The sequence below is a fragment of the Taudactylus pleione genome, unplaced genomic scaffold (assembly GCF_031769625.1).
Source record: "Taudactylus pleione unplaced genomic scaffold, aTauple2 ptg000612l, whole genome shotgun sequence".
Classification (NCBI taxonomy): domain Eukaryota; kingdom Metazoa; phylum Chordata; class Amphibia; order Anura; family Myobatrachidae; genus Taudactylus; species Taudactylus pleione.
The window spans coordinates 6,023,049-6,095,137 of record NW_028285014.1 but is presented as its reverse complement, the minus strand read 5'-3'; the positions used below and the strand labels follow the sequence as shown (position 1 = coordinate 6,095,137).

At 45.4% G+C, this 72,089-nt stretch overlaps 1 protein-coding gene and 1 pseudogene across 2 annotated transcripts; both read left to right on the top strand.

The window, feature by feature from the left end:
- Positions 1 to 41,311: 41,311 nt before the first annotated feature.
- Positions 41,312 to 68,538, top strand: DHX34 (DExH-box helicase 34). Of its 2 annotated transcripts, XM_088454317.1 has the most exons (18): positions 41,312 to 41,406; positions 44,647 to 44,713; positions 45,131 to 45,837; positions 45,919 to 46,230; positions 46,310 to 46,564; positions 47,533 to 47,635; positions 51,460 to 51,677; positions 51,766 to 51,940; positions 52,029 to 52,222; positions 52,800 to 52,901; positions 53,052 to 53,282; positions 54,084 to 54,257; positions 58,831 to 58,942; positions 61,579 to 61,688; positions 61,911 to 62,183; positions 63,856 to 64,032; positions 64,636 to 64,768; positions 67,738 to 68,538. In XM_088454317.1, the coding sequence occupies exons 3-18, from the start codon at positions 45,154 to 45,156 to the stop codon at positions 67,875 to 67,877; spliced, it is 3,393 nt and encodes a 1,130-aa protein (XP_088310443.1). In that variant the 5' UTR covers positions 41,312 to 41,406; positions 44,647 to 44,713; positions 45,131 to 45,153; the 3' UTR covers positions 67,878 to 68,538. The 2 variants fall into 2 exon arrangements, with proteins under 2 accessions (XP_088310443.1, XP_088310444.1); XM_088454318.1 differs by lacking the exon at positions 44,647 to 44,713 and having other exon boundaries at positions 41,315 to 41,406.
- On the top strand, positions 68,070 to 68,468 carry LOC148480501 (syncollin pseudogene; annotated as a pseudogene).
- Positions 68,539 to 72,089: the final 3,551 nt, after the last annotated feature.

Sequence of the window (72,089 nt, the reverse complement as noted above, 5' to 3'; positions counted from 1 at the left end):
ACATTTTATACTACATTGTCTGATACATCAGTGAGTGTCCAGCAAATACATATTTGATTATCATCATTTAGCAACATTACATGGTGTAGAGCTTCAGTACCTTTATAACTGTATTGATAATTTACTATCCGGAGGCGGGACATCTGTTTTTCTGGAGCAGCTCCCCTTTAGAAGCACGATTCATCCCCATTAAGCACTGATTCCCTTCCTTTTTACTAATCATTATCAGGTTAGTTTTTTTAAATCGCTTTCAAATTGTTTAGGCTTAATCTAGTCATTACACACATGGTGGAGCAGCATGTTACGCATAGTTGTATTTTCAATGGGTGCAGGAGGTCCATGGAGTACCCCCTACAACCAGAGAATACCTATCAGGCTCCCGCTCCATGGTGTCATGTTCCCAGTGACCTATTTGGAAAGATGGCACTGTGAAAGCAAAGGCTCAGCCAGAGTCTGCTATTTTGAGTGCCTGCGCTATATTTCTGAAATCGGTGGAAAGATGGAGCCGTGGAGAAGGGTATACCCATTTGCCTGCATATCATAGGAAGTGCAGCATTGGGGGTGCTGCTTGGATGAGGGGGACCACTGCACACAGGCATTTGCAGGCGTTAATACGCTCCTCACCTTAGGGTTCAGTATGATTTGTCAACATTCTAAAGGTAATCATACATCATCATTAATTAGGTATTGAGGCTGTAAAATACCACTTGGATAAGAAAAACACAAGTGACATAGAGAAAGATTTAATTTTGGAAGGCATAACGTTTATTCTCCAAAATAACGTTTTTGGGTAAGAAGGGGAGTTTTAGCTTCAACTATCTGGCACAGCACTAGTTAAGCTAATTTATTCATGTCCCATTGGGAGTACCATGCAGTATGGACAGAACACCAATGGGATGCCAGCCTAGTGCTCTGGATTTGTCATTAGATGACATTCTATTTATATGCGATGAGAATTGTTTCTGTAGTTCTCTTAATTTCAATAATAGCGATCTAGATCTCTCATTTCAAATAAGTCCAACAGAAGTAAAAACTTCACAAAACCCACTGACTGTAGGAGGGGCGTGGCCAAGATACATAAGATGGCGGCTGCTATATCTCAGAGCTTTAACCTGGCCCGCTGTTAAGCTGCACACCTCGACCACATCCTGCTGGCTGGTGTTGCCTTTTCTCCCCCACCTGTTTCCTGCTAAGCATCCGAGCTACCTGATGAGCTCTCATCATCCACTCCAGATCGTCCTTATTCCCTTGGACGGAGCTCCACTTAGCCTCAAGAGAACGTCAACGCCATCTTGGACGTGGCCAGCGCCTGCAATCTGGCAGCCACTCCATTGTTACTGCAGCTCTACTACACTGCCGGATTGCTACCCCCTGCTGTCTACACTGCCCGGCCAGGTTCAACTGTGGGACCCACCCGGGAACAGAGCTCCCCTCGGCACCTTGGAAATGCCAGCTCCATCTTGGATGCGGGCAGCCGGCCACCATCTTTTCTCCTGGTGGCTGCTCTCTGCTGTGACTGCAGCCTTACACTCATGTATCGCTGATCTAACACCTGCTGCAGCTGCCTTCACCATCTGGCTGGCTTGATCTCTGGGAGCTGGCTGGCTGCTGATAGATTTGCTGGCTGCTACCAACTTGTGACAACCCCCACAATCATCTGAACAACCGCTGGCTACCCTGACTGCGGTCCCCCTTATACCTGACATCCATATATCTGTGGCCTCCAGTGTCTTCATCGGACACAGTATAGGGGGTTCTTGAAAGAAGCCTAGACCCTTCCAGGCTGCCAATCCATAATTTATTGCTTACACCTGTTGGCCACCATATTACAGGCCTGGTACCTGTCTAAACAATACTCATTTGACCGGCGAGTGGACAAGGTCTTCCCTGGGGCACTAGTTCAATTATACAGGTATGACTCTAGAGACAAATCGGCACTATTTTAAAACCCTGCAGCACTCAAATGATCTATAGGTTACACCCTTATACCCATAAATAAACAGTGAACTATAGGAATTGTATAGAAAGTCAAATGCGCTGTCATAAATTATTTAGAACAATACTAACGGGTATACTCTCCTTTATGGCGTGAGCCCCCAGTAAGGGTAGGTGTTCTCCCAGTCACAGAAGAACGCAAGCTGGTATTCAAAACAAATGAAAATACTATTTCAATGCTTTTATGATAAAGCAGATAAAATTGATACTCTATGTTCTCAAACTCTGTTCTCAGGACCCCACACAGGTCAATTTTCCAGGTCACCCAGCAGGTGCACAGGTGTATTCATTACTCACTGACACATTTTAAAAGATCCACAGGTGGAGCTAAGTATTTCACTTGTGAATCTGTGAGGAGACTTGGAAAATATGCACTGTTTGGGGTCCTGAGGACCGAGTTTGAGAACCTGTGCTCTATGGGTAATAAATTGAGATGTAAACAGGCTAGGGGTATGGTAGATAAGCTATATTCTTCATAAGATGGAAGATACACCTACGACCCTAGGGGTCATGGTGGATGAATTTAGAGATTTTATTGTTCTTTATATAACCTGCCAGAGCCTTCTCTGTCCTCTGCCACCAGGCATGAGGGAGTGTGTTCCTATCAATCAACCATCCCACTACCATGTGTATCAGAGTCTAAACTTGCTATACTTAGAGATATTTCACTATTGAACGGTGATCTTAAAATTAATGCAAACATTTTGGCTAACCGCTTGGCTCCCCTTTTAACTGATTTGGTCCTTTCGGACCAGGTTAGTTTCATCCCAGGTTGTCAAGCATCTGATAATACTAGACGGGCCATAGATTTGATCCATTCTATTCATAAGCGAAAATTACCCTCGCTCCTACTAGCCCTGAATGCTGAGAAGGGTTTTGAGTAAAATTTCTTGGTCCTTTTTGCTTTTTTCATCAATAGTTTTTATTAAAGTTTTGTTCCATTAACAATACCATGGAAAGAGAGGGATACAGAAAAAAGAAAACATGAGGACAGGGGAGGGAGGAGTGTAGGGAGGAATCAGACAATACTGTCAATATAATTAACATCTCAGATATATTAAAATAACAACACAGAACATATTCTCAATTCTGCATACAAAAAAAAATAAATTAACAACAATAATAATGATATAAGTAAGCCCTTAGATAAAGATCAAATGCCATCAAGGAGCAACGTGGCAAATTCATACCATTTAAACCATTTTACTAGGGGGGAGGAGGCCGTAGAAGAATATGGGATACCTATAGTCTCCATTTGGAAAGCATATTGGATTTTACCTAAAATTTTATGCATTTAGGGGATAGATGAGCTTTTCCAATTTTGCGCTATAGCTGCAATCAAAATATGACCTAGAAGGTATTTATCAGTATTGGACAACTCTGAGTGGTATATGTGGAAGAGAGCTATGTAAGGAAACTCCTAAAACTGAACATTAAGGTCTTTGTAAGCCAAAGCAAATATTTCATGCCAGAGGTTTTGAATTTTTGGACAGTTCCAAAATACATGGAAGATATCTCCTTGCTCTGAGCAATTCCGCCAACAGAATTTTGACTGTGAGGGCCATATCTTGTGCAATTTAGCAGGTGTAAAATATAACCTATGCAACAGTTTAAATTGCATCTCTGAGTGGTTCGTACACCTAGAGAAGCGATGGGCTGACAAATAAATCTCTTCCCATCGCTGGGGAGTAAATGTAATCTGTAAATCCAATTCTCATTGTGATTGTGCAGGGGACTTAGTCAGAGTCCCATCTTCCATATATAGGGAATACCAAAATCTTATTGCACCCCGACAATTACCAGTCGACAATTTCGCTAAAATGGAGGGAGGGGGCAGTGCCAAAGAACCAGTAATTCGAAACATAGCAGAGACCCAATGACTAATACGTAAATAAGTGAAAAATTCTCCTGAGGGTAAATTATATTGTGTCTGTAAATTCGAAAATCGACATATAGAATTATTGCTGAGTACTTCGGCAATAGCGTTTATACCACTAGAACGCCATACTGAAATACGCAAATCTGGGATTAGACGGGAAAGAGCCAAAAGAGAGAGAGATTCCGAGTAGGTAAAATCATACAGCCATTAGCTCTTAAAGTGGCATCCCATGCTGTAAGAGAATCTAATATTACTCTAGGAGACCCTGTCGAAATTGGGCGAAGTTGTTTAGGGGTCCAAATTGTGTCTGCCAGGGGGAAATGTGGTAATAGAGCTCTCTCCAAATCAACCCAAGGTTTAGTATTAATAGGTAGCGCCCAGTCACTAATCTGTGCCACCAAGCACGCATGCTCCCACCAAGCACGCATGCTGGTATGCTACTATGCTTGATGTCTATGTTGCGTTAAGCGGTGATAAGCAATTTGTGGAGTCTTACTCAAACTAATTTTAAATTATATATGGAAAGGTATTTGGGCTGTGGAACCAAATAGGGTATTGTGCGGAACAGATACATTAACTTGGGGAGAACCATCATCTTAAATGCCAATCTACCCAGCCAGGAGACCTCAAAACTCATCCAATTTTTATAGAAGGCCAGCAACATGAATTACAATGGGGGCATAATTAATCTCGGCAAAATTGGAATCATTATTTGGAATATGAATCCCAAGATATAAGAGGGAATCTTTGTTCCATTGAGAGAGATATATATATATATATATATATATATATATATATATAATATAATTTTTTAAATGGGATCATTTCCTCTGAGACATATAAAAGGGTAATGTTTCCGTCTTTGTGGTGTTTCATTTATAAAAAGAGGCTCTGCTATATTTATCTATGACTGCATGTAAGGCAGGCAAAGAGGTCTCTGGGTCGGTAACAAATAACAAAACCTCGTCGGCAAATAAACATAACTTATGAACAGTGGAGACTACAGCAATTCCTGGAAAAAATATCGAGTCTCGGATAGAAGCAGCAAGGGCTCAATGGCTAACACATACATCAAAGGCGAAAGGGAGCTGCCCTGTCTCATGCCATTTGAAATAACAAACGGGGAAGATAAAAAAACATTGCTCATTACTTTAGCAATTGGATTACTATATAAAGCAGATATAGAAGAGAGTATCTCTCCCTGGAACCCAAAATTTGTTAATGTAGCAGTAAGAAATTTCCAGTGTAGACGGTCAAACGCCTTTTCGGCATCTAAAGAAAGCAAAAGAGCTTCTTGTTTCCGTTTAATTAAATATTCAGCCAAATTGAAAACTCTACGAGTGTTGTCCGAGGCTTGACGTCCCCGGATAAAACCAACATGGTCAGGATGTATTAGTTGGGGAACCAATGGAGAGATAAGATTAGCAATTAATTTAGAGAAAATCTTCATGTCGGAATTTAGAAGAGCAATGGGTCTGTAGTTCTGACATAAAGAGGCATCCTTTCCTGGTTTAGGGATAGTGGTGATCTGCGCTTCCAGCTGGGAGAGATCAGTGACTAGTGGCAGAATTAAACAGTATGGTAAGAACAGGAGCAATTTCGAGTGAAAAATGTTTATAGAAAGAATTGGTAAATCTGTCTGGGCCAGGCGCCTTACCTACAGGAAGTGCTTTAATAACATCCTAAAATCTCTTTTTCAGACCATGGGGCATTAAGGGAGTCCAACTCCTCAGTCTTCAATTTCGGAAGTTGTAATTTTTCAAAGAATGAAAATATAAGGTTATCTGTGGGTTGGGGGGTGTTAGGATCCTTATTTAAATTATATAATTTTTCATAGTAGCTAGCAAATGCATCTGCTGTGGACAAGGGATTGAGTAACTTCTGTCCATCTGGGGTAATAATGGCTTTTATTCTATTTTGCGTTTGGCGTAAACGTAGCTTACGAGCTAAAAATTTACCTGATTTGTTGCCTAAGGTATAAAATTTCTGTTGTAATTTAGACAGAGCTTTTCTCATACGAGTCATTTAAATAGTTTTTGGAGTTGATGCCGAATGGATACTAGCTCTCTCTTAAGTGTCAGGTTTCAGCCTAGGATCAGCTATCTCTCACCTACGTGCCGGCTTCCCCTGACTTTCTTGTGGTCAGACGTCTGGTGCAGTGAGGGGTGGGATGCTGAGTATTCTGCCTTAGGTGCTTTTGCGAACTTCCATGGTTGGCTGTGTGTTTTGGGGATCGGAGTTCCCATCATGGGTGCCGCCATGACAGTTCCTCTCATGTGACAGTCCTCCTAACCAATGGTAGCATGATCTCAGTCAGCTGATGCTGTGCTGAAATAATCTGCTACCCCTGGGTAAAAATCCACCCCCAGAACTTCAAGTAACTGCTGTTCAACTTCGTTGTTCCAGTGCCTCTGATACCAGTGATGCTCTGTGCTATTTTCTTTAAAGAGTTGCTTCAGCCTGCTCTCGGTTCTCCAAAGTCTCCAGCATTAGCTTCTTTGCTATTCTCAGTCTGAGAGTTAGTTCTCTCCTAGTAACCATGTTTTTCTATGTCTGTGTGTATGTGCTACTGAGGTGTCAGATTACCTGCTAGTACTAATTGGCTCTCAGCTGCCTCTTTTATCATTCCCAACCAGTCTACAGCTCTGTGTATATCTGCACCTGCATATGTAACAATTCCCAGTACATGTGCCTGTGTCCACTTCACTTCTCTCTGTGTGTCTCTGTGCTAATCACTAGTTAGCTCGCAGCTGGACCTCCCAGCACTCTCCCAGTATTTGCCTTTGTCCAGTACCAGCATTTCTAGCTTTCCCAGTATATGCCTGTCTTTTCTGTGTCTTGTCTCTGCAATCTGCACCAGCATATGTAATTATTCCCAGTGTATGCATGTGTCCAGTCTGCTCTGTTTGCCTGTGTAACCAGCACAATCTGTACCAGCATTTCTAGCTTTCCCAGAATAAGCCTTTGTCCATGGTACTCTGTTTTTTTCTGCACTAATCAACACCTAGATATTTAACTGTTTCCAGTCCATGCCTGTGTTCTAGCATCCAGATTCTTCCAGTTTTCTAGCATTCAGATCCATCTCAGAGTTCATTCATTCCATTCACCTCCAGTGTTATAGCTTTCATTATAGTCTCGGTCTTCTGCCATTCCCAGGTACCTGCTCACTTGGTGCAGAGAAAATCAAATCCCAATTGGAGCACCAAGTGAGTTAGACTCCGCGCCTCTGGGAGGGTCTAGCCAAACCTGGGTTTGGCCGCAACTATGAGACCTAGTCCAGTCACTCCCATAGTTACCCAACCCCCCCGGCTCACCGTCCTCCACAGAGGAACACTTGCACCGGATCGTGACATTAAGGAAACGGGATGGTCGGGCACGATTTAGAGAATCTACTTGTGCTAAACGCTGTTCTAAGTCAGACTGATGTTGAAGATATTGCTTTCTTAGTCTAGAGCCAGACTGAATAGCCACTCCTCTCAACACTGCTTTAAGAGCGCACCAATAAATAGAAATTGACGTGTCATCGGGGGAATTAGTAGCCTTATAAGTTGAAAAAGCATCTGACAGAGGTGTGGTTGCTTCAGGAGATGTCATGAGATACTCAGGAAATCTCCATTGTCTAGGGGGGAATTGAGAATTACCACAATCCCACGTCAAGTCATAGCCGCATGATCAGACCAAACTACAGGAATAATTTTAGACTGTCAAGTATTTTGCAGAGTCCATTTATCCAAAAGAATTAAATCTATCAGAGAATAAGAATTGTGTAAATTCTTTAACCCTCGGGGATTTGATTCGCCATACATCGTATAAATCAAATTCTGATAACAAATTACGTAGACCAAGTGAGGGGTCCTGTCCTGTTCCTGTAGTTCCCATTATATCTGATTTGTCAATTTTTATGTCTGGGACCAAGTTAAAGTCACCCATAATCACTAAGCTACCACTTTGAACTTTACGGAGGGTCTCTAACATTTTCTTTAAAAATGGTATTTGTCTTGTGTTAGGGGCATAGAGGGAAACCAAAGTCACTACTCTATCATCTAACTTTCCAACTAATATTAGATACCTGCCATTTCTGTCTACTATCTTGCAGGAGAGTTCAAAATGTAACGAGCGATGGAATAGAATAGCCACTCCATTGCATTTGAAAGGGCCATTAGCATAATAGACGACAGGGTATCTAGAATCACAGAACACTGGGGGTGCCATTGAAGAAAAATGTGTTTCCTGTATAGCTATTACCTTTGCCTTTTCCCGATGAAAAGTAGCCAAAGCCAATCTATTCTTAGGGGAATTAAGCTTAGGAGTATTTAATGAATCAAATGTAACCATTTGGTGCTAAAGAAAAACTAGATTCCTAATATCTAACAAGAAAAAAGGGGACAAAACCATAACAAAAAAAGACAAAACACAGAGGGGAACACAAAATAAAAGGGAATAAACTGATTTAGCAAAAAAATCGGGGCTAAAATGTTTACTGCAAGGAAAATATGACGGCAAAACAGAAAACATCGGGGAAGTGGCCCAGCATGAAAACCACCCACGCAGCAAATAAAAAATCTAGAAACAAACCAAATTGGGAAGTGAATGGGATATCAATCATATCGAAGTCCCCGAGTGATGTCTGGGGTTCGGCAGTCGCGCCGCCGCCAACCACCGAGAAGGAGCTCCGCTACTACAGTCCGCGGCTTCGGCCAATGAGTAGGCTGGGACATCGACATCCCGAGTCTCGTAGGCAAGCCGATCTGCGGTGCAAACTTAGCCCCGGCACAGCGGTATGGGCACTCAGAGCGGGCAGACACAAGGGGAGTAGTGGAAAAGGAGGAAGGCACCTCAAAGCAGCCTCCAGGGGTTCCGATATGCAGGAGCAGATGGACAACACGTCTGCTCACAGAGCCGTCCAAGCCACGCCTCCGTGGTCCTTTGCTTTTGAGGTACACTGCAAGATGTTTTTTTCTTTTGGCAAATTTTTTGAGGGTGTCTCAGCTTTGTATCGCTCTCCCACTGCTAAAGTATCGGTCAATAAGGTTACTTCTTTAGTTTCCGTATTGACAAGGAGGTATTCTCCCAAACGCAATGGGCCCGGGGGGGGGATCTCAATCTAGTAATATCCCAATCTATAGACAGTGCCGCATGGTCTGACCATGCAACCGGTAGATTAATGATTGTTTAATATAAGGTAAAGACCATTTATCTGCTAAGGCTAGATCAATGCGGGAATAGGATTTGTGCACCTGGGAATAAAAGGTGTAGTCCCTCTCCCCCGGATGCCCCGCCTTCCATACATCATAAAGCTCATATTCACTAAGAATTCGTCTGAAGCGAGGGATGAGGACCCACTTTGGATTTGGATGAGGATTTATCCCATAGTGGATCATGGACTATATAAAAATCCCCTAATAATAGTAAAGCACCTTTTTTATACGTTTGAAGAGCCGTGCAAAATTTCCTGATAAAGGATACTTGTTTCGTGTTTGGAGTATTGATTGATGAAATTGTCGCTGGAACATTATCCAACTTACCTATAAGCATAAGATATCTGCCTTCCTTATCATTTATTTGTTTTTCCAAAATAAAATTCCATGTATTAGAAAATAGAATCGCCACTCCTGCTTTTTTACAAGGGCCGCTGGAGGTATAGCAAATAGGGTATTTCAAATTAGAGAATTGAGGGGGGGGAGGGGGCGGATTGTTGGAAATGGGTTTCTTGAATAGCGATGATATGAGCTTTACATTTAGCAAAATGTCTGTGTGAGTCTTCTTTTATTGGGAGAGTTGAGTCCCTTAACGTTAATAGATAGTATCTTAAGCATTTGGACATAGAATAACATTGCTTAGCATTAGTTGTTCTGAACCTAATTGTACCGAAGATAAGAACTGTTTATCGGAAATGTATAGTACCTGAAAACTTGTTAAATTGGTGAAATGAGAAAAAAAACAAAAAACAGAGTAATAATAAAGAGTAAATAGTTCCTAAAAGGGACTATCAGGGACTACCTAACTTCTTAGGTGATACATTGGGGTGGGTAACCAAAAGAACATTTAACCCCCGTCGCCCGGGGTCTGAATACACTGCTTTAAGCTTGAGTGCTCTTTATAGAGAGTAGAAAACATATATAATGACCTATAGTTATCGTTTAAAGCGAAAACACAGAAAAAAATCTCAAGTGTGTGTGTGTGTATATATGTGTATATATATGTGTGTATATATATATATATATATATATATGTGTGTATGTATGTATATTTGTACACACCCAGTGATCCGGATTGTGAAATAACCGCTACAAAATCATGATGTTCAGTTCTGCAACCTAAACAGAAAAGGCAGCTCTAAAAGGTAAGTCGATAATTTACTACCTCTATGCTAATCACACTACATATATAGGTTCTCTGAAAGGGAACATCTTCTAACTAGATAATCAGTTAAATCTAACAACACTAGGTGTGTACATTGTTGTGAGAAAGGATACGGTAAATCTGAGAACAGTTAAGACCATTCCTGGTTTATATAAAGGTTGCTTGGAATTTTCTGCGAGATGTCCTCCAAATTCCAAGACACAAGAAGCTGGATACCGGCCGCTGGATCTGATATGACCGTGGTAGAGCCATTTCTATTGATTATCAGTTTAGTGGGGAAACCCCATCTATAATTGATGGCTGCTTTTTGTTGGGCTCTGGTAACTGGAAGAAATTATCTTCTTGATGCTAGCGTTGCAGCAGCGAGGTCACCAAAAATTTGGATTTTTCCAGAATGGTAGCGTCTGCTGACCTTGCTGCACGAAGAATCGCCTCTTTAGTACGGAAATAGTGCAATCGCATCAGAACATCCCTAGGAGCATCTGTAGGAGCATTACGGGCTTTAGGCAGTCTATGCACACTGTCCAGTAGAAAGTCCGAGATCTGTGTAGTCGGTAGAAGTTTCGTAAATATTCCCGTAACGTTTCCTGTCAACTCTGAATTCAGGATTGCCTCCGGAATCCCACGGAGCTTGAGATTATTTTGCCTAGACCTATCTTCCTGGTCTGCGGTCTTGATCCTCAGAGATGTGACCTCTGACTGTAGCTCTTCATGGAGAGTGATCAGTTCATTATGTGATTTTACTACTTCCTCCAACTTGTTCTCTAAATGATCAGCGTGTGACCCCAACTCGTCAACCGAATGTTGGAAGGACTGCAGAGCTGCTTTAAATTCGGAAGTAATATCGTCTTTAAAGGAAGCCAAGAGCATCCTCATAGAACCCATTGTAAGTGGGGCATCATCTGCAACTTCCAGTTGTCTGGAGGTAGTTTGTGGGAGGCCGTCAGACGGGGCACTTAAAGCAGACAGGTGTTTATTGCTTTTATTATTAGACAGGCCTGCTTTATTGATTTGTGAGGAAGGAGACTCTTTAAAGAAAGATACTGGTGGGACAGTCGATGAAGACTTTGGGTGTTTAGGTGCCATTATGAAAGAACTGGGGATATGCAGTAATGTATTAGATACGAGAGCCTGTACTGTAACTCAATATCATAGACGGAGGGTTAAATTGGGATTAGCGGAGATGAGCCAGCATTCCTTAGCAGCAGTGGTATTTATTACTTGGAAGGTGGCCTATCAGCTTCATAGACACAGCTCTAGCAATATTGGTTCAGCTATTGGCAGTGAACCAATATTCCTGAAATAGATAGAGTAGGATGAACAGAGATCCTTTCACCGAGAGACTGTAGTGGTAATTCAGGAGATCTGCAGGATTTCAAAGCACAGGTGTAGAGATATTACCCAAGTATTAACACCCACCTGGGCAATTGGGAACCCCTACTTCACAAGATGCAGATGGAGCTGGAGGCTGACAGTGATGTCTAGCTGCAAGGAGAGGCCAGGTACTAATAGTAAGTGGGAGTCCTGGCCAGAGGCAAGTCCTCCTTTTGTGTAGCTACCAGCAGAGAAATGATGTGGGGCTGGGGAGACCAGGGAGAGGTACCGCTGCCGATATCCTCCACCGTACTGCAGGTAGGGAGCTTTGGTAAAGCAGCAATGGGAAGAGAGAGTAGCTAAGATCGAGTGCTCCGATTCGGGCCTTACCCGGGGACTACAGGAGGCTTGGACCACCAGGGCTAACCAGCCCGAATGGGCACACCGGCAGAAAGGGTGCGGCAGCGATGCACGGCACTTTCCAGCGGTGGCCGCTCCGGATCGCGCACCACACTCGTGACCGGGGCTGCTGGATACGGTACTGGCCTCAGCCTCCCGGCTACAGTGCTTAACCCCCGGAGGAAAGGTAGGATGTCAGCGACATCACCTAAGGTCGGCAGCAACGGGTGGTTCTCTCTGCGGCCCTCTGTGAGTTGCGGCAGACAGTCTGTGTCCAAAATCGAGGCTGCGGCTTGTGGGTGCAGGGAAGGCCTCAAAATTTGTGGGTCCCCAGATCCGTTTCTGGAAGTGCGATGACCACTGGAAACAGGATCGCTGTGTCCTCAGGGTCTGGAGCTATAGGTCAGGGGGTTTCAATACCCTATTATAACTTATAACAGGGGATTATGTGAATGGGTGAGCGGAGCTCCCAGAAAGTGCTGCCACTCTGCTCTATAGTCAGGCCACTCCCATAAGGTTACTTCTTACTGTGAAAATGCAAAAGAACAAAGCAGAAATCTAGAACAAATGGATGCTTTAAGTGGAAAGAATAAAAAGACCAAGGAAAATAACAAGGAGGTGATGTCCATCACCAAATACACCTCACAACAGACAGCTAGAGAATATCATTAAAAAACATTGGATTATCCTGACCAGAGATCCAATGTTAAAACATCATGTGACTTTAAAAATGTATAGTGCATCCGGAAAGTATTCACAACACTTCACTTTTTTTCCACATTTTGTTATGTTACAGCCTTATTCCAAAATGGAATAAATTTATTTTTGACCTCCAAAATTCTACACACAATACCCCATAATGACGTGTAAAAAGATTTTTTTGAGATTTTTGCAAATTTAATTAAAAAAAACCCACTAAGAAATCACATGTACATAAGTATTCACGGCCTTTGCCATGAAGCTCAAATTTGAGCTAAGGTGTATCCTGTTTCCACTGATCATCCTTGAGATGTTCCTACAGCTTAATTGAAGTCCACCTGTGGTAAATTCAGTTGATTGGACATGATTTTGAAAGGCATACACCTGTCTATATAAGGTCCCACACTTGACAGTGCATGTCAGAGCACAAACCAAGCATGAAGTCCAAGGAATTGTCTGTAGACCTCCTACACAGGATTGTCTCGAGGCACAAATCTGGGGAAGGGTACAGAAAAATATCTGCTGCTTTGAAGGTCCCAATGAGCACAGTGGCCTCCATCATCCTTAAACAGAAGTTCGGAACCACCAGGACTCTTCCTAGAGTTGGCCGGCCGTCTAAACTGAGCGATCGGGGTTGAAGGGCCCTAGTCAGGGAGGTGACCAAGAACCTGAGGGTCACTCTGTCAGAGCTTACAGCATTCCTCTGAGGAGAGAGAACCTTCCAGAAGGACAACCATCTCTGCAGCAATCCACCAATCAGGTCTGTATATTAAGAGTGGCCAGATGGAAGCCACTCCTTAGTGAAAAGCACATGGCAACTCACCTGGAGTTTGTCAAAATGCACCTGAAGGACTCTCTGTTCTGATGAGACAAAGATTGAACTCTTTGGCGTGAATGCCAGGCGTTATGTTTGGAGCAAACCAGGCACCGCTCATCACCAGGCCAATACCATCCCTATGAAGCATGGTGGTGGCAGCATCATGCTGTGGGGATGTTTTTCAGCGGCAGGAACTGGGAGACTAGTCAGGATAGAGGGAAAGATGAATGCAGCAATGTACAGAGACATCCTGGATGAAAACCTGCTCCAGAGCATTCTCGACCTCAGACTGAGGAGACTGAACATCTTTCAGCAGGACAACGACCCTAAGCACACAGCCAAGATATCAAAGGAGTGGCTTCAGGACAACTCTGTGAATGCCCTTGAGTGGCCCAGACTTGAATCAATTGAACATCTCTGGAGAGATCTGAAAATGGCTGTGCACCGACGCTTCCCATCCAACCTGATGGAGCTTGAGAGGTGCTGCAAAGAGGAATGGGTGAAACTGCCCAAAGATAGGTGTGCCAAGCTTGTGGCATCATATTTAAAAACACTTAAGGCTGTAATTGCTGCCAAAGGTGCATCAACAAAGTATTGAGCAAAGGCTGTGAATACTTATGTACATGTGATTTCTTCGTTTTTATTCAAATTAAATTTGCAAAAATTGCTAAAAAACATTTTACACGTTGTCATTATGGGGTATTGTGTGTAGAATCTTTAGGACAAAAATTAATGTATTCCATTTTGGAATAAGGCTGTAACATAACAAAATGTGGAAAAAGTGAAGCGTTGTGCATACTTTCTAGATGCACTGTAGTATTGCCCAAACTGTATTCAAATGCTTCCACTAGCTCTGTCTAAGGCAGATATATTAATGTATGCTTCAAAGCTATCATTTATCTGGCAATCTAAAAAACCACAGATTTCCCTGCTTTGTTTAATTCAAGCACTGAAATCAAGTGGCTGGGTCTCCCTGACATTTGCGCAGTTTCAAAGGCGGCTTTTTTCCGCTATGTGGCTGACTGGCTATTAAATTGTGAACATTTTACAATTAGTTCATTAGATGAAGCCCTCTTTGCTTCTTTTGCCCCAGCAGGGCTTCTTTATCTCCGTAGGACATCCATTTTTTAAAGACACCTATTCTGCTTGGGTGACGGTCATTTTATAAAATATTTTTCAATAATTTTGTGGCTCAAACAGAGTTTGTGTACATACATGAAATTCATTTATGTTTCATATACACCTTAAACACACAGCCTGAAGGTAATTTTATACAATATTTTTAATAATTTGTGCCTTAGACAAAGTTTGTGTACACTGAACCATCAAAAATCAAATGTTTCATTATCTGAGTCATGCCAAAAAAATTCTGTATTTTGGACATGGGAGACTCAACCTGTACCACTTTCAGACAGAAAATGGCAAAAAAAATGGATTTTTCCTGACTTTTGCATACTGGGTTGTTTTGCCATCTCTGTCTGTACCCCCTTTCAGACAGAAGAGCAAATTACCGGGTCAAAAATTTCAACCCGGTAATTTGCTGATTTACACGTGTATTTCTTCTGTCTGAGAGGGTCAACCCGGGATTAAATTCCTATGTCTCCGACCCTGGTCAATTCCTAGGTCGAAGTCCCGGGAATTTAAACCCGGGATGACCCTTTCAGACAGAAAAAGGTCTCGTGTAAATCACCAAATTACTGGGTTGAAATGTTTAACATGGTCATTTGGATTTCTGTCTGAAAGGGGTATTAGTGTTAGCGCTATCTCGCCCGATATTGCATACTCCAGATGTTGGCTTATGTTTTATATCTTATAGAACAACAGAAGTCCTAATAGAGCTTGCAGCTGAACAGTGTTGAGACTCCCTTTTGGAATTTGTATTGATTTTATATTTCTCAGCGCCCTGAGTCAGTATTTTCTTTGGTTGTTTTTCTATCTGCAGTAATCCTGACTTCTTGCCGTCTATACACAATGCCTGGTTTTCACACTGGAAATGTAAGGGAATTAAGGCTATATCGGATACCTTTGACCCAGGAGGACATTTGTTTTCATTCCAACAACTGCACGATAAATTTCAGATCCCAAATTCCCATTTTTTAATGTATCTTCAATTACGACATTTTATATCTAGTAAATCCCTCAACTCAACACTCGGAGCCCACCTCATACGAACGTACTTCATTAATTATTACGTTTATTGAATTAATTTCCTATTAGGTATCTCTACCCTGATTTGATAGCGCAAAACCTTATGCGGCATTGGGAATCTCTTTTTTTTCCTCAGCTTGATCTAGAGATCTGCCTGAGCTAACAAACTTCCCAGCCGTTATCCACCAATCGGATAAAATTCTGAAAACACTGGGCTTCTCGGCGCTACAGGAGGTTCACCTAACAACCATACATAGAGCCCATGTCTCACCATTCCAACTCCATCATATGTTGCCTGAACAATCTGGTTATTGCCCAAAGTGTAATATTTTACGCGCAGACTTTATTCATGGCATGTGGTCGTGTTCAAAAGTCAAATGTTACTGGAACAAGGTCCATTCTCTACAATCCTTCAAACGGGCTCTCAAGACCCACTACTATTTCATCAAAGCCTTCCAGCTCTCATCTAAACTTGCTGCTACATGCTCCCTCCTCCCTGCCTACCCCATCTGTGTCACACCTGTTTGTCCGCACCCTATGTAAGCTCTTATGAGCAGGGCCATCTTCCCCTTGTGTTTCTCTTTACTTGAATCTACTTCTTACTCCCCACTAGGGCACCTAACACTTGGTTGCTTATGCTCTGTTGCTTATCTGGGTGTTATGGTCGCTAATGTAGCAATGCATATTATCCTTGTCCTCGTCCTGTATTGTAATGTAAGACACTGGTCAACCAATTTGTTTATGTACTTTGCAAGGTGCTGCGGAACACTTGTGCGCCATATAAATAAAATGTTGATGATGATAATAATAATGTCTTAGATTTTATTAACCAACAATTCCATCTTTGCCTACCTCTCCATCCCATTCCGCTTCTATTTCACAATTTTCACATATGGAGATCATCGTCTGATATTAAATCACCTCATCCTCCTTTTTCACAATCAATGTTGCGGTAGCGAAAAAGAATCTTCTCCGCAAATGGGTTAAAAACACAGTACCCTTAATTGGTGAATTACAATCAGCCCTCTTCAATCTTTTATTTTGACAGCAGAGATACTTTTTCAGATATGGAGCGGGGTGTCCAACGTTTTTACAAAATATGGGAACCATATATTTTTGCACTCCCAGCAACCACTCAATCTCCGATTGTTAAAGCTTTTGAATTGACTACATGGTATTTGTGCGCCAAAGAGGATTTCTCCTATTTTTGTCTATATGAGGTTATTCTGTTGTAACATCACCCTTGATATATATAATACCTTGTTACAGATATAGATATTCTACTCACTTGATCATTTTTGACAAATCTTGATATCGAGAACTTCTCACAATATTATACTCTATTTAATGTTTTGCTTTTTTTTTATCTTTTTCTTTAAGCCTACAATATTGTTGGTATGTTAGTTTCTTTAAGCAGGATCAACCTCATTACAGGTTGAGTCTCCCATATCCAAATATTCCGAAATACATAATATTTTTAGCATGACTGAGACAGTGAAACCTTTGCTTTTTGATGGTTCAATGTACACAAACTGTTTAAGGCACAAAATTATTAATAATATTGTATAAAATTACCTTCAGGCTGTGTGTATAAGGTGTATATGAAACATAAAGGAATTTCATGTATGTACACAAACTTTGTTTGAGCCACAAAATATTAAAAATATACTGCAGGCTATGTGTATAAGGTATATATAAAACAAATGCATTCTCTGTTTAGATTTGGGTCCCATTCCCAAGGTGTCACAATATAAATCAAATAGCACCTCACATATATATCCTATAAAGGATTTCATACCCTGCGGAAGTAAAAATGTTGTCTCTCTCCTTGAATGCAATTGTGGAAACCAGTATGTGGGAAGAATGGGGAGGATGCTCAATGAGCATCTAGCCGAACATGTGAGAAACATAAAAAATGGCTGTAATATCAAAGTACTAAGGATTTTCTGTGGAATTAAATTATGTAAAAGTAACTGGAGAACTAAAAACGGAGGCATCGCTGGCTAAAATTAGAAAAAAAACCCAATATATCAGCTAAAACCTCAACACCCAGTAGAATGAATATGGACTTTGAATCTAGGTGGTTTTATATGAATAAACTACCACTATGTATGTGTATTAATCTTTACCGTGTGAAGTACAGTACTAATTTGGTTCTTTTTTATTTGCAGTGCATGAGGAACACTTAAACTTTATATTAATGTTTCTTTTTTGTCCTCTTTCTCCCTGGCTTGAGCATGTATAAATATAGATATGTACTGGTCCCATCCTCTTTAATATATAACATCACTAAATATAACTTGCTAGTTGAGGTCTTTTAATTAGGAGTACATATGCATATTGCATTGTATTAGTATATTCTATATATTTATATCTGTCCCAAACCTCAGATTGCAGTGTTGCACACTTCTATATATGCATTGACAGTGGAATATTTATTGTATTATCACTAGATACTTCATGTATTTTCACATTTTAAGTTGTTACAATGTATTCCTGAGTAACAAGATAAATCTAAATGCTAGTTAATAGAAGCTGTTTTTTTAGGTGTGCTGATTGGCTGTATAGTACAATATCATGTGACTCACTGACCCCGGAATATAAGTCCAGTCACAGCAACATTGTGGCACATATTGAAAAAGGAGAGAGGACTTTCTGAAACGCGTTGAGGTCGCAGAGGACATTCTGGACACCCTTAAGAACACCCTGTGCATTACTATCTGTCCATCTGTGATCCGCAGTTATGCAATCGGGATGCCAACGGTCTGAATGCTGACCGTCGGCATCCCGACTGTTCAATCCCGGCAAGGGTCTAATGACAGGCGTCAAAATCTCGACGCCTGTCATTTTACCTACACCGGGAGCCCGGCATCCCGATCGAAGGTAAGCGGGTGCGGACAGGCCCAGGGGGGAGGGTTAGGGGCTCCCAGGGGGGACTTAAGGTTAGGGCCCCCCCCCAGAGGGTTAGGCTAGGGGAAGGGGGGGGGTTAGTCACCTCTCCGGGAGACTTAAGCTGGCCACACATCTAAAGATTATCTGTCCAACCAGCCAACTAGTTGATTGGTTGGAATGAAAACCTGGTAAGGAATTCAATCAGCAATTTGCTCCCAAACGCTGGAAAATGGACAAAAACTGTTGTTTGAACAATTAGTTTAGATCAAACATTTAACAAACTTGTCTGACGGACATTTTCATCTGTTTTCTGGCATTTAGGAGCAAATTGCTAATCATCACTTACACCCATACGTTACCAGATTTTCACTCCAACCAATTAACAAGTTGGCTGGTTGGATGTAAGTTGGTCTAGTGTGTGGCCAGCTTAAGGGTTAGGCTGCGGGGAGGGGTTAGGCACCCCTAAGGGAGGGTTAGAGGGGTTAGCGATACTTACCTTAATTTACCATCAGGATTTTCACCCTTGCCGGGCTGCCTCTGTCGGGATTTTCACCCTTGCCATGCGGCTGGCGGTAAATCATACTGATTCCGATTCGCAGCAGGGGAATCTGCACAGTATTTTCCATCTACCCCCGGGACTCTGGTATCCTCTGTTTACATTCTGTTCCTTCAGGACTCTTTATCATATTTTTAAAGGTTCTATTTTACTTTATTTGTATATATGTGTATAAATTATTCTTGTGCATAACGAATTTGATCTTTCCACATATATCACTAAGATTTCTTAAGGTGAAATGCTTTCAAGCAGAAATCCTGTAGCCGGACTTAACAGCGCAGTAAATTGAATAGCTACGGGAACAATTCAGCGCTATTCACAGAGAGCTGAATCGCCCCTTTAAGGGTTACATTTAACATCTATATTTGCCTGGGGTATTATTAGTTATCACCAAATCTCGTAGTGATACTTAGTATTATGCTGCTGGTATTTAACATGACTAACCTGCCGGGGAGGTCCAGCGATATCGCCCTCCTCCGAGATGTCCTCTGCTGTGTTGCTGCCAACAACCAAAACACTGTCCCCGTTAAGTGCAGCCTGCGGGCTGCCTTCAGGGCTATTTGAATAGCCCCAGGGGATCATTTAGCAGGCGGATAATTGAATTCCCCCCTAAGTGAGAAATCAGTAGCCAGCATCTAGTAAGGAGAAAGGTGTTTGAAGATGAGACACCCACTGTCAGTGTCTACAGATTCTGCAATCATGCTTTGTGCGTCTTTAGATCCCACTATCGGTCGCAACATTGACAGCTGTACCATTCCATTGCTGACGTAGGTTACTGCATATTACAGTACTTTTTCAATCACGACGGTTAAGAGAAACTTTCCCCAGCCCTATGCTAGTTACAGATCATACCTCTGAGTGTGGCATCCACTGTGAGCAATTCAGTGTCTCTCTACACAACCACGTCACAAATACCAACAGAAGCAGAAAGGAAGTTGTCAGATACTGGTGCACAAAAACAATCATTTTAAAATTTTACTTTTATTGTATTGCAATAAAATATGAATAGATGTTACCAGCAAAGTATAGTTAAGAACAAAGTAAACACAACAAAATTGTGTAGAGATTGTGAACTAAAGCAAGAAATGTGATTAAAAACAAGTGTCTCACGGTGTACTATTTATATAATTCTCTATATTCTCATAAGTGTGACATTAATAAGCAATGTTTGCTCGTAATCCTAATGTGTGTGTTGATGACAGATTGACACTGGCCATTTTCACCTATCTTAATAAACTGATATAACGTATCAGGGAAAACCAGTGAATCGATGGTTTACACTAATAGCAGCTGATAATGTATCAGGGAGAACCAGTGAACAGATGGTTGTCACTAATAGCAACTGATAATGTATCGGGGAGAATAGATGGTTGTCGCTAATAGCAGCTGATAATGTAGTGGGGAGAACCAATAGATGGTTGTCACTAATAGCAACTGATAATGTATCAGGGAGAACCAGTGAACAGATGACTGTCACTAATAGCAACTGATAATGTATCGGGGAGAATAGATGGATGTCACTAATAGCAGCTGATAATGTATGGGGGAGAACCAGTGAACAGATGGTTGTCACCAGGGGCGCCGAGGGTTTACTATTTAACCGGACCCGGGCTTGCTGGAGGGGCCTACGCTGCTCCTGTCAGCTGAGCAGCCCAGCACACGCTTCTGTGTGCTGGGCTGCGAAGGGAAACTGCTTGCTGCTGCAGAGCAGTCTCCTCTGCCTGTGGGGGGAGCTATCATCCTGATTGCGCCCCCCCCCCTGGATATGCGCTGGGCTGAGGGGCTCACAGTGCCCTCCTCCCCAGCACTCAGCAACGCTGCAACAGTATTTGTTTCCTATTTTCTTAAGGAGGTGTGGTCACGCCTCCTGCTGTTAGGCCACGCCCCCTGTCACCTGGGCTCAGCACGGCTCTTGGCAGCCCTGGTTGTCATTAATAGCAACTGATAATGTATCAGGGAGAATAGATGGTTGTCGCTAATAGCATCTGATAATGTAGTGGGGACAACCAATAGATGGTTGTCACTAATAGCAACTGATTATGTATCGGGGAGAATAGATGGATGTCACTAATAGCATCTGATAATGTATGGGGGAGAACCAATAGATGGTTGTCACTAATAGCAACTGATAATGTATCGGGGAGAATAGATGGATGTCACGAATAGCAGCTGATAATGTATGGGGGAGAACCAATAGATGGTTGTCACTAATAGCAACTGATAATGTATCGGGGAGAACCAATTAATAGATGGTTGTCACTAATAGCAACTGATGTATCAGGGAAAACCAGTGAACAGATGGTTGTCACTAATAGCAACTGATAATGTATCAGGGAGAACCAGTGAACAGATGGTTGTCACTAATAGCAACTGATAATGTATTGGGGAGAATAGATGGTTGTCGCTAATAGCAGCTGATAATGTAGTGGGGAGAACCAATAGATGGTTGTCACTAATAGCAACTGATAATGTATCAGGGAGAACCAGTGAAGAGATGATTGTCACGAATAGCAACTGATAATGTATCGGGGAGAATAGATGGATGTCACTAATAGCAGCTGATAATGTATGGGGGAGAACCAGTGAACAGATGGTTGTCACCAGGGGCGCCCAGGGTTTACTATTTAACTGGACTCGGGCTTGCTGGAGGAGCCTACGCCTCTCCTGTCAGCTGAGCAGCCCAGCACACGCTTCTGTGTGCTGGGCTGCGAAGGGAAACTGCTTGCTGCTGCAGAGCAGTCTCCTCTGCCTGTGGGGGGGAGCTATCATCCTGATTGCACCCCCTCCCCCCCCCCTGGATATGCGCTGGGTTGAGGGGCTCACAGTGCCCTCCTCCCCAGCACTCAGCGACGCTGCAACAGTATTTGTTTCCTATCTTCTTAAGGAGGTGTGGTCACGCCTTCTGCTGTTAGGCCACGCCCCCTGTCACCTGGGCTCAGCGCAGCTCTTGGCAGCCCTGGTTGTCACTAATAGCAACTGATAATGTATCGGGGAGAATAGATGGTTGTCACTAATAGCAACTGATAATGTATCGGGGAGAATAGATGGTTGTCACTAATAGCAACTGATAATGTATCGGGGAGAATAGATGGTTGTCGCTAATAGCATCTGATAATGTAGTGGGGAGAACCAATAGATGGTTGTCACTAATAGCAACTGATAATGTATCGGGGAGAATAGATGGTTGTCACTAATAGCAACTGATAATGTATCGGGGAGAATAGATGGTTGTCGCTAATAGCATCTGATAATGTAGTGGGGAGAACCAATAGATGGTTGTCACTAATAGCAACTGATAATGTATCGGGGAGAATAGATGGATGTCACTAATAGCAGCTGATAATGTATGGGGGAGAACCAATAGATGGTTGTCACTAATAGCAACTGATAATGTATTGGGGAGAACCAATTAATAGATGGTTGTCACTAATAGCAACTGATGTATCAGGGAAAACCAGTGAACAGATGGTTGTCACTAATAGCAACTGATAATGTATCGGGGAGAATAGATGGTTGTCACTAATGGCAACTGATAATGTATCGGGGAGAACCAGTGAAGAGATGGATGGCACTGATAGTAAGGGCAAGGTGAAATATAAATGTGTATTTAAAAGTCAGTAACCCAGTAAATCATGACCTGTCAGTATACGTAACGACCTGTATTAGGTTGAATCACATAACAGAGCATAGTCATGTTTAAGCCTTTCAACTGAAATTTAGCCATCTAAATACACCGGAACAGATTTAAACTAACCAGATAGGCTATCATACAGTTAGTGTGAGTAGTTTTAGGTCCCTGTAGTCCTATTTTGATGTAATTTGCTGCACAACCATTAGTTGAAATAAAATTCCCCCACAGAGCAATACCATTAGCAATCAATTGCCTTTAGGGCCATCAGCTACGCCGCTAAAAGCTGATTATCTTGTTCCCACAAATTATTAGTTTGTGCAGTGATTCATGATCCACTTTCAGCAACATAACTGCGTAACTCCAATAACCCGCCCATACTACGTTACATCTGCGTCTGATTAGCCAGCCCTCTGTAACAGCTCAGGAACACCCACCACATTTCTAATATACTTATACCCCTTTTCCACCTAAATTCCGGGTCTAACCCGGAGGTGGAACAAAGTTCCTATCCGGATCAGACCCGGAATTTTGCCGGCGCTGACTCGGGATATTCCCGAGTCAGCGCCGCTCACACCGCAGTCGGGTCTGCATAGACCCGGCTTTTGCGGAGTGAAAGTGGACGCTTGGAGATGACGTCATCTCCAAGCGCCACTGAAGCCGGACCAATCGGCCGGCTAGCAGCGCACTCCAGGTCATCGTGACCCGGAGTGCGCTGTTCCCATAGTAGGGTTTCACGGGCTACGCCCGTGTTAAACCCTGCTAGTTACCTGGGTTAGATTGCCGGGTCACTCGACCCGGCGATCCAACCCTCTGCCCTTTTACACCAGGGAGCTGCCCGGGTTAACCCTTCAAAAACCCGGGTTTTAGCTCCGGTGCAAAAGGGGTAGTATTTGTCTGTGCGTCTAAATCTGTACAGCGACTCTGCACGAACACCATCGGAACGCACATGCGGTACAACTCGGACATATGAGCAAGACGAAAAACATTGCACAAGATGAAAATAAAAGACACTGGCCCCAACAGGAAAAATAAAATACACATTGTCCCCCCACAGGACAGAAAATAAAACACAATGCCCCCCCACAGAACAAAAAACATACACATTGGCGCCTACAGCAAAAAAAATAACACACAATGGCCCCCGACAGGATAAAAATAAACATACTGACTTCCACAGGAAGCAATAAAACACACTGGACCCCACAGCAACATGAGCACAACCTGCCCCCCCTCCGTAAGACTGGCCGGCCCAGTGGGAACTGTCCGGTTTTCCCGGTGGACCATTCTGCCTGTGTACAATTATATAGCCATTTGCTTTTTGTTCTTTGCATTGCTTTAGGTACAGCCATTTAAGTAATTTAATTGGGAATTTGTATGTCCACTATCTAGATTACTCAGACAATAGGAAAGCAGGCAGCACTTTATTGAGATGGATTATTGCAACTTGCATCCAAAATCTACTAACATGATTTGTGTGAATTACAGGGGAAAATTATTTTTAAAATAATATTTAGTAATCAGTGTTTAGTTTTTTAGAATTGTTTTGAAAAGTTATTACTTGGAAATAATATGGAATAAGTTTTACAAAATTAGTGTTGTGGCTGTAAGTAAAGCTGGGTACACACCATATGATAATATGAGATATGGTAAGAACTTACCCTTGTTATCTCTATTTCTACGAAGTCCATAGGGTTCCACAGGATACCTTGGGGTATAGGTGTGACGTCAGTCGCAGGGCACCAAAGAGTTAAGCTTTCAGCCTCCCAGGATGCACTAGGTCCCCCTCCTATACCCCGCCCCCGGGCCAAGGCACCTCAGTTAGTTACCAAGCCATAGGCCGGAGGAGAAGGAAGAGAGAGAACAAAGATCTGGACACATACAAGAATCACATTCTCACCAGAGGGAGACGGAAAACCGGTGACCAGAGCAAAGCCCATCTGCAGCACAGGTGCGACCGGGCGGGAGTCCTGTGGAACCCTATGGACTTCGTAGAAATAGAGATAACAAGGGTAAGTTCTTACCATATCTCATATTTTCTACTTTAGGGTCCATAGGGTATCCACAGGATACCTTGGGGATGTCCCAAAGCAGTATCATTTAAGGGTGGGGACGCTCCTGTGCAGAAAGGAGAATCCGCCGCCCGAAGGAAGCATCCTGAGAGGCGAAGGTGTCAAACCTGTAATACCTCACGAAGGTATGGACAGAAGACCACGTAACAGCCTTGCAGATCTGAACTGCCGAGGCACCACGTCGAGCTGCCCACGAAGGACCCACAGACCTAGTGGAATGAGCCTTCAGAGAAGGAGGAACCGGTAGGCCTTCATGAAGATAAGCTTCAGAAATAGCCATACGGATCCAGGCTGCCAAAGTTTGCTTTGAAGCAGGCCAACCCTTTTTACAGAAGCCATAGAGAACAACAAAGCGTCCGACTTCCTAAACGAAGAAGTGCGGTCAACATAAGTCCTTAAGGCCCGCACAACATCCAAAGAGGCCTCACCCACGGAAAGACCCGGTGAGTTAAAGGCCGGAACAACTATTTCCTCGTTAACATGAAACTGGGAAACAACTTTGGGAAGAAACTCGGGCCGAGTGCGGAGCACTGCCCTGTTCCCATGAAAAACCAAGAAAGGGGGTCTACAAGAAAGAGCCCCTAACTCAGAAACACGTCTGGCCGAAGCAACGGCCAGAAGGAAAACAGTCTTAGCTGTTAGCCATTTAATATCCACTGAGCCCAGTGGTTCAAACGGCGGTCCTTGGAGAGCCCTCAGGACCACAGCCAAATCCCAAGGCGCCACAGGTGGAACAAAGGGCGGCTGAATACGGAGAACACCTTGCATAAAGGTGCGCACATCCGGGATTGTAGCAATCCTACGGTGAAACCAGACAGATAGGGCCGAAACCTGTACCTTCAAAGAAGCAAGGCGAAGCCCATGATCTAGTCCCGCTTGCAGGAAGGCGAGAATCCGAGACAGACGAAACTCCCGCGGTGCATAACCTCTCGGTCGACACCACTGGAAGAACGTATGCCACACGCGATGGTATATCCTCGCGGAAGACGGTTTCCGAGCTCGTAACATGGTACGCACCACAGAGCTGGAAAACCGGGACCTCAGCATGGCCGTCTCAACAGCCACGCTGCCAAAGACAGCCGAGTCAGGTCCGGGTGAAGACAAGGACCCTGAGACAGAAGGTCCGGTCGTAGCGGCAACCGCAGAGGACTGTCCACGCACAGACCCTGAAGGTCTGAGAACCAGTGCCGTCTGGGCCACGCGGGAGCTATCAACAGGAGCGTCCCTCCTTCCTGTTTGAATTTCCGGATTACCCGTGGAAGAAGGGAGACCGGAGGGAACAGGTATGCGAACCTGAACGTCCACCGGACGGACAGAGCATCCACCAGAGACTCCCCTTCGTCTCTTGTGCGAGACCCGTACACCGGCAACTTAGCATTGTCTGACAGGACCTGCACCGGGTGACCCTGGAGAAACCGCTGTGCCTGCAGGAGAGCATTGAAGACCGCACGGAGTTCCAAGATATTTATTGGAAGCTCCGCTTCTGTCGGCGTCAACCTGCCCTGGAACAAGTGTGGACCCGAAACTGCTCCCCAGCCCCGAAGACTGGCGTCCGTTGTCAACAGGACCCAATTTGGAACCCAGAACGGACGTCCCTTGTTGAGGTGGGTCGTTTTTAACCACCACGCAAGGGACAGGCGAACCTCCGGGGTGAGCACAATCGTCTGGAACTTCAGAGACTGAGGCAGCCCGTTCCACTTGGACAGGATCAGGTGCTGCAGAGGTCTGGAGTGAAACTGGGCGTATTCCACCATGTCGAACACCAACACCATGGAGCCCAGTAACCTCATCGCCGAGTGTAAGGACACCCGGCGGCTGTGCAGACAACTGCGCACCCTTGACTGTAAAGCAGAGATCTTGTCCTCCGTCACGAAGATCCTTTGCTGTCCCGAGTCCAATAAGGCTCCAAGATGCAGAATCCTCCGAGACGGGATTAGAGTGGACTTCTGCCAGTTGATTAGCCAGCCGTGCCGTTGCAGCAGTGCAATGGTCAGGTCCAAGTGGTGTAACAGGAGCTCTGGAGATCCTGCCACCAATAACAGGTCGTCCAAGTACGGCAACATGCGGACTCCTTGCAGCCGCAGAGAAGCCGCCATGACCGCCATCACCTTGGTGAAAACACGTGGTGCTGTCGCCAGGCCAAAAGGTAACGCCCGAAACTGGAAGTGGTCGCTGCGGATTGCAAACCGAAGGAACTCTTGATGGCGCAAAAGAATAGGGACATGCAGGTAAGCGTCCTGTATGTCCAATGACACCATGTAGTCCCCAGGTTCCAGCGCCAGAATGATGGACCGTAGGGTCTCCATCCGAAACTTCGGGACCCGCAAAGACTTGTTGAGTGCTTTGAGGTGGAGAATCGGACGATATGACCCATTGGGTTTCTGTACCAAAAATAGATTTGAATAGAAACCCTGGCCCCTCTGGGAGAATGGAACAGGCACTTTAACTCCAGCCTGGAGCATAGTGTGCAATACCTTCCGCAGCTCCGTAGCCTTGTTCCGGTCTGATGGTAGACCCGTGGTGAAGAATCGAGCCGGGGGTCTGTGCCTGAAGGAGAGGGCGTACCCGTGGGAGACCACCTCCAGAACCCAAGTGTCTGTCGTAGTGAACGACCAACACCGGGAGAATTGCAGCAGGCGGCCTCCCACCCTGGGATCCCCCAAGGGGAGACCCGGACCGTCAGGCCGCAGGCTTGTCATCTGGCTTGGGGGCCGGACGTCTGGTACTCCATGCCTGTTTCCGGGGCTTGACCGATTTCTTAGGGCCAGCCTGTCGAGGAAACGACTGTGGTTTGGGCCTGCCCTGGGCCCTAGATGACCGAAAGGACGATGGTCCAGAACCAGAAGGAGCAGCGGCCGACGGGAGACAAGCAGATTTGGCTGCCGCCAGCGTGGCCACAATCTTATCCAGATCCGGACCGAAGAGAACTTCTCCGGTAAACGGCAACGCTTCCAGACCTTTCTTGGAATCTGCGTCCGCCTTCCAGGATCGCAGCCACAAGGTGCGACGAGCAGCTACCGCTGCTGAAGAAATTCTAGACACCAGAGTACTAATGTCTACAGCCGCCTCGTTAATGTAGGTGGCCGAATCACGGAGATTGCCAATCAACTCCGCCTGTTCGGCCGGACAGTCGGATTCAAAAGAAGCCTCTAATGAATCCGCCCAGCGCTCCATCGCTCTGGCAACCCAGCAAATGGCCATAGCCGGCCGTGCTGCCCCCCCTGCAAGGGAATAAGCGGACTTCAGGCAGATTTCTACCTTGCGGTCCGTAGCATCCTTAAGGGAGGACATGGATGGCATCGGCAATGTGGCACTACGGACAAGACGGGTCACGTGAGAATCCACCTGTGGAGGGGATTCCCTCTTAGCAAAATAATTATCCGCGAACGGATAAGCCACCGCCAGGCGTCTCTGCGGCTGGTATCTTTTGCCAGGTTGTTTCCACGCCTCCTCTAAATGGTCCACCAACTGACCCGAAAGAGGAAAGACTGTGGCATCGCCCTTCACATCTTTGAAAAAGGCATACTTAGATTTAGCCGCTGGGGGAACTTCGTCCTCAATCACCAAGGCTGTACGGACCGCCCGAATAAGTCCAGGAATATATACTTTGGACTTAGCATCAGCGTCCTTAGTATGGAGAGGTTCCTGATCGTAAGGATCCAGAATCTCCCCATCATCAGACGTCCCTTCGTCATCCTCATAAGGAGCGGACAGAGACGCCACCGGCCTTTTATGAGGCCGCATCACAGACTCCCCTTGCAACACATCCGACAAGTGCTGTACAGAACTCGTCAGGGAGTTAACCCACGCTGGCTCCTGAGAACCCGGGAGCGGGGAAATAGGGAGACTGTGGGGTACCACCAATTGTCGTGGGAACCCCTGCATGGGTGACGACACCACAGACTGCTGGGACAAACCCATCGGAGTAAACGCGGGCTGCGGAGCTAACTGGCCCACTAAAGCTGTTAACGCCTGAGCGAAACAAGCCCAGGGCGGCTCCTGTACCGGTGCTGTAACCGTAATAGGCCGCGCCATGGACAAACACTGCCGGCAAAGGCCCTCCGCGCTACCCTCCCCCTCCGCTAACGGTACTTTGCACGTGGTACACTGTAGCCGGAGGGGAAAATCACTTTCAGACATGATGGCACCACGTATGTGACCTCTCTCACCAATTAAGTATTAAATAGGCGAGAGACCACCCTGCAGCACCGCACCGCAAGGGCTTTAGCAGAAAGAACAGGGACAGTAATAAAGCTGACAGTTTAGAGAAGAAAAGTTACAGGCAGCGCTAGCACAGTCACATACAATGCAGAGAAATAACATTTCCTGCACTAACAGCGCTGATCACTCAACTACACAGACACAGGGCCTGGTAGGACACAGCGCTGCATACACAGACCTGAGCCACAGCGGAGGAGAGGTATGCGGGGGGACCCAGACCACGATGCTTCCTTCCAGACTTCCAGCAGCGTTCACCATGCGTTGCAGAGAAGATGGCCGCCGAGGAGCAGAGAGAAGCTGGCCTGGGGGAGGAGCGCTGACACAGGACCAGTCAGCACAGTGCAGAGAGGGCTGTGTGCAGCGGGGGAGGCGCCGGCTGTGAGACAGGGAAGGCGCGCTCCCCTGGCATGCATTTAACCCCTGGGACGCCGCAGCGCTACCGCTCTGCTGCGGTCCGCTGTCCCAGGGGGTAGTGGAAAGCGCAGGTTCAGTACCTGGCTCCACGCTGCAGCCAGTCCCCAGGGAGCCCCCTGCCTGGGGACTTAGGACCATGTGACCAGCGGGGACCCACCGCAGGACCCCGCTGCTTACCTTTGTCCCCCTTGGATCCGGCCATGGTCCGGAACATCTGGGGTCACCGCTAGCTGTGACCCCAGGTGCTCACCAGCATCCCCCGATCGGTACCGGCGTTCTGGTACCGGCGGGGGTGTAGGGAAGACAGCATGGACGTCAGGACTGACTGTCCATGCTGTACATCCAGATGTGCAGCCACAGCTGCACTGAAGAAAGCTTCAGGGGCTCTTCTAGCCCCCACTCCGACAGGTGCACCCGACGCCGGCCGGGCACCAAACTAAACTGGGGTGCCTTGGCCCGGGGGCAGGGTATAGGAGGGGGACCTAGTGCATCCTGGGAGGCTGAAAGCTTAACTCTTTGGTGCCCTGCGACTGACGTCACACCTATACCCCAAGGTATCCTGTGGATACCCTATGGACCCTGAAGTAGAAATATCGTCCCAACGAGGATAGGAATGATAAATCGTACACATTGTATAGTGTGTACACCCGATCTGTCGTTCATTGAATCGTCCCATTGGACATGCAGCAATGAATTGTGCAATGGGATGATTCAATAAACGACGAGGTGTAGTTACATGTAGCATGTAATGATACATGGCGCCGTCGTACAGCGGATCGTGTAATGCAGGGGTGGCCAAAGTACTTGACTAATAAATCGCGGTGGACGTCCAGCAGCAGCCAATAAGAATCAGGCTGATTATTATTGGCTTGCTGCGCTGAAGCTGCGGCTGTCTCTGTCAGCGGTCACATGTGACAGCAATAGCCAATAAGAATGAGGCAGATTCTTATTGGCTGAGATTTAACTCTGCCCTTCCGTCACTGGCTGTCTGGTCAGGAGAGGCATCTGGCTGGCTCTGCTCAGCTGTATCTGGCTGTGAAGGAGAGGGGGAGCCAGCGGAGAGCGAGGACCAATCACTGTAGCCACAGCAGAGCGAGGACCAATCACTGTAGCCACAGCAGAGCGAGGACCTGTCACTGTAGCCACAGCAGGTGAGACAACCACATAGGGGGGGGGGTCTGGGCATGGTGACATCCCAGCTACAGCAGCTGATATTTCATGCTGCCTTTTCCCTATAGCAGGGGATATGCACTCCTCCTTTATACCGGTGGGCAATCACATGCACTCCTTATATGTACAATATCACAATGGGTTTATTAGTAAAAACCTTGTCCTGTAATAGATGGGGGCATCATGACTGTCTCTCATCCTGTGCTGCTGGAATGGATGACAGACCTTCCAGTGCTTCTTATGGGAGAGTTGGGAGCTGTTGCTGGCTATCCACAGGGCCTGGTAGCAATCATCTGTGTAACCAACCTTGGTGTATGTGTCCTGTGTGTTGTTGTCTCACCCTGTTTCATTGGCTGAGAGCCCTTTAAAAGCATACCTCCCAACAGTCCCCATGCCCCTTGCCGTGAAGCCACACACCCTTTTACGGTTGCACCCACTGCGTTCACATGTCTCTAATTAGTAGATCACATGAGATTTTCGACCTTCAGAGTAGATCACCAAGTCCAAAAGTCTGGCCATCCCTGGTGTAGTGTGTGTACGACAGCACAATGTATCGGGTATGCATTGCGCACCTTTGTTCAGATGTGTACCCAGCATAAATGTTTGCGCAAAAATTTTTCCACTTTGACTAAAATTAAAAATGAAGAAAGAAAATCAAAAGTTGATTCAAGTTTAAACAACATATTTAAATTATTAAAGTGCTTAGTTTATGATAAGTTTTATATATGATTATGAAAATATTAAAATGGCATTCATAGGTACACATGCGTTGCCAACACAGGAAGGAGACAGGAAGGTGTTTTGATAAAAAAAAAAAAAAACACATTATTTTTGGATTTATAGGGGATGTGTGTTATTTTAATTTTCATGCAAAAAATTAATTGAAAATGAAAAAGAGAGCGAGAGAATATATGGGCAGCAGAGGGTGTAATGTATTACTGCTTCACAGAGGTCGTGGGTTTGATTCCCATTACGGACCTAATTGTGTGGAGTTTGTATATTCTCCCTGTGCTTGCGTGGGTGTACTCCGGTTTCCTCCCACACTCCAAAAATATAATGGTAGGTTAATTGGCTCCCAACAAAATTAGCCCTAGTGTGTGTGTGCATGTGACAGGGAATATAGATTTTAAGCTCCACTGGGGCAGGGACTGATGTAAATGGCCAAATATTCTCTGTAAAGCGCTGCAGAATGTGTGTGCTTATAAATAACTGTTAAAAAATAAATAATAATATTCAAAATATATAGTGGTTAATGTTAAAAAATATTTTGGAAGGATCAGTGTAAACTTTTTCCCTGCTACTGGTTGAGACTCCCATATCCAAAATGCTTGGGACCAGGGGTATTTTGGATAACGGAATATTCCGTATTTTGCAATATTTGCATATCATAATGAAATATCTTGGGAATCGGACCCAAATATACACACAGAATGCATTTATGTGTTATATACACCTTATACACACAGCCTGCAGGTAAATTTATACAATATTTTCAATAATTTTGTGGCTCAAGCAAAGTTTGTGTACATTGAACCATCAAAAATCAAAGCTTTCATTATCTCAGTCATGCCAAAATAATTCCGTATTTCGGAATATTTGGATATGGGAGACTCAACCTGTAGTAATTATCAGCAAAAGTGTTAGTAATAGTGCTCGCCAGGACAGCTGCTTTTCGGAGCAACTGTCCTCACACCAGAGTCAAGAGAGGGCCAGGCATACAGTATAGCTCCAGGGATGAGAAAACCAAGAAAACCTTCAAATCTCTATACTGGCGCTGCACTGGGATTGGGGGTGGGGGAGAATACAGTACCAAAGAAATTGGGCTGAATGATCTCAAACTAGGGATGTGCAGGCTCGGATAGGTTCGAGTTTGCATGCCGAGTTCGGATTTTTCCCTCCAAAAATCGGGTCTCAGAAAGAGGCAAAACGTCATCTTTCATGGACAAACATCAACTTCCATGGACAAAAGTCAATGGAAGATGATGTTTGTCCATGAAAGATGACATGTTGCCTCTTTCTGAGACCTGATTTTTGGAGGGAAAAATCCGAACTCGGCATGCAAACTCGAACCTATCCGAGCCTGCACATCCCTATCTCAAACACTATGTATCATGTCTCTATATAACACTACTATTCTTAATGTCTGCCTCATCCTGCATGTCACTCACTTTTGATGGACTACACCAGGGGTAGCCAAACCTGGTCCTCGAGAGCTACCAACAGTGCATGTTTTCCAGGTCTCCTCACAGAATCGCCAGTGAAATAGTTAAGTCCACCTGTGGATCTTTTCAAATGTGTTAGTGAGTAATGAATACACCTGTGCACCAGCTTGGTGGTCTGGAAAAGGTGAACTGTTAGTAGCTCTCGAGGACCGAGGTTGGCTACCCCTGGTCTACACCCATGCACCTAACTTGACGACATCTTCTCCACATGCTAGTCCTAGGAGGGAGCAGTTGTATGAAATTACAATCACAGAAGAACAGAAATTTAAGGCAAAATGTCTAATTTTGTGATCAAATTTTGGGTGACACAACCAAGCACAAACTCTGCTCAGTACTAGAAAATAAGATTCTGTTGCATTTTTCAGATCTATGGAAACTTTGCTATGGGTCCCCCATCGGTCAAACTATGTCCCTAAATCATAACACTGTGTTAATAGTAATACTGTAAATTACATAAGTAGCTTAAAGAATATAGAGGTGCTGAAAAACCTTTCAAATAATTTACATTAATATATCAAGTGTAAAACACTGTAACCAATATAATATACATTAAAATCATTATACAAAAGCACTAATGCTGGGCATACACTACCAGATAATATGTCTGTCAGACCAACAGACATTTTATCTGGCCGGCTGCCAGCTGCAGAAGTCGCCGGCATATACTGTGAGATTTCTCTCAGTGTATTCGGCAGACATCTGCGTTCTGCCCCCGGGGGAGGAGACATTTCCGTTCCTTCCGTAGGAAGGAACACAGGAAATGTCTGTCTGTCAGCTGCGCTGGGCATACACTGCCCGATGCGGCCGACAGTTTACCCGCTAAATATTGCATCGGACGGGCATGCTGGACAATCCAGCATGCCCGACCGAGCAATATTTAACCCTCGTTCGCCTCCCCCACACGCTACAATTATCGCGGCGATCCGCCGATATCGGGTGGATCGTCCCGATAATTGTAGTGTGCATGGCCAGCATTATTTAAAATAAAAATGACATTGTATTATTTTCATCTACTATTACTGCATGACAAACTCACTGCCCATGGGGTGCATTCATTGAAAACCCGCGGCTAATTGCTGTGCCAAAGCTATTCAATTAGCAGGGATTACCCCGCGCGCGAGTCCCTGCAGTTGGACTGAACCTTGCAGTGAGACGAAGTCAGCGGAAAAAAAAACAAATCGGGCTCGAGCATAGGGGAAAAAAACCCCATGGATTCCATAGATTTTTCGGCGCGGGAAAAAGGCTATTTAATTGAATACCCCGCGGCTAATTAAATACCTACGATGTGTGACTGTGCCCCACACTTTTAAGATCCCCCACATGCTTCTCAGAATATCCACAATGGCTCCTGAGGTGGGACTATAAGGGCCGTGACAGAAATTCCTTAGAAATGTTAAACGTTTTAAAAATATGAAGAAAAACATGTTTAGTTATGAAAACTGCTGTGTGGCACCATTCCAGGTACAGCAGATGTGGCGCTGGAATAGTTAAAATGTATTTAAAAATTTTCCCTAACCCTACAGCCTAGGGCGAGCTATGTACTAACTTACAGGACTGGACTGGTGTGTGCGCTTAGGGGTTCATAGGAAAATTGGGGTCTTTATATGAGATATGCACTGTTTCATTGACTGTATTGCATAGGAATGGCTAATTAAACAGCTGTCATTCCACATTGTGATATGGGTATTGGAGCAAGCACATACGGAAAGGGATTAAAATGTGCGCTTAGGAGATCATGGAAAAATATACTTATTTTATATGGGACATATGCACCAATTTGATATTTTTTGCATAGGGATGGCTAAAAAAAGTTGTCGTTCCATATTACATGGCATACATAGTAGGGTACAGGTATAGATGGGCACATATAGAAAGGGATTAGGGTATACGCTACGGGGATCATAAAAAATTCAATGTATTTATACAGTATGAGACATATGCAGTATTTTAATTACATTTTTGCTAGTGGATGGCGAATAAAACAGTTGTCATTCCATAGTATACATGTCTTTCCGTATTATGTAATATGGGTATTAGTATATAGGTGGACAAATATGAAAAGGGATTAACATGTGCATTTAGGGGATCGAAAAATTGGGGTCTTTATATGGGACATATGCATTGTTTTAATTATATTTTTTGCATGAGAATTGCAAATAAAATAGCTGTCATTCCATAGCAATTATTTATATGGGACATATGCAGTTCTAATTGCATTTTTTTGCATACGGATGGCATATAAAACAGCCACCATTCCACATTTAATATGCAAAATCATTAGTAAGAAGTGTGCTAGAAATAATATGAGATATGGTAAGAACTTACCCTTGTTATCTCTATTTCTACGAAGTCCATAGGGTTCCACAGGATACCTTGGGGTATAGGTGTGACGTCAGTCGCAGGGCACCAAAGAGTTAAGCTTTCAGCCTCCCAGGATGCACTAGGTCCCCCTCCTATACCCCGCCCCCGGGCCAAGGCACCTCAGTTAGTTACCAAGCCATAGGCCGGAGGAGGAGAAGGAAGAGAGAGAACAAAGATCTGGACACATACAAGAATCACATTCTCACCAGAGGGAGACGGAAAACCGGTGACCAGAGCAAAGCCCATCTGCAGCACAGGTGCGACAGGGCGGGAGTCCTGTGGAACCCTATGGACTTCGTAGAAATAGAGATAACAAGGGTAAGTTCTTACCATATCTCATATTTTCTACTTCAGGGTCCATAGGGTATCCACAGGATACCTTGCGGATGTCCCAAAGCAGTATCCTTTAAGGGTGGGGACGCTCCTGTGCAGAAAGGAGAATCCGCCGCCCGAAGGAAGCATCCTGAGAGGTGAAGGTGTCAAACCTGTAATACCTCACGAAGGTATGGACAGAAGACCACGTAGCAGCCTTGCAGATCTGAACTGCCGAGGCACCACGTCGAGCTGCCCACGAAGGACCCACAGACCTAGTGGAATGAGCCTTCAGAGAAGGAGGGACCGGTAGGCCTTCATGAAGATAAGCTTCAGAAATAGCCATACGGATCCAGGCTGCCAAAGTTTGCTTTGAAGCAGGCCAACCCTTTTTACAGAAGCCATAGAGGACAACAAAGCGTCCGACTTCCTAAACGAAGAAGTGCGGTCAACATAAGTCCTTAAGGCCCGCACAACATCCAAAGAGGCCTCACCCACGGAAAGACCCGGTGAGTTAAAGGCCGGAACAACTATTTCCTCGTTAACATGAAACTGGGAAACAACTTTGGGAAGAAACTCGGGCCGAGTGCGGAGCACTGCCCTGTTCCCATGAAAAACCAAGAAAGGGGGTCTACAAGAAAGAGCCCCTAACTCAGAAACACGTCTGGCTGAAGCAACGGCCAGAAGGAAAACAGTCTTAGCTGTTAGCCATTTAATATCCACTGAGCCCAGTGGTTCAAACGGCGGTCCTTGGAGAGCCCTCAGGACCACAGCCAAATCCCAAGGCGCCACAGGTGGAACAAAGGGCGGCTGAATACGGAGAACACCTTGCATAAAGGTGCGCACATCCGGGATTGTAGCAATCCTACGGTGAAACCAGACAGATAGGGCCGAAACCTGTACCTTCAAAGAAGCAAGGCGAAGCCCATGATCTAGTCCCGCTTGCAGGAAGGCGAGAATCCGAGACAGACGAAACTCCCGCGGTGCATAACCTCTCGGTCGACACCACTGGAAGAACGTATGCCACACGCGATGGTATATCCTCGCGGAAGACGGTTTCCGAGCTCGTAACATGGTACGCACCACAGAGCTGGAAAACCCCCAGGACCTCAGCATGGCCGTCTCAACAGCCACGCCGCCAAAGACAGCCGAGTCAGGTCCGGGTGAAGACAAGGACCCTGAGACAGAAGGTCCGGTCGTAGCGGCAACCGCAGAGGACTGTCCACGGACAGACCCTGAAGGTCTGAGAACCAGTGCCGTCTGGGCCACGTGGGAGCTATCAACAGGAGCGTCCCTCCTTCCTGTTTGAATTTCCGGATTACCCGTGGAAGAAGGGAGACCGGAGGGAACAGGTATGCGAACCTGAACGTCCACCGGACGGACAGAGCATCCACCAGAGACGCCCCTTCGTCTCTTGTGCGAGACCCGTACACCGGCAACTTGTTGTTGTGCCGGGATGCCATGAGGTCGATTTCTGGAAGACCCCACCTGTCCACCAGTAGTTGAAAAACGTCCGGGTGCAGGGACCATTCCCCTGGATGAACGTCCTGGCGACTTAGAAAGTCCGCCTCCCAATTTAGCACTCCCGGGATGAAGACCGCTGATATGGCCGGAAGATTGCGCTCCGCCCAAACCAGGATCCGAGAGACCTCTACGAGAGCCGCCCGACTGCGAGTTCCTCCTTGCCTGTTTATGTAGGCCACGGTGGTAGCATTGTCCGACTGGACCTGCACCGGGTGACCCTGGAGAAACCGCTGTGCCTGCAGGAGAGCATTGAAGACCGCACGGAGTTCCAAGATATTTATTGGAAGCTCCGCTTCTGTCGGTGTCCACCTGCCCTGGAACAAGTGTGGACCCGAAACTGCTCCCCAGCCCCGAAGACTGGCGTCCGTTGTCAACAGGACCCAATTTGGAACCCAGAACGGACGTCCCTTGTTGAGGTGGGTCGTCTTTAACCACCACGCAAGGGACAGGCGAACCTCCGGGGTGAGCACAATCGTCTGGAACTTCAGAGACTGAGGCAGCCCGTTCCACTTGGACAGGATCAGGTGCTGCAGAGGTCTGGAGTGAAACTGGGCGTATTCCACCATGTCGAACACCGACACCATGGAGCCCAGTAACCTCATCGCCGAGTGTAAGGACACCCGGCGGCTGTGCAGACAACTGCGCACCCTTGACTGTAAAGCAGAGATCTTGTCCTCCGTCACGAAGATCCTTTGCTGTCCCGAGTCCAATAAGGCTCCAAGATGCAGAATCCTCCGAGACGGGATTAGAGTGGACTTCTGCCAGTTGATTAGCCAGCCGTGCCGTTGCAGCAGTGCAATGGTCAGGTCCAAGTGGTGTAACAGGAGCTCTGGAGATCCTGCCACCAATAACAGGTCGTCCAAGTACGGCAACATGCGGACTCCTTGCAGCCGCAGAGAAGCCGCCATGACCGCCATAGCGTCCTGTATGTCCAATGACACCATGTAGTCCCCAGGTTCCAGCGCCAGAATGATGGACCGTAGGGTCTCCATCCGAAACTTCGGGACCCGCAAAGACTTGTTGAGTGCTTTGAGGTTGAGAATCGGACGATATGACCCATTGGGTTTCTGTACCAAAAATAGATTTGAATAGAAACCCTGGCCCCTCTGGGAGAATGGAACAGGCACTATAACTCCAGCCTGGAGCATAGTGTGCAATACCTTCCGCAGCTCCGTAGCCTTGTTCTGGTCTGATGGTAGACCCGTGGTGAAGAATCGAGCCGGGGGTCTGTGCCGGAAGGAGAGGGCGTACCCGTGAGAGACCACCTCCAGAACCCAAGTGTCTGTCGTAGTGAACGACCAACACCGGGAGAACTGCAGCAGGCGGCCTCCCACCCTGGGATCCCCCAATGGGAGACCCGGACCGTCAGGCCGCAGGCTTGTCATCTGGCTTGGGGGCCGGACGTCTGGTACTCCATGCCTGTTTCCGGGGCTTGACCGATTTCTTAGGGCCAGCCTGTCGAGGAAACGACTGTGGTTTGGGCCTGCCCTGGGCCCTAGATGACCGAAAGGACGATGGTCCAGAACCAGAAGGAGCAGCGGCCGACGGGAGACAAGCAGATTTGGCTGCCGCCAGCGTGGCCACAATCTTATCCAGATCCGGACCGAAGAGAACTTCTCCGGTAAACGGCAACGCTTCCAGACCTTTCTTGGATCTGCGTCCGCCTTCCAGGATCGCAGCCACAAGGTGCGACGAGCAGCTACCGCTGCTGAAGAAATTCTAGACACCAGAGTACTAATGTCTAGAGCCGCCTCGTTGATGTAGGTGGCCGAATCACGGAGATTGCCAATCAACTCCGCCTGTTCAGCCGGACAGTCGGATTCAAAAGAAGCCTCTAATGAATCCGCCCAGCGCTCCATCGCTCTGGCAACCCAGCAAATGGCCATAGCCGGCCGTGCTGCCCCCCCTGCAAGGGAATAAGCGGACTTCAGGCAGATTTCTACCTTGCGGTCCGTAGCATCCTTAAGGGAGGACATGGATGGCATCGGCAATGTGGCACTACGGACAAGACGGGTCACGTGAGAATCCACCTGTGGAGGGGATTCACACTTAGCAAAATAATTATCCGCGAACGGATAAGCCACCGCCAGGCGTCTCTGCGGCTGGTATCTTTTGCCAGGTTGTTTCCACGCCTCCTCTAAATGTTCCACCAACTGACCCGAAAGAGGAAAGACTGTGGCATCGCCCTTCACATCTTTGAAAAAGGCATACTTAGATTTAGCCGCTGGGGGAACTTCGTCCTCAATCACCAAGGCTGTGCGGACCGCCCGAATAAGTCCAGGAATATATACTTTGGACTTAGCATCAGCGTCCTTAGTATGGAAAGGTTCCTGATCGTAAGGATCCAGAATCTCCCCATCATCAGACGTCCCTTCGTCATCCTCATAAGGAGCGGACAGAGACGCCACCGGCCTTTTATGAGGCCGCATCACAGACTCCCCTTGCAACACATCCGACAAGTGCTGTACAGAACTCGTCAGGGAGTTAACCCACGCTGGCTCCTGAGAACCCGGGAGCGGGGAAATAGGGAGACTGTGGGGTACCACCAATTGTCGTGGGAACCCCTGCATGGGTGACGACACCACAGACTGCTGGGACAAACCCATCGGAGTAAACGCGGGCTGCGGAGCTAACTGGCCCACTAAAGCTGTTAACGCCTGAGCGAAACAAGCCCAGGGCGGCTCCTGTACCGGTGCTGTAACCGTAATAGGCCGCGCCATGGACAAACACTGCCGGCAAAGGCCCTCCGCGCTACCCTCCCCCTCCGCTAACGGTACTTTGCACGTGGTACACTGTAGCCGGAGGGGAAAATCACTTTCAGACATGATGGCACCACGTATGTGACCTCTCTCACCAATTAAGTATTAAATAGGCGAGAGACCACCCTGCAGCACCGCACCGCAAGGGCTTTAGCAGAAAGAACAGGGACAGTAATAAAACTGACAGTTTAGAGAAGAAAAGTTACAGGCAGCGCTAGCACAGTCACATACAATGCAGAGAAATAACAATTCCTGCACTAACAGCGCTGATCACTCAACTACACAGACACAGGGCCTGGTAGGACACAGCGCTGCATACACAGACCTGAGCCACAGCGGAGGAGAGGTATGCGGGGGGACCCAGACCACGATGCTTCCTTCCAGACTTCCAGCAGCGTTCACCATGCGTTGCAGAGAAGATGGCCGCCGAGGAGCAGAGAGAAGCTGGCCTGGGGGAGGAGCGCTGACACAGGACCAGTCAGCACAGTGCAGAGAGGGCTGTGTGCAGCGGGGGAGGCGCCGGCTGTGAGACAGGGAAGGCGCGCTCCCCTGGCATGCATTTAACCCCTGGGACGCCGCAGCGCTACCGCTCTGCTGCGGTCCGCTGTCCCAGGGGGTAGTGGAAGCGCAGGTTGGTCGCCTGGCTCCACGCTGCAGCCAGTCCCCAGGGAGCCCCCTGCCTGGGGACTTAGGACCATGTGATCAGCGGGGACCCACCGCGGGACCCCGCTGCTTACCTCTGTCCCCCTTGAATCCGGCCATGGTCCGGAGCATCTGGGGTCACCGCTAGCTGTGACCCCAGACGCCCACCAGCATCCCCGGATCAGTACCGGCGTTCTGGTACCGGCGGGGTGTAGGGAAGACAGCATGGACGTCAGGACTGACTGTCCATGCTGTTCATCCAGATGTGCAGCCACAGCTGCATGAAGAAAAAGCTTCAGGGGCTCTTCTAGCCCCCACTCCAACAGGTGCACCCGACTCCGGCCGGGCACCAAACTAAACTGAGGTGCCTTGGCCCGGGGGCGGGGTATAGGAGGGGGACCTAGTGCATCCTGGGAGGCTGAAAGCTTAACTCTTTGGTGCCCTGCGACTGACGTCACACCTATACCCCAAGGTATCCTGTGGATACCCTATGGACCCTGAAGTAGAAATAGCTAATATAAATTGAGTCTTCTCCCATATAGTGACTTGGCATTCCAACCCTGCAGACCAGAGCTGGCTTACCCATATAACACAGTACATACAGTGATGTGATAACACCTTCTGTGCGTCATGAAATAATAGGTTCTTATTTTAATACTGAGATGGGCTCACAGCCTGATTCAGGATGGCGGAGATCACCCCGAGTATAACTTCTGCATCTGTCACATCATGTTGTGTCTGCGGCCTGGCCGCAGCGATCTCAGGCTCAGCACTGAGCACCCACATACACATCACACTCTCTCACATCACATGATCCAGCGTGGTGCCGCGTGCGGAGAGTAAATGTATGTGGGAGGAGTCAACCTTGAGGGCTGTTGCTGGGCGGACCGTAGTGGCTGCTCTCCCATTTGCAGACAGGAGGAAGTAACAGGTTAGCATCCACGCCTCGGTTTGGAGGATGAGCTGCTGGAACGCAAACCCGGAAGTAACTGCGCTCTCCACCGGTACTGCAGCCCGAGGTAACTAACTATGCTGATGGGTATGACTGCCCGATTCTCTGCCACCATAGCTGTGGTTTTGTGTGTAGGGACGGCGTTACTTAGCCTTACACCGTGATGCCAAATTATAACAGAGAGTTGATCCCTTCCACCATGGGACACCATGATCTGCCTTTCTCCATCAATTTTTTTTTTAAACAAACCTTAACAATATTCTGTAACCAGGGTAAATGCAGTGTTATGCTAGCTGTCTAATAACACCCATCCTAAGGGACTTCTCCAGTAACATTCACAATTTGCCTCCCCACCACCCAATTATCGCCCCTCACACCTTCCCCTCCATGTATGACTTACAGCTCCCAATGCAGCTCAATGCTTCACACATTCATGCTGTATGCTTCTGGCCTGTATGGCAACGGGTCTCTTGCCTCACATATAATCTGTAATGTGCTATATTTCATTGTATGTTAAAGCGCTACATTTCATAGTAATGTTTCAGCAATAGGGAGTAGTGGAAATGGCGCATGGGTACGCAGGGCTGCTCTGTTACACACAGAGAGGGAAATGGCGCCTGGGTATGCAGGTCTGCGTACCCATCATCTCTGTTACATGTAGGGAAGGGAATGGCGCATGGGTCCACAGGTCTGCATACCCATCATCTGTTACACGCAGAGAGGGGAATGGCGCATGGGTACGCAGGTCTGTTACACGCAGGGAGGGAAATGGCGCATGGGTACGCAGGTCTGTTACACGCAAGGAGGGAAATGGCGCATGGGTACGCAGGTCTGTTACACGCAAGGAGGGAAATGGCGCATGGGTACGCAGGTCTGTTACACGCAGGGAGGGAAATGACGCATGGGTACGCAGGTCTATTACATGCAGAGAAGGGAATGGCGCATGGGTACGCAGGTCTGTTACACGCAAGGAGGGAAATGACGCATGGGTACGCAGGTCTGTTACACGCAGGGAGGGAAATGGCGCCTGGGTACGCAGGTCTGTTACATGCAGAGAAGGGAATGGCGCATGGGTATGCAGGTCTGTTACACGAAGGGAGCGAAATGGCGCATGGCTACGCAGGTCTATGTACCTATCATCAGTTACACATAGGGAGGAGAATGGCGCATGGGTACGCAGGTCTGTTACACGCAGGGAGGGGAATGGCGCCTGGGTACGCAGATCTGTTACACGCAGGGAGGGAAATGGCGCATGGGTACGCAAATCTGTGTACCCATCATCTCTCTTACTCGCAGGGAGGGGAATGGTGACCAGCTATAGCTGAAGATTTTCTTATTTAATTTGCTTTTTCATTTTTTTCTAAATTGAATCCAGCATACAGGTGCACACATTAGTGCAACACAGAGCACCTGGCGTAACATTAGTACAGAACAAAGCAAATCAGTGCTGGACACACAAATGGCAAGAGGTAAAGCTAGGTACACATATCTGTCCAGTCTGGCTGGTGGGAAATAAAATCTGGTAATGTATGGGAGCAAATGACCATCAACCATTTGCTCCCAAACACTGGAAAACAGACACAAATGGTCATTCAGACAAATTTGATTAAATCCGTTTGATTAAACCAATTTGTCCGAACGAAAGGTTGTTTGTCATTTACTCTCATACATTACCAGATTTCTGTTCCAGCCAGCCAGAGTGGATAATCTTATAATGTGTACCCAGCTAAAGAGCGCAAGTAGAGTTATCCAATACAATAGGTTACAAATAGGCCAATCTGAGTAGTATATATTAATGGCAGCAGGCATCCCATGATGTAATGAAACACTTTTAGGGTAAATTTCCTTTATTGGGTATAAATATAAAATTACCGGGTGCAAGACAACAGCATGTACAGCGTCCTACAAGAGCAATAAATCCACTCAATCAAAGGGCAGATACGGACAAATAGCGTACAGTAATGCAAGGCATCTAACTGGATAACAATAGGTGAGCAGTCGGGCTACCTAGAAGGATCACAACTTGGGGTCAAAGCAGCTTATCGCTGCGTACAAGAGAAAAAGAATAGTAAGGCATCATACACATAGTGGGGGGATGAGGGAGAAAGAGACGTCTATGGCTGGGAAGGCTGGAACATATAGGTGCCAGAGGGATGGGTTTGCTATATAAATGGAAAACTCTTTCATATAGTTAAAGATACACGGTGGAAAATGTTGGGAACCATAAAGAGAGTTTGGGTGAAAAAAAAAAGGAAGCTCTGAGACTAGAAGGATTATCATATGTTTTTAGTGTAACACAAGTTAAAAACGAGGTTGGTGATACATACGCCCAGTGCTGTTTTTGAACAGGAACTAATGAACCTCTCATTAACTATGATGTAATGTGCTGGGCCAAAATGTATTTTCCATAAGTTTTATTTTAAAGGCCCTTTTGAGTGCCTTCTTTCTAAATACTATATGGGTTGGGTATGATATCCCGGCTGTCGGGATGCTGCTGGTCACAATACCGACAGCGGCATCCGGACAGCCAGAATCCTGACACCCATAGCAAGTAATGGTGAGTATTTTCCCTACTCCTACCCTAACCCTCCCTCCCTTCTGCCTAAACCTAACCCACCACCCTTCCTAGTGCCTAAACCTAACCTCCCCCCTCCCCGCACTCTAAACCTAGCCTTCCCCTCCTAGTGCCTAAACCTAACCTCCCCCTCCCCGCATCCTAATCCTCCCCCTAATACCTAACCCCGCTACCTAACGCTACCCTCCCCCTGTACCCCAGTACTTACCCCTCGGTATGCCGACAGTTAGGATACTGGTGGCGGGATCCCGACCTGTCGGGATTTCAGCGTCTGTATTTTGACAGTCTGCATCCCGCACGCTGGGATGCCGACTACATCCCTAATATATATATATACTTACATTATATTATATGTGTTTTTTTTTTTTTTTTTTATAGCTCCCCCCAGTTCCAGAACCTATTTTGCTAGAAAAAAAAGCCCTGCATACGCCCTATAGTGTAACAATGAGAACATGGGAACTAACGCTAGCTTCCATTTGTAACATAGAAATTGTCAGCAAAACAAGATGAGGAAGCCTCCAAATTGACACTGAACATGCTCACGTCCCAACTACCACTTTCATTTACCATTCTGTAGATACCGGGACAGAACTTCGGAATAGCTCTGTCCCAACGAACGGCTACCGCTATCATTTAACTTCCGAACCAGACGCTGGCAGTCTGTATTCTGATGTGTGAAATAAATGATATGCTCAATGAGCGATTTTGTTGAACAATTTCTCTTGAACTTAGGAGGTGAAAGGTCTGTGTCCTGATAACTTTGTTAAAGACAGGAAAGGAACCCAGCGCTATAATACAGGTAAATAAATAATAACAGTAGTACATTTCAAACGATTAAAGTAGTATTGATAGAGCTAGTTCTAGTGGATTAGTGAGATCCACATATATACTTCAGAATGCGAGAAGAAACCGCACACAATGTGGAGCAGCGCTAATATAAATAATCAACTGGTAAATATTTCCAGCGTTTTCTGCCCTACCAGGATTTTTTGTATGTACAGTATATATTCTTTATATTAGCACTGTTGCACATTGTGTGCTCTTTTTGATAACTTTATTAACAGAAGATGAGATGTCTCTGTCCTCCTTTATATGTCTTAGGAAGAGGTTACAGTTCTCTCTTGGTGTTTGTGTATTAGGAAGAGGTGAAAGTTTTGTGCTTTTTAAAAGCTTATGTGATGCATAGTTACTTAATGTTTATGCACCTGTTTTAAAGCCTGGTTGAGATGAGACCGTGACATGGAGAGAGACAGAGGCAGTGACCGCTGGGACTGGAACTGCCATCAAACCCGTAGACGTCTGGAAGACCTATTCTTTGGTACCCATGGTTACATCAAAGCTGACTCAGAAGAGAGCAAAGAGTTTTGGGTGTTTTTTGAACGTTTCCAAAGGTTTCAAAGCCTTCAAAGGCAAAACTGTGAAAGAAATGAGGCAGATGGTCGAGAAGAGCATAGATATACGTTTAATGACCTCCCCAAAGAATATGACCCAAGATATCGTATTAATATGTCCATTGTTCTGAGCAGGGATGCTGAAAAGGCTCTCCATGGACACAAAGAGAAACGACATAACTCCAGAGAATGTGTTGATATACCCAAGGAGAAGTTGGCTGAATTTAAGAAAGCTGTCCTTCACTACTTGGACTTCAGTCAGAGGCAGAGTTTTGGAAAGTTGGCCAAGCTCCGCAAGGAGCGGTCGAGCTTGCCCATATTTCAGTACAGGTCAAAAATTGTCAAGATGGTGAGGGATCATCAGGTGGTGGTGGTGGCAGGAGACACTGGATGTGGGAAGTCAACTCAAGTTCCTCAGTACCTTTTGGCAGCAGGTTTTGGACATATTGCCTGTACCCAGCCTCGTAGAATTGCCTGTATTTCATTAGCAAAGCGAGTTGGGTTTGAAAGTCTGAATCAGTATGGATCTAAGGTAAGAGATCTAAGTAAATACGTTATAGAAAGTGACTTCACGACAGTTACATAATTGTGTTAAAATTGGTTATTCCTTTAGGTTGGGTACCAAATCCGTTTTGAGAGCAGTCGCTCCCCAGCCACGAAAATTGTGTTTCTCACGGAGGGCCTGTTACTTCGTCAGATACAGAGAGATCCCGAGGTTCCCCAGTACCAGGTTCTTATAATAGATGAAGTTCACGAGAGACATCTTCACAGTGACTTTCTGCTGGGAGTTCTACGCCAGCTGCTCCCCACGCGTCCAGATCTGAAGGTCATTCTCATGTCAGCCACAATAAACATCAAACTGTTCTCTGGGTACTTTGACCAGGCTCCGGTCCTGCAAGTTCCTGGAAGACTCTTTCCTATACAGGTAGGAAGACTGAACCCTCATGTCATGCTAAAGGCATAAGAGTGGTTTACAATAAATGTAACAAAATTTCGTGTCTTAGGTGATCTATCAGCCAATCCCACAGGAGGAAACTGTGTCAAAGTCAGAGAAGCTGGATCCCAGGCCTTACCTCCGTGTACTACAAGCCATTGATCACAAATATCCAGTGGAGGAGCGAGGAGATCTGCTTATATTTTTGAGCGGGGTGACTGAGATCAGCAGTGTGCAGGAAGCTGTACAGGTCTATGCCACCCACACCCAGCGTTGGATTGTGCTCCCACTACATAGCACATTGTCCATTGCAGAACAAGATAAGGTGTGATTGGTGGGAAGCACATAGCTACCTGTCTTTATAGCTCTTCCTCCTTTTTTTTTTTTTTTTTTTTGTGCTTTATCTTCAAGTGATTATATATTGCTATTGTGGTCTCTGCTTTTTAACTGGTAAAATCATTTTTTTTATTGGGCACAAATAGATTTGACGATTTAGGGCGTATTCAATTAGCAGCAAAAACGGACGTTTTAAAACGGCGAAATTTTTTTGTTGAAAAACGACCGTGCAAATTTTGGCTGAAAAAAAAACAAAACAAATCCTTGAAAATTATTTTAACGTAATGGATCTTATTTTTCGAAGAACGGTATTGATGAGTCAAGTGTTTTAATATCGCACGTGGTCGCAGCAGGCGTTTTTTTTTTACAGTTTTTAAAATTGTGTATTAACGACACGAAAATATACTTGCACCCATTTTAACATACCCCCAATTTACGTGGAACAGTAATTTCCTGGAAAAAAAATTGCTTTCTATTTTTTTCAACGTGTTTTTTTTTTTTATTATTATTATTTTTCGCCCAAAATGTGCACTGTCGTTTTTTGCCAAAGTACGAAACTTACGAAAATAAATTCCGGTAATTTATCGTTAGGGGGGTGTCCAAAGGGTTCTGAAAGAAATCCTCACATTTTTAGCCAAAAATAGGGTTTTTGCATTTTTTTTCGCCTGGTCTGATGGAGAAAACTTTTCTCCAGTTCTTTTTCGCCTGTTGCCGTTTTCGCCTGTTTTTTGGCAAAAACGTTGCTGTTTTTGGGGTGAAAAAACGTCTGTTTTCACCGCTAATTGAATACGGCTCTAAGTCCATATCAGTGCTTAGTGTCACTATGGTCCAAGTGTCTTGTTTCTGTAGGGCACTGATGTTTATAAAGTCCATGGGAGGACTGCATTACCTAAGATTAGGAATACAAATGACATGGTTTATCATGTATCATTCTTTCTTTTTGTATCCATCCCACAGGTATTTGACTTGGCTCCTCCTGGTGTCCGAAAATGTATAATCTCCACCAACATTGCAGAAACCTCTGTAACCATTGATGGCGTGAGATTTGTACTTGACTCAGGTAAAGAGATTAAATGTGATGTGTATTACACTTGATGTTAATGAATAAGAGTTATTGTATATTACTGTATAAAACTGGGTATTATTGGTCTATACGAGCGTTTTTCAACCGCTGTGCCACAAGCAGTGGTAATGTGTGCCGGGGGGTCACAGCTGCGGGTCAGATTAGTGTACTGTGGACCGGGCAGTGCTACTGCTGCTGCGCTCTTCTGGGAGGCTCAAGTGTGCCCGGGCCGTGACCTGTCTAGACACGGCGGCTTGATATCACAGGTCATGCATGCCGTGTTGCCAGCCAGGCCTCCCGTCCGCCTGGATGCTGCTGACAGCTCTGCACCCCCAGGTGATGAGGCACGGGTAGGGCCAGAAAAATGTAAATAATTTTTTTTATGTGTGAGCTAGTGTGATTTTTTTTTTTTTTGGCAGGAGTAGTGTGGGTTTTGTTTCTTCTTTGGGGGCCAGCCAACGGTTTTATTTTTTGGGGGGGAGCAATGTGGTTTTTATTTTACTGTGTGGTCAGCAACTTTTTTATTTTTGTTTCTGTGGGGGCCAGCCAGTGTTATTTTTTTAACTGTGGGGGCCAATGTATATTTGTTTTATTCCTGTGGGGGCCAATGTATGTTTGTTTTATTCCTGTGGAGGCCAATGTATATTTGTTTTATTCCTGTGGGGGCCAATGTATGTTTGTTTTATTCCTGTGGAGGCCAATGTATGTGTGTTTTAGTCCTGTGGAGGCCAATGTATGTGTGTTTTAGTCCTGCAGAGGCCAATGTTTGTGTTTTATTCCTGTGGGGGCCAATGTATGTGTGTTTTTTTTTTTTTCTGGGGCCGATGTAGTGTATTTTATTCCTGTTGATGCCAGTGTAGTGTGTTTTTTATTCTTGTGGTGGCCAATGGGTGTGTTTTGTTATGTGGGAGCCAATGTGTATGTTTTTTCATAGGTTGCGCACGCCGCATCGCCGGATAGTGTGCCTTGGCAATCTTAAAATCTTGCATAGTGTGCCTCGAGTTGAAAATCATTGGTCTATACTATGTATTACTATGTGATTGTTATTACTAAAGAGCAATACTTTGTATTACGGAGTGCTAACGTGTAATGTTATGTGTTTTCCAAATACTAATGAGCAATACATTGTACTACTGTGTGATATATTATATTAATCACTGCTACAGTACGGTGACTGGTATTGAGGAGTCCTGTTCATATTGTTTATACTGGTATTAAGGAGAACACTGATATTGGGTATTAATTTACAATATTGTGCTATACTTTACATTAATAAAAATTACTATTGGTTGCTGGTAATTACAAAGTTATACCGGGATGTAATTGGCATCCCGCACGCCGAAATCCCAACAGGTCGGGATCCCGGCACCAGTATTCCAATCGCCGACATCCCGAAGGTAAGTATCTGGGTGTTAGGGGGAGGTTAGGGTTAGGTAGTGGGGTTACGCATTAGGGGGAGGGTTAGGCACCGGGGAGGGGGTGTTAGGTTTAGGGTGCGGGGAGGGTGAGGTTAGTTTAGGCTTCGGGGAGGGGGTGTTAGGTTTAGGATGCGGAGAGGGGGAGGTTAGGTCTATGCACTAGGGTGGGGGGAAGGCAGGGGCTGGCTGGCAACTTTTAGCATGGGGGGCAAATGCATGCAGGCGGCCCTGGCAGAGGAGTAGCGTGTAGCCAGGGTGCCTGGAGCACGTGCGTGCTACGGTACCTCCCCAAGTGTTCCAGGGAGGAGACAGGTCCACCATATGGGATCAATGTAAAGTAAAAAAAATAATGAGGGGCAGCCCCTGTAGTGGTGGCCATATGCAGTGCCCCTGGAGAGGACCCCTTATGCAGGCCTCCAGTAGTGCCCCCAGTAGTGATCACCCTTATGCAGTGCCCTCAGTAGGAAGCCCCTTATATAGTGTCCCCAGTAGTGGTCCCCCTTGTGCCCCCAGTACTAAGCCCCTTATATAGTGCCCCCAGTAGTGGTACCCCCTATGCAGTGCCTCTAGTAGCAGTCCACCCCGCATGCAATGCCCCCAATAGTGGTAACCCTTATGCAGTGCCCCTTAAATAGTGGCCCCAGTTGTAGTCTCCCCCCTATGCAGTACCCCCAGTATTGCCCTTTATATAGAGCCCTCAGCAGTGCCCCCAGTAGACACACGTAATAACAAAATAAAATAAACACTTACCTGAATCCCCTCTCCCGCCGCCGCCATCCGCTCCTCCATCTGTCCTCCCAGGCCGGCCCGCTCTGCATTATGGGATAGACGTCATGACGTCTCTCCCATTACCCTCAGCGGGAACCGGAAGATGGAGCGGCTCCTGCAGTGGGCGCAGCGGCAGTTAGTGAGAGTCTGACAGACTCTCATTGGCTGCTACTTAAAACAAACACACAGCTGCCGGCGCTGGCGGCTGTGTGTTTGTCAGTCACTGTGTAGCGCTGACCGAACTCCGTCAGGTCAGCGCTGCACGCGCGCTGTGTCACAGACACCCTGCACCTCCCGGCCCAGCCCGCCTCTGGGGGGGGGGGGGGGGGGTTAGGGTTAGGCACCATGGAGGGAGGGGGGAGGGTTAGGGTAGGGGTTGGGTAAGTATTTTTCTATCTTCCCTATGGGTGTCGGGATTCTGGCTGTCTTGATTTCGCTGTCTGTATCTACAAGGTGGAAAATGTCACATATGACATTGGTGCATTTTGCAAAGTGAAATCCTCCTCCTCCCTTTCATTTCCCTTCTTCCACAGTAACGACATCTTTCATAAAAATTAGTAATGTTGAATTTAAATGGTAGGTAAAGAGATAAGCGATTGCTAATAGCAAACTCCTTTATTTTTAGAAGGGCTTAGGAAACCTAGAGAATTTAAACCCGTCCTTGTAACTTGAATTTACCTGGCCGCACATGTAACTGTCCTGCTGCTGCTCCCCAAATCCATGTGACCTGTCCACATACATGGGATACCTTATTAGTACAGCTCCTCAGGCTCAGCAATCAGGTCACTTCTGGCATCACTTGGACCTTTTAATTAAACAATGACCACTCTTAGGGCCTGATTCAGACCCACTCGCGAGCGGCTGTCCGCTCGCAAGTGGGTCGATGTTCTGCACTGAGCATGCGCACGACGGAGGGAGCTCCGTCGTGCGCATGCGCCAGACGCGACGAGCGAAGGACTTTCCTTCGCTCGTTGTGTCTGATCAAAGGGGGCGTGCTGTCGATGTTGATTGACAGCACGCCCCCTTTGGTGGGCGTGCCGGGGGCGTGCCTCCCTGACGGGGGCGTTCCTAAGGGAACGCCTACCGTCAGAAGCCGGCCCACTGACATCACTAGTGATGTCAGTGGGGAGTGACTTTGGCTCTGATAGAGCCAAAATCACTCCTGGCCTTGCGGTTGAAAACCTCAACCGCAGGCTCCGGCTCGCAGTTTCGATGGTCGCGATGGTCAAGACCATCGTGGCCATCAAATTGCACGCTCGTATAGGCTGTGGGTGGTGACCCACAGCTATACGAGCGTCCAGGAGGACGCTCCATAGTTATGGAGGACGGCCCTCATTCAGAGCGTGCGCTCTGCTCAGAGCGTACGGCTCTGAATGAGGGCCTTAGATCGATAGCAGTCTTCCGAAGGCATTTACCAACAAACAAATATTTATCTGATTGACTTATTGCCAGTCATTAGGATCGTTTTCACTCCACACTCCAGTGACCAGACTTTGCAATGCTCAGGACCAAGGAGACAATACATTTTACCATAGCAACTAGCTCCTGTAAAGCACCCCTGCTAATAGGTAATGTAATATAATACAATGTCATAAGGGGATGTCCCCTGTTACATCTGATGTTCTGTCACTACAGGGAAAGTGAAGGAGATGAGTTTTGACCCTAAAGCAAAGATGCAGCGGTTGCAGGAGTTCTGGATCAGCCGGGCCAGTGCCGAGCAGAGGAAAGGTCGCGCGGGTAGGACAGGCCCCGGGGTGTGTTACCGCCTGTACGCGGAGTCTGACTATGATGCTTTCTCACCATACCCTGTGCCGGAGATCCAGCGTGTGGCCTTGGATGCACTGATCTTGCAGGTTTGTCCATTTTTACTGTATAAATGAAATGTTTCTGATATGTGAAAAGGTGCTGAAATAAACCCGTCCATCCTTGTGTTAATCTCAGATGAAGAGCATGAATCTAAGAAACCCCCGCACCTTCCCATTTATTGAGCAGCCTCCCATGTCCAGCATAGAGACTGCTATTTTCTACCTGCGAGACCAAGGAGCCTTAGACGTTATAGAGGAGCTCACACCGATTGGAAATCTGCTGGCGCAACTCCCAGTAGATGTTGTCATTGGTAACAGTGACCATTGTGATTTTTATTCATGAAGTTCTCATCTTCCAGGGACCTAGCGATAATCATTTCTTCCTGCGTATTCCCGTAGGAAAGATGCTCATCTTAGGGTCACTCTTCAGTCTGGTGGAACCGGTCATGACTGTAGCCGCTGCCCTTAGCGTACAGTCTCCTTTCCTCCGAAATGCCAACAACAACCCAGAGTGTACCACTGCGAGGAAACCTTTAGAGAGCGAGCACGGTGACCCCTTCACCCTACTAAATGTCTTCAATGAGTGGGTACAGGTGAGAGGCCAAACAGTGACTGACCACTTCGTATAATAAGATTATAATCATACAAAATATTGTAACACATGAACATGAAGAATAAGATAGGGTTAGGAAGAAGAGTATTATCACAAAGGATCAGTATATTTCAGTTAAACTTGCCTGATCATTACAGTTAGGGGTATATTTTTTTAAAGTGCGGGTTTACAAAAGTGGAGATTTTGCCCATAGCAACCAAACAGATTTTACTCATCAATTCTCTAGTACCTTCTAGAAAATAATAGCTTGAATCTAATTGGTTGCTAAGGGCAACATCTCCACTTTTGTAAACCCGCACTTTAGTAAATTTGATCCCCCCCCCCGTTCTTAGGGGTATATTTACTTAAGAGCAGGTTTTTAGAAGAGATGTTGCCCATAGCAACCAATCAGATTCCAGCTATTATCTTCTAAAAGGTGCTAGATAAATGTTAAATAGAATCTGCTTGGTTGCTATGGGCAACATCTCCACTTCTAAAATATGCTAATAATATTAAAGAAACCTAAGAATACGGAGTTCATAACCTCATTATTTGTCTTTTCTTGTTTTGTGGATCAGATTAAGTCAAGTCGCAGCAGTAACTCAAGGAAGTGGTGTCGCCGTCGGGGGCTAGAAGAACAAAGGCTGTATGAAATGGCAAATCTCCGGCGCCAGTTTAAGGTGAGTATAGGCCGCTCCACTTGCTAAGCTTCAGTCTGTTATACCTGTCTTCTATATGGTGAACTTAGATGACATTGAGCGTACATGTATGACACATGCTAGCCCTGACCAACAAGCGACATAGCTCTCTGTTTGATTTTTCCATTCCAGGAGCTACTGAAGGACCACGGGATGCTGGAGGAGAGAGAGAGCCGAGTAGATCGATACAACCGCCAACGGCAACACAAGGAGCGCAAGGAACTTCATCAACTGAAGAGAGAACATGAAAGATCGGAGAAACGTAAATGTAAGGTGCTCAAGCTCCAGGATCAGGATGCCGGGTCTTCCAGCGATGAGAACGATAGATCCAACACAGACAGGAAAGATAGTGTAGACATCCAGGTGTGTGATCAATGCTATTCTCTGTAAGGGAAGGCTAACCATGAATATGGATACCTGACATATAGGCCCTCATTCAGAGCCACTCGCTAGCGGCAGTACGCTCGTTCCGAGCGATGTTCGCACATCTGCGCATGCGTACGGTTTTTAGTACGCATGCGCGAACAAGTCAGTGCGGCCGAAAATCGTTGGTACGCAATATAGCGAGGGCCTGCTATTTTGAGTGACAGAATGAGGCGTATGTGGGTGGTAACAGGGGAAGGTGCTTGAAAACGGGGAGTGGAGATCCGAACGCAGGCGTGCTTAAAGGTCAAAACGGGAGTTTTAAGGGAGTGCATAATTAATACAGCAGCGTCATTGACCACGTCACTTGGTTTTTTTTAACTCAGAACTGCTCGCAAAATAGCGGTTGAAAACACCAACCACAAGAATAGCGAGCAGTTCATACGCTGTACGATGTACTCGATTAATCTAATAAATAGCGGACATGACGTATGGTGCGTGCGGCCAGGGGGCGTTTTTATCAAATAAACGAGCGTATGTTTTGCTCGCTCGTTCAGACTTAGAGGTGGGAACAGACTGCAATTTGCGAACGGATCATTTGAATAGCCACCCCTTGTTTTTGAACGAACGACCACAAATAGCAAACGGCTCTGAATCAGGCCCATAGTTCTTATTTCTGCCAACATACGTTGCCGTGTACATGATGTCGGTTCTGGGCATTTATGACTGACTTGTACTTACAGATAATTACATATGATATATTTATGATCGTTCATGGTTCTTTTTCATTGTTACTTTCAGGATGTAAAATTTAAACTCCGACATAATGTGGACGAGCTGCGGAAAGTGTCTGGTGCAGGCGAGGCGTTATCAGGCAAAGAGCTGTCCCTGCTCAAACTTATTGTGTGCCATGGTCTCTACCCACAATTGGCGCTGCCTGACAGCTTTAACACCTGCCGCAAAGACTCCGACCAGGTGAGTTGTCTTAGATATTTTAACTTTTGATTTTGACATTATCCAAATATACTAATCTAAAATGACTACAATGACCATTAAATGGCCAATAACCGTAAAAAAACAAGTTCACTTCTATAAGTGAGCTGTGAACAACCGAAAAATATCTGTGTAGCAATATACGCAGCGATATATTATGTATTACACAAAATATTATCTGAGAGAGCCGCAAAGATACTGACATGCCCAAAGCAGTAGATTCAAAGAGGTAGATTTACTATGTGGCAGATTTTGCAAGCCACCGATTCTTGTCGGTTTTGACACCTAAGTATAAACTGTAATAATATTAAATCCCATTTACGCCTGGTTTTGTATCTAATATTGTTCCTGATATAAATGTTGTGGTTCTAGCTGCAGAGAATCAGATCGCCGCTCAATAAAACCTCATCAACCTGACACCACCAAAGTGCATATATTTATGGAGCAAGTTATCAATGTTTGCACCGTCTAACTTACTTATAAACTAATATTACTGTGTTTGGCAAAGTCTTCCAACCCAGCCAAGTTTCCTTGCATGGTCTGTAAGGATTCTTTCTTGGCCTGCAATAAAGTCACTGTGCGAAGTTACAGAACCATTGATTTATTTTCCATGTGACCTGTTCTGTTACCCACCTCGCTAATATCTGAGCAGATTTCTTACAGTGAAGTGAGAATATTTGTATTAATGTCTGCATATAATGAACATCAAAAATCTGCTTCTGGTCTGGCATCAGGGCAGTTGTCACCATATTCAGCCTGTAACAACCATGTGGACCAACGAATAAAAACAGTTCTACTGTAGCGGCACATTTCTTTTTGTTTCCTTATACACCACCTTATATGAGTGTTCCCTTTGCTGTACTGGTTTGTGGCTGTCAGTGCTAGTGATATTTTCCCTCCTTGGGGTCAGTAGCTTGTAGGCCTCTCACCACATGTCCATAACGGCCAGTAACTAGCTCTGCTCCCCGTGCTCTGATAGTTACACAGTCACTAAGTGGGGTCTTTGAGCCATACAACCAGTACATGCCGACTTCCATCAACTGATGCACTGACTTGGACGTTTCCCAAGCTCTACAAGTTTCAAAAGGACTCAAATGCGAAATGACTCCATGGGGTATATTTACTAAAGGTCAGTTTTATGTTTTTGGTCGTTCTTGTGGCAGTTTTGCGTACATTTTTTCACATATTTACTAAAAGGAAAACCAACCAAAAACTCAACTTTAGATCATCGCACCCAGGGCATGATTCAGTAAGGATCGCTATTACGTTCGCAGCTGCAAATTTGCACAGAACGCAGCTGCAAATGTATGCTAATGCCTGCCACATCTCAGCCGGTATAGAGACACCCACTGCTGCTTTCTCACATCCGTACTACCTCGCACTCCTGCGTATACATTGACTGACGTAGCCCCTCACGCACAATTTACACCAGGTCTGACCAGCCGCAGATACTGCAAGTCTCATCTCTCACAGTGAGTACTCAAGCTGCGTATGCAAACACAGTGGCTAATTTATTCACGCCCATGCAATGGCGTTCCTATGGACCGACACTTCTGTGGGAAATAACCCTGGGCTTTCAGCCCATACCTGGGGGTTCATCGGGAAGGGGGGCCCCTATTTTTGGGTTGGGGGCACCCGACTTCCCTTTTCTGCTGTCGGTTTTGAACAGAAAGATTAAGACCTACGGCATTTAGAGCTATAAAAACCGACTGACATTGATGTTGGGTTTCGATTAAAGCTGAATCCCAAGGGTGATAAATATCCGGTTTCTGCACTTCTATATGATGGCGTTAACGGTCGGTTTCGGTTTAGAACCAAAACTAACCTTTAGTAAATTTACCTCCTGATGTAACAATATGTTGGTAGAAATTAGATTTGTAATGCAAGTTGGTTTTGACTTTGTGTCCGCTATATAAGGAATCACATGCAAAAGTGATTTTAAATTACTTTTAAATATTTTTTTTTTTTCCAATGCAAATCATCATACATGTAAAATATAAGTGATACATATTATGCTTTAAATAAATCATCCTTGGAAAGATAAACCAGATATTATAAAGATTTGGAAACATAGCTGCACCCATTGCGCTGTGCCTGTGATTTGTTAATGTGGTTTCTGAAGTTGTGAAATTACACAAAATTACAATCCGGTTTCATCAGGTTCCTGTGGAAATTGTTGAAGCAGATGGTCAGTGAGTGTTGTCCACAAGGAGGACATAAAGGACCATTTATGAAGCTGCAGTTAGGAGAATGGCTATTGCACCCCAGTCCACCAAGCTCCTACCTCTTAAGCTGGGTACACACTAAACAGCATGTGTACCTAGAGATGCCACCCACGACCCCCCTTGCCGACCGGCCGACATATCAGGTGGTCCGTACACACTGGGCGATCTGGTGCCTGACCGCCCAATATGTCGCCCCCCCCCACCGCATAGCACTGCATGCAGGGGCATAGCGAGGGTGGTTCCAGCGGAGCTCCTGCTCTGGCCAGGGTGCTGGAGAGCAGCCATCTGATTGGGGTGTGGATCACCTGCTGCTGAGCTGAGCCGCCCTAAAGTGGGCGCAATACCGCAAAAGTAGCAGTGTTACAAAGTAGCATTTACACCATGGGACCCCAGCTTTGTAAATACTAACTAAAGCTGTGTACACACTAGACGATATTTTATGGACGATAACAATATCGTTCAACGATATATCGTTCGTATCGTTCAGTGTGTATGCAGTGAACGATCAACGATGCGCGCTCCTGCGGGTTGTTAATGATATCCCCAGTCGCCTGTACAAGCAGCTCAATCTGGGGATATTGTTAACTATGCCATGTTGCCAAATGAAGCGTGGCCATGTGCCCCCCCCCGCCGTTGTGGCCGGCATTGGCAAGTGTGGATGCACTTTACGCTGCCGGGCCCGCCTCTGTCGACATCGTCTATTGTGCATGAGCCTTTAGGGTTATAAAGGTGGTCCTGTAGTGGTTTCTATGGGAAGTCTGGTATGGTGACGTGTTATTGGGACGCTGTAAGTAACAGAAAGTATAATTACATCATCATCTGTGAGAAGTGTTTGTTCATCTGTAATCTGCTGATTGTATGCAGCTATATAGGGAAGGGTAACAAATCTGGGCCTGATTTAGAGATGGCATAAGTCCATCTCTCAGATGCATTTACTACAAATATATAAATCACCCTGTCATAATTTGTACCAGCCCCAGCCTGGTCAGTACGGAGCTGAAATCCCAAGGGAAATTGGGCCAGCAAAAACTGTAACCCCCAGACTCCGCTATATTTCTAATCAAACACAAGGGGCCAGATGCAGCGCCGATTTGTGCGCAGTTGTCTAATGTTGACTTCATCAGGCCCAAAAGGTGCAGTACATGGTGAGTAGTCTTCAGCCTAGCACCCTGCACCTGTCACTACCCATGTAGTTCCTCTTTCCTGCCTGGGGTGTCGCGCTCTGCTCTAGTGCTTCTAGCACACACTGGTCTGTATATCAGAAGCTGAGTGTGCTAGAAGCACCAGAGCAGAGAGCGACACCCCAGCAGGAAAGAGGAACTAAATGGGTTGTGACAGGTACAAGGTGCTAGAATGAACACTAGGTGAGTATAATTGCTGCATGGTCACATAACCTTATATGTTTATGGTCTAACAATTTTTTAAGCTCATAGTAAAGCTAAAAAATTGATAATGCAAGTAAGCTCAAATATTGTTGTGTAAATGTTCAATAAAGTTTATAGTTACAGATTATTCTGCACATAGAGGGCCTGATTCAGAGCCGGACGCTCTGACCAGAGCGCTCGCTCTGAATCAGGGCCCTCCTCCATTAAAATGGAGCATCCTCCTGGATGCTCGTATAGCTGTGGGTCACCACCCACAGCATATACGAGCGTGCAAAAAAATGGTCCCATCGGACTTGCGAGGGAAACCCTGCGGTCGGGTTTCCCAGCCACAAGCCCTGGAGTGATTTTTGGCTCTATCAGAGCCAAAATCACTCCCACTGACATCACTAATGACATCACTAGTGATGTCAGTGGGGCCGGCTTCAGACGGTAGGCGTTCCCATGGGAACGCCTCCGTCTGGCAGGCACGCCCACCAAAGGGGGCGTGCTGTCAATCAACATCGACAGCACGCCCCCTTTGGTGCGAGACCCCGAGCGACGGAAAGCCCGTCGCTCGCCGGGTCTCGCGCATGCGCACGGTGGAGCTCCCTCCGTCGTGCGCATGCGCAGTGGGGAACATCGACCCACTTGCGAGCATACTGCCGCTTGCGAGTGTGTCTGAATGACCCCCAGAATCTCCTATATTTACACAATTTATATTCTTAGTGATTGTAGTCATGGAAACAGTATCCAGTGTCTACACACATTGATGAAGCCATGCCTCCTAGTGGCTAGTTTATCATCAAAACTTACAGAATAATGCTTGTTTTTCTTTACAAGTAGTAAAAGCAATTGAATGAGTGTTTTCAAAATATCCCTTTTAAGTATAATTGTTATTGGCGGTGCAATGATTTACATAGATTCTGCATATTCCCCTCACGTCTTGTATCCATTTGTTGGCTACAGGTTTTTCACACGAGGACTAAGCAAGGTATCGTCCTTCACCCAACCTCTGTCTTCTCCTGTAATCCTGAGCTCCTCCAGGTAGAAAGCCATAGAGAAGAGGCCGCTCCAAATGGTAATTTGTCCCTCTTGGTCCACAAAATCATTCTGTATTCTAACCTGTATTCTCAGCTATGAGCAGCAGAGGGCAGAGCTGTGTGATACAGAGGACATAAGTAGGAGCTGTGTCAGTAGCACAGAAAACCAAAAACTGTACACAGGACAGACGTCTGGTGTCTGCGACAACGGTCGCGGCTGCAGCCATTTGGAGGAAGGGGCTGCGACGTCGTACAGCAGCTGCATCCAAAGACGCAGCTGTTGTGCATTTAGCGTCCATACTGGGAATCTGCGCATGTGCAATACGGTCTGCGATCTGCTGCCCTTTCTTGGCGGGGAGGGGGCGGCGACGGCCTCCGGTCCCAAAAAGCGGAGGCGTGGAGAGGCCAGGATCTCCATCGGCCCCTTTACTCCTCTGCGACAGCCAGCTTGTGTGATCCCATGGGTCACTTAGCCGGCCGATGGACACGGAGATGAGCCTATGCAGCATCTTTATACGCTCGGATCATTAATGCATGCAAGAGGTGTGACGCCTCCTGCTGTATTACCCTGTTACAGCTCCCGCAGCTGCCGCCATGTTAGCAGCTGCTATAGCCTACACATCTGCAGCTGCATCACAACCCTAAGAGAAGAGACCTAATGATTGCCGGCAGTGAGGCCGGGGACAGGAGCCTGGTGCAGGGTTAGCAGCATAATGAGCATAAAGTACTATTGAAGGAGTTGCATGTAATATAGTGTATTTCCATCCATATGAAGAGCTCAGTATGTGCTGCGATCACCAACATTAGCCTGTGCGTCTTGTTTATGCTAGGCACATGTCAGAGGTACTTATGTCCATGTTGTTCACCAATTATTTTATGTGCAGCAAATGTTCTATATTAGGTATCAATTAAACTAAACCCCCTCTATAATATAGCAGAAACAAATCCCCGTCTCATACATAAAGCATAGGCGCCTTTCTCACCTTCTGCGTGTGTCTGCCGTTGTGCGCACATGCTCTTACTGTACTTGGTCCTTCATTACTAACACCCCTTTACCGTCTATCCATTTACAAGCAGGCGTCCGTGGCAGAATCGCGCTAACCTGCATGTCACGCACAGGCATACGTCAGCTATTTTTGGCGTACCCAGAGAGAAGGGGTTGGGGACGGGATGCCGGTGCTCGGAATCCCGGTGGCCAGAATCCCGACAGGGTTAGGATAGCGACACCTGTCTGTAAGTGTCCTCATCCTTCCCCTAAACCTAAAACCTAACCCTCCCCCACAGCCTAAACCTAACCTCCCCCCCCCCCCCCTCCCTCCCTGCCTGCAGCTAAACCTTACTCCCCCTCGCAGCCTAAACCTACCCCTCCTAGTGTCTAACCCCACTACTTACCATTAGGATGTCAGCGGTCAGGATGCTGGCGCCGGGATTCTGGCTGGTGTTGGGATTCTGGCACTGGCATTCTGAGTGCTGGCATCACTACAGCTGGGATTTAAACTACTGATGGGTTTGAGATGTTGGTTGCACCGAGAATTTCTTCTAAAGAAAGTAACAATCAGCGTTTGAGGAGGTAACGAGCAATGTCTAAACGCAGGCATGTCGGGACTGTTTTCTGAGCGTGCCCTAGTGAGCCTCGCAGACAGCATAGGGTTGCCGATGTATCATCTTTTGTCTGCAAGCAGCGGATGTGAGACACTGGAGGTGGGCGTCTCTGTACACAAGACATCAGCTAACTCATTAGCACATTTCCACAGAAACTCTGCATACAGAATCGCAGTTGCTACGGGATTTGCATGCACCTCTTAATAAGGTCCATTGTAAGGACAGAGACATTGCAAATGCTTTCAATGAGCACCCAGATCTTGCTGGCATTAAATAAGGATATGAGGACGCCTAATGATTGGCGATAGGTCAGGGACGTTGTGAGGACAGAATGCAGCAGTGAAGGTACAGATATTTTCGGGAACAGGTGATTTAGAGTCTGCTATAGTAAGGACTCTGGGCCTGATTCAGACCCGGACGCTATGCTGTGCTTGCTCGCATTGAGCGATCTTTCGCAATCTGCGCATGCGTATGAGTCGCAGTGCGCGAACCAGTCATTGCGATGGGAAAGTGCTCGCCCGTAGCCCGCAGTCGGGCCGCTATTTTGAGTGACAGATAATGCCTTTTGTGGGTGGTAACAGGGGAAGGTGCTTGAAAACGGGGGTGTGGATGGATGTGCGAACGCAGGCTTGCCCGACCGTCAGAACGGTGTTTAATGGGTGTGCATAATTAGCAAAGTAGCGCCATTACACATGTGACTGGGTTGTATTTTAGCCTGAACTGCTCGCAATGTTGTGGTGGGAAAAGGCTACCACAAGCGCTGCGAGCAGCTCTGATGGCTCTCGATGTTCCCGATTAATCCTACAGCTGCCGGCGACGACGTGTGTTGCGAGTGGCAAAGGGGCGTCTTTATACAGGTGCGAGCGCATAGTGCGGCCACTCGCTATTACTTATTGGGCGGCTTTACACAACACAGTGCGAGCGCATGATTTAAATAGCCGGCCCCTTTTAGCTAGCGAGCAGACGCAAATAGCGTCCGGGTCTGAATCAGGCCCTCAGTCGTGTACTGGAACGTGAGCTACACCCTTCCATCCACCCTTTCCCAAATATTCTTCTTACCTCCTTTCTGCAGACTCCAAGAACAAGGGACACAGCAGCAAGCACCAAATTGTGGGGTTTGTCTCTCTCCTGGAGACAAACAAACCTTACCTAGTGAACTGTGTGAGATTGTCAGCTCTGCAGGTGAGTCCTTTCATTTCTAGTTATACCATTAAAGTGTAATATATACATGACGCCTAAGACAAAGTCTCACGGTTCTCTTTACAAGTGTTCTACAGAAAATCCTGACCTCTATGTATACTGAAGGGTGTGCAGACAAGTGTGATAGTGGCACAATAATCTTTCCTAGAGCAGAAAGTTTTAGTGTGAACTTAATGACCCTTTCTCCAACCTTGTCACTGACAGGGTCTTCTGCTCTTGGCCCGATCCGTGGACACCAGCACCGACTGCTGCCGCATTGTGTGCGATGGCTGGATTGAGTTGAACTTGGAGGACCCTGAAGGAGCCCTGCATCTGATCTCTGAGGCAGTACGTGTGCGGCTGGCATGGGAGAAAGTCCTGCGTTCCCGGCTGGAGAGAAGCTCTAACCGGCAAGACCTGGATGAGGATGATAGTCAGAGATGGAGGCGAGACATTGATAGTGTAGGCCGACATCTGGTGAACTACGTGCGCACGGAGGTGGGTATGGTGGTGCTGTGGTATTAGATATAGTAAGAGAGCGTGTGTATCAAATATGTGTTTTAATGTATGATTAAATATCTTACATGTGTCATTGTTACAACAGTTGATTGTGAAGTGATTTAGGCCCAAATGTAATAGGGTGAGGGATTCTGAAAGTCCTGAGATTTTGGTGAGTAAAGGGGGGTATCCACTAGACGATAAAGTTGAACGATTGAACGATAATGACAAAATCGTTCGATAATCGTTCAAACATCGTTTGAACATCGTTTGCAAATCGTGCAGTAATTGTTTCTAACGATGTACGATGCGCGCTCCCGCTGGTCGTTTGATCGTCTCCTCCATCGACTGAACATGCAGGTCAATTTCACTTGATTGCTTACAAATCGTTTACACATCGTTTACACATCGTTTACACATAGTTCATGCTGAACGATCAAACGATGAACCACTGTCTGCCCACTATAGCTGAAAGCTCTCAATTACAGATTAAAACAACATAGTTTATTGTTAGATCTTTTGCAAATCGTTTGCAGATCTTTTGCAAATCGTTTGCAAATCTTTTGCAAATCCTTTGCAAATCTTTTGCAAATCCTTTGCAAATTGTTCAGAGTGGAAGATCATATTTCAAGGGAAACTTCAAGGGAAAATCGTTAAGAGGTTGGACAGGGATAAAATCGTCTAGTGGATGCCCCCCATTAGATTAATTTAAAACGGCACTGGTTGCTTTTGCCTTACTAAACATTGCTAACTCTCCGAAATCTCAAGACTGTCAGATTCCCACATCCTATTACATTTGGCGTCTGTTTGGGGGTAAATTTAGCAAAAAATTTCATAAAAGCTTAAAATGACAGAATATAACACATTCAGTAAAACAAAAAATTGTACACCCCCCCCGCCTTCACCCCCAAAGTAGAACCAGGTTGCTGGTAGAAGCAAATTTGGGTGGACCAAAAGCCACAACCAGCTTTAGACTATGGTGGTGTAATAACAGGAAATCCTGCAGCTTGGGAATCCCCGGCCATAGTGATAACCTCTGGGATGTGGGTGTGGGGCAATAGTGTTAAAAAGAGAAAATGTGTTTTTTGCTGGCAAACTAAAAGTCTCAGCAAGCCCTGTCATGCCTAAAGTGTTTATGTATGCTGGTGCTTGTAGAACGAAACACGTCAACATACCTATGGCTGCCAGAGAACTACAAGCCTCAGCATGCCCCAGTTAGTTTTGCTGCTTCTAACCACTCAGAATGTGTTCAAGTCTTTAAATAAATGTTTTTTTCTTTAAAGGTGTCTGTGCTTTTTCTTACTTTTTTTGTTACTGGTGTACTTTAGGTATTTCAGGGCATGCTGGATTTTTTAGTTATTCTGCTGGCACTTGTAAAAGTATAAGTGCCAGCATGCTATGAGGTCATGGGTGTGCTGACATTTGTAGTCCTACAAGCGCCGCAAGCACTTGCTTCTACTGTGCTTGTCAGAGACATGACCGTCATATTTGTTTTATACAGATACCATACACCACACAAATAGAAGGTGACCAATATACTTTTTATTCTGTATTAATACATACATTTAGGGGCTGAGCACCCCATAAAAGTAGGCAGCACCTACTAAAACAATAGGATAGTGCTGTGGTCTCTATGGGATTTCCTATCACCTGGTGTGTGCCGTCTCCGCAGGTAGTGTACAGCATGAGACGTCTTGCAGTTCTAGAAGCCCAGAACCTGTATGTGGGCCCTCAGGCCACCGGTGACTGTACCAGCTTAAAGGGGTTGTTCGGCAGTGAGGACATGAAGCCGGATCCTGTGAAAGGCGGATACAGTGTGACCAGTTTCCTGACCTATAATTGCCTGAGGGTAAGTGGGATGTGATCTATTCCGCACCATGCACAGGTCCTGATTTACTGTACAGGTGGCTGTTTCTGCAACTCCTGGCCATGAAATGTGAAATGATTTATTGCACAGTAAAACAAAGTGGAATATAGAATGCTACTCTTACTGCCCCCTAATCCACAGCCAATGTTTAGTACCTATCTCAATTATAATAGTAATAAATAAAAAGAATGTGGTCTTTATTTATAAGCATTTTACTTAAATGGGAGTCATCATAATCATCGGCACGTTGAGGGTGATGATTGACACTATCTATAAATGCCCGTATCTTAAGATCCGGGAATACATGCAAGTGTTCCTGTACTTTTAAAGCAGCAACCTTTTAATGGCAAAACCGGCTTAGTTTTGCCTTTAAAATGATTGCCGCTCGCACCCTATTATATACACCCCATTGACTGACTTAAACTCCTGGTTTTTTTTTGTATTTTTGTATATTTATTCATCTAATTTACTATATTTTTCTAATTGTAATTTGGATAAAGAGGTGTGTTTACCATTCACCTGCATTAATACAGTCACTGTAACATGTCTGTGTGTACAATGTTCTGTGTTCTTCTTTCCAAGCAGAATGACACGGATTTCTACAGCGACTGCTTGCGCACATTCTGGACTTGTCCTTGCTGTGGCCTGTACATGCCGTTTACCCCTATGGAGCGCATGGCCCATCAGAACAGCTGTGTAGCGGAAGACAGTTCTAAAGGTGGGTTGATAATATTTGCTCTCTGCTCAATCTAAAGGGAATATAAGATATTAAAGAGTGGGCTTATGGGGCCATTATATCTGTACTTAACTACCTCAAATGAACTGATCAAGGTGTGTGTGTGTGTATATATATATATATATATATATATATATATATATATATATATATATATATATAATATATATGATATATATGGCAGGGTTGTTCAAAAAGTAATGCCTAAATGCTCACAACTCAAATTTTATCACAGATGAGAAAGGTTGCAGTAAAATACTTTGAAGTCTTAGTAACAGAATGACTCTACTCAAAAAATTCACCATCTGCCCTCCAACATTTTCTCCACCTCTCAACCCAAGATGTGAATCCACTTTGGAAAAATTCAAGTGATTGGTGTTTGCCCCAGGAACGTAGGGCGTTTTTAACAACCTCTATGTCTTCAAAATGTTGACCCCGGAGACAGTATTTGAGAGGGCCAAACAGATGAAAGTCAGAAGGGGCCAAATCAGGACTGTATGGTGGATGTGGCATTATTGCCCACCCCATTTTGGCAATGGCCGCAGATGTTGCCATCGAAGTGTGAGGTCTGGCATTGTCGTGGTGTAAGATGACATTTGACAGTCGAATTGTTGACCTTATTTTGCAGATGGCTTCTTTCAGCTTCTTAAGTGTAATAATGTATCGATCACTGTTGATTGATTGGTTTGGTTCCAAGTAAGCGATGAGAATAACACCTCGGCAATCCCCGAAGAATGTGGCCATGACTTTGTTTACAGATCGCTGTGATTTAAACTTTTTTGGCCTATGTGAACTTGGGTGTTTCCATTGCTTTGATTGGGCCTTTGTTTCTGGGTCATAAAGGAATACCCAGGTCTCATCTCCTGTAATGACATTTTCCAAAAAACATCTCAGGGTTGGCTTCAAAGTTGGTCAAAAGGTCATTGCACACTTCCACCCTCTGGGCCTTATAATCCCTGGTTAATTGCTTTGGAACCCATTTAGCACACACTTTACGATATCCCAAATCATTGATTAGTGTTTCTACAGTGCCATGGCTATGTTCAAGTTCATCACTGATATCTCTGATGGTCACACAGTGGTCTTTCTGAATCATGGCATCGACTTTGTGTTGGTTCTCTGCTGTCACTGCAGTTGATGGTCTGCCACCATGAGGTTTGTCGCACATGGACTATTCTACCAATTGAAAATGCTTCATCCACCTTCTGACATTGCTATAGTCAATTGTACACTCACCATACACTTTTTTCAGTCTTCTGTGGATTTCTGTAGCACTGCAGCCTTCTTTTTCCAGAAATTCAATGACGGCTTTGTTTCATCTTGGATTCCATGGAATTTCTTGGACTACCTAAACAAAAATACATATATATAGTTAGCAGACATATTATACTACAAACTGACAAAGTTTCAAATAAATGTTGCATATTATTTCAGAGTTATGAGCTTTAAGGCATTACTTTTTTGGACAACCCTCGTATGTGTGTATGTGTGACTCTGTGTCTTGTGTGTCTACCTATGTCTCTGTGTGTATCAGTCTCCATGTGTCTGTCTCTCTCTGTCTCTATATTGGTGTCTTTCTCTTTATAGTATTGATAAAGTATAAGAAATCTATTTTTCTATAGATCAAGATTTCTATTCTGTATAATACATTATATCAACATAGCGAACTATCCAACCGGTTGGGTATGAGATCCCGGCAGTTGGGATGCCGCTGGTCAGAATACTGAAAGCGGCATTCCGATTGTCAGAATCCCGACACCCATAAGGAACAAGGTAAGTCTAAAGCTGCCTATACACGGTGTGATATGTACTTTGCGATGCGACGGCCGATCCGATTGGCGACATATCGGGCAGTCCCCACACACACGGAGCGATCCACTGCCCGACCGCCCGATATGCCGGCACCCCCCTCCCCCACCCGCATAGTGTTGCATAGGATCGTACATCTCATCCCCAGATCAAGTGAACATGCAGTAAGATCTGGAGGTGCGATGTATGAGCCCACAAGAGCGCACAGGCCAATATAATGCCCACACACGGTACGATATAACAGCGATATCGTACCAATCCGTCAGATCGGCTGCTATATCAAACCGTGTATGGGCAGCTTAACCCTTACCCCCCCTCCCCGGTGCCTAACCCTAAACCCCCCCCAGTGTCTGATGACAAACCCCACCAAAAGATGCACTAACATTGGGGATCAATCTAGATGCCCCCGAATAGCCTTGCTGAAGGTGTTTGGGGTACTTAAATGCTCTCAATAGCTGCTAATTGGCGTCTTTGCACAAGTGGTGAAGAATAGCATTTAGGAGGCTTTTTTTGGAGAATATAACTAGTCCCAGCAAATTTGGGGTACATGAAAATGGGTGCTAGCATGGTTAAAAGTCGCAAAAGTGAAGTTTTAAAAAAACGCACCTTCAGCAAGCACCTGCAATAAAAAAAACACCTCCCCCCTACTTGCAGACCCCCCAAAAGCTTATTTCGCTAGTTTTTAAGTTTGTACCCCGACTTTGAAATTTTTTTTTTAGTTTTTTTTTTTTGTTACGTAGTTATCCTTTGGGGGACTGTCCCAAGGGTGCTGAGTGGTTTCCCAGCGTTTGCACCCCAAAACCGCAATTCTGCACTCTTTCACCACCTATTTATAGGCAAATCTTTTTCGCCTATTACATTGCATTGCGTTTTCACGTCCGCGAAAAGTATTTGGAATTTAATACGGCGATACTTTTCCGCCTGGCGAAATGACATCATCTGCCAAACTTTTTCGCCGAAAACAGCTTTTCGCGTCTAATTGAATACAGCCCCATACTGTAATTCCTTAGAGTACAGATATTTATATATTTACATTATGGATGTTATGATTTATATGTATATATACATACGTAATATTTGCAACCTTGAATCAAAAAGTATATATATTTTATGTGGTTTTTTTTTTTTTTTTTTTCCAACAGAAGTTGAAGAACCTGGGACCAAGGCTCCCTCAGTGACCTCTCTGCACAAGGACTATCACTGTGATGTCTGTGACCAGGACCTGATGCTCACCCCCATTGAGATCCTCAAACACAAGAGGCAGCACCTGAGCTCTCAGTAGAGCCATATTGTGGGAACCATCACCTGCATTTTTCACTACCAAGACGGCATATGGCTTCCCTCCCAGATGTTATCACGTCACATGACCTCCGAGCCAGCACGTCTGCCAGATCAATAGCACCACAGCCTTGGACAGACCAGTATAAATGTGTGAGATGGAAAGCAGACTAACACACTCACCTCTGCTGTCACTATGAAGGTGCTCTGCTGCGTGGTTCTGCTGTCCCTCTTCTTCGCCGGACTTCTGGCTCAGTGCCCCTCACCAACAGACCTGGTGAACGATGAGGGGGAAAAGCTCTGCGCCCAAATGTTTGAACATAGCAATATTTACTTTGACCTGTCCTGTGGGGGTGCCGTGCTAGATGCCAAGAATGGAGATGACTTCCCCTACATTCCATTAGGTTGGGGCAACAAGATTTCATCCCTGGTCGTGGCAAGCCGCTGTACCCTGAAAGTGTGGAGCAGAACCGGCAAGGGGGGCAACAACCGTTCCTTCTCTGCTGGCGTGGCCTACCAGCTAAAGGACTATACCAATGGGCTCCTTGGAAACTGGAACGATTCCATCCAGTCTTATTTTTGCACCTGCACATAACAGGACTACCGATACATGCTGGCCTATTCTAGCCTGTACATGACATAATAAATGTCCATTTTATCTTCAAGGTGCTTTTTGATTTTATTTCAAATTGTAGGTTTACCAGGAGATAAGTGTATCTAAGTACAGCCAGTTCTCTTTGTATTGATTCTATGAACAGATCAATACAGATTTTATTGGTTTATGTCCCCCACTGACTTAGAACCTCATTCAGACCCGGTCGCAAGCATTGCGCGCTCGCATCTTGGTCGTTGTTTTGGTCCTGCGCATGTGCAGTGGCCGCACTGCGCGTGCGCAAGCCCTGGAGCGAGAGAGAAACTCTCTCGCTCCGGAGCTCACTGCAAAAGGGGCGGCTGTCGATGTTGATCGACAGCTCGCCCCGTTTAGTAGGCGGGGAGGGGGGGTTGTTTCACAAATGGAGGCGTTCCTTAAGGAATGCATGCTGTTTTGTGGGCGGCCGCACTGACATCAGCAGTGATGTCAGTGGGGAGCTTCCTGCTCGATCAGAGCAGGAAGCTCCCTGGGGCTTGCGGTTGCCGAGACCCAACCTTAGGGTCTCGTCGCAAGCCCCGATGGTCGCGATGGTCTTGACAATTGCGACCATCAGCCTGGTCGGTCGCTAAGCTGTGGGTGGTAACCCCTAGCTTAGCTAGCGACCAGGAGGCCGCACTAAAAAATACAAGCGGCCGCCCTCATTCAGAACGAGCACTCGCTTCTTGCAACCGCCTCTGAATGAGGGCCTTAGTCTCTTTATATTTAGTTTATCGTAGTAAATCACCTTTGTGAATCTATTAGCAAGTGGTCCTCAAGTCTCGCAGCAGGTGAGGAGTTTATATTATATATTTTTATTATATATCACAGTATATTGTGTACATGTGAATATAAATACTTTTTATACTATAGACAGAGTTCCATATAGAGAGATATATATTTATTTAAAACTTGAAAAAAAACTAGCGCCAGGATTTGGATTTTTTAATAGATCCTTTGTGTAATTCTTTACCAGGAGCATTGGCTTCTGGGCTATAGATGGGTTTCTGCTATAACCTTCGTTGTCCCCTACACTATAATGTCTCTAGCCCTATATATCCATTCCCCAGGATATGTTTCACATTAACATATACCCGGCACTCAACAGTACTATATGTATGTAATTAAAGGACAGAATCGTATGTTGTACAAAGTAAATCAATTTATTAATATAAAATTCTTAGAATTTTTAATAAACTAGATTATATAATATAGAACTGTTCTATTAATTAATCAAAGAGTTTACAATAAAAAAAGACAGATACTTTTTAACATATACACAGGACAGACTAGATCACACTGAACTTTACAGAGGCGGGGTGTGTGTGTGGGCTACTGTAAGTGTGACAGACGTGGACATAAGTGTATGGTGAAGGGTAAGGGTAGGTAAGAGGGATAGGTCAGGGTTAGGTCCTTTTCCTTTTTATGGAAATATTAATGGGCTTGTTACAGCGTTCTCTGTTGCTGTTCAATAAAGTCCATTGTAAAGCTGCATACACACGTAAAGATTTTCTGTCCAACCATCTAACTAGTTGATTGGTTGGAATGAAAATCTGGTAAGGTATGAAAGCAAATGACAATCAGCAATTTGCTCCCAAACGCCGGAAAATGGACAAAAACTTGTGTTTGACTCATTCACTTTCTAAGTTAAAAAGATGAACGATTATCGTTCATGCGCGTTCACTTTTGTAGTTCAGTCAGACTAACCAACTCAACGATTTTCATTAAGGGAATATGCAAAAATCCTTTGTAGTTCCAAAAAAATCGTTTATTACACTGTAAAAAATCTGTCATAAAATCGTTCATAAAATCGTTTAATCGTTTGTAACAAAATCGTTGTGTGTGTATGCAGCTCAAGTCTTATGGTGCATACACACGATCAGATTTTTTCTTCAGATATGGACGATAACGATTTAAAAATCGTTCAGTCGTTCATATCTGATGGAAAATCGTTCATATCTGACATGCCTGAACGATGGACGATCAACGATGCGCGTTCCCGTTTGTCAGATAACGATATCTGACATCTGATGTGTTTGCAGTCAGACTTGGACGATTCCATTCATTTTAATGCAGTCAAAAATCGTTCAATCGTTCAAATCGTTCAAATCGTTCAAAACTTTGGTCAAATCGTCCAAATCGTTCAAATCGTTTAATCGTTCAGTCGTTCATCTGACAAATCTGACAAGTCTGACAAATCTGACTGTGTGTACGCTCCATTAAGCTGCATACACACACAACGATTTAGTAAATGAACGATTTTAGTAAACTATTTTCGTTAATTTTTCCCTTAAAAAAATGAACGAAAATCGTTTACTTAAATCGTTCATTTACTAAATCGTTGTGTGTGTGTGTATGCAGCTTAAGACTTGAGCTGCATACACACACAACGATTTTGTTACAAACGATTAAACGATTTTATGAACGATTTTATGACAGATTTTTTACAGTGTAATAAACGATTTTTTGAACTACAAACGATTTTTGCATATTAGCCTAATGAGAATCGTTGAGTTGGTCAGTCTGACCGAACTACAAACTACCAACTACAAATGTGAACGCGCATGAACGATAATCGTTCATCGTTTTCACTTAGAAAGTGAACGATTTTTTTGAACGATAATCGATATCGTTTATCGATAATCGTTCAAAAAATCGTTGTGTGTGTATGCACCCATACACTGGACTTTATTGAATAGCAGCAGAGAACGCTGTATCAAGCCCATTAATATTTCCATAATAAGGAAAAGGACCTAACCCTGACCTATCCCTCTTACCTACCCCTACCCTTCACCATACACTTATGTCCACGTCTGTCACACTTACAGTACCCCACACACCCAACCCCCTCTGTAAAGTCCAGTGTGATCTAGTTTGTCCTGTGTATATGTTAAACAGTATCTGTCTTTTTTTCATTGTATGCTCTATATAATATTGAACTGCTCTATTAATTAATCAATCTAGTTTGTTCAAATTTAAAGAATTTATATTAATAAATTGATTTACTTTCAACATAGAATTCTGTCCTTTAATTACATACATATAGTACTGTTGAGCTCTGGGTATATCTTAATGTGAAACATATTCTAATGCGAAGGTTGGTTACTTTACCCAGAACAGCTCCAACAACACTAATATATATATATATATATATATATATATATATATATATATATATATATATATATATATATATAATTAGTACATCAATGGTCGAAATATCACTTATATATACAGCAATATCACTACCTCTGTATATATCATTGGTAACGTCTCGCATAGACGACTTTGTTGCTTAATTATCAACATGGGTCAAAGAACAGTTGTACAGTAACCATAGCAACCAATCAGCTTTTAGTTGTGTGGTGCAGTCATAATAATGACATGGTGTGTATGGCTGTTAGCGCTAAGGTATAGCGGTAATGGTACATTCTATTATCTGACTCTGCACCTTGTAATGCTTAGGGATTCTGAGTCACGGGAAACCCTAAGCATTTTAAATTATATTTAAAACCTACCCCTGTTCTTCCACACAGTGGACCTGTTATTCTACTCTTCATTTGGGTTCTTTTTGGCTGTGGGGACGTT

Bases quoted from the DNA above. Each gene is read 5' to 3' on its own strand.
- DHX34 (XM_088454317.1), top strand. From the start codon at position 45,154: ATGGAGAGAGACAGAGGCAGTGACCGCTGGGACTGGAACTGCCATCAA. The intron at 45,838-45,918 runs GTAAGAGATCTA...TTATTCCTTTAG, and splicing joins TGAATCAGTATGGATCTAAG to GTTGGGTACCAAATCCGTTT. The intron at 54,258-58,830 runs GTGAGTTGTCTT...TGTTGGCTACAG, and splicing joins GCCGCAAAGACTCCGACCAG to GTTTTTCACACGAGGACTAA.